Consider the following 72,089-nt stretch of genomic DNA (forward strand, 5'->3'; position numbering starts at 1 on the left):
AACTTCCTGCTAGCTATACTATCTTCATCAAATAGGAGACGTGATAGTAACTCAGGTGGTTGTTTAAGTAATGGGAGTTCAACCTTTCCATTGCCATAATATAATGAAAATTTGGGATTAGCTGCATGCTGATTTTTGTTCACTCTCTCTTGATACCACATAATGGCTCTACAATAACGACACTCGATTAGGGGATCCCCAATGTCGTAATATTCTGTTAGAACATGCATAATGTTATTGAAGGAGAACTATATTAAAATATAAATTTGTTGTTTAATTATGATTACCTTCAGAAGTTGCAGGTCTATTTCAATTAATTGAAAAGGGTGGTTGGTAATCATCAAAATGGGAACTTGAATCATCCTTCAATTTATGAGCTAAAATATAGTAAATTATAAATGTTAAAAGTGGAAATATAAGAAAAAGATGAAGCAATAATGATAATGTATATGTTATTGGAATATTAATTACCATGACTATAATATCGAATCCGTTTTTAAAATAGCATGTATCTGACTTACTTGCAAAAGGGTCATAGTCGGATCCTTCATCGTTGTCGGTATTAAAATCGAAATTCACAGTTGGTGTAAAAATAGGACACATTCGACCATCTCTTGGAATGGAAACATAATTGGGCATTGTAACTTGTTCGGTCGCCACTATAACGATATGCAATAAATTAATGGGTGATTGCCTGTAATGTGAAGAATGACAAAAGATGAATTTGTTATAACTATGCTTGCGCAACACCTGGTGCAATACAACAATATTATAAAACCAGCAAACATTTGAATCAATAAATATATTATGAATCTTACCTCTTGTGTGATGAGCATTCAACTTGAATGCGAGAGGTTGCATTGAGTGTGTCTACGTCGAATTGCGGAACATTGTGTGTAAGATTCATTGCTAGATGTGGAACTCCTAATGTCTTGGTTGACTATATGAGGGTTTTATCATTTGAGGAATGTTATTTCACCAAATAACAAATACATTTAACCCATGTAATTAGTGAGCCATAAAATCCATAGGAATTATGCATACCCTTATGTTGTTATTCTCATGGAAATATGGACAATATCAAAACTCAAGTGCCTTCATAAATTACGATATGAATTCAAATTGATAAACGCACACAATATGTTGATGATATACATTTATGGAAATAATTGAGTAACATGCATACTTGTGTCAAATCGATAGACCTGTTCTGTTGATATTAGATTCAGTATGTTGGCTATGTAGATGTTGAGGAAGAATAACTGGTAGAGGCGATCTTCGAACATGACATATGTTGCTTTTGCGAGGCCTTCCACGAGGTCGTTTAGGAATCGGTAAATGAGCTACGATGAACAAAAATATGGAATCACATGGGTCCCGTGTAATAAACAGAGGTCATTAAAATAAATATTACACAATTTATAGTATTGTATTACTTTTGATACACTGACCTAGTGTCGATCTGGTTATATAGTGACGGAACTTGGGACGGTTCCATGATATGTATGTTCCAACATGCGGATGCATTTTGAGGAAACCTGAACAACAACATAACATAGTACATATAGGCATGACAACATAACTCGTACCCGCGGGTACCCACCCGAACCTTCCCCGAAGTTGACGGGGAAAACCCGCTTTGACTGGGTTTGGATTTGGGTTTGGATTTTCCCCAATTATAAAATATGGGGACGGGTCAGGTAATGGGGACACTAGTACCCACCCTGAACCCGCCCCCGAACCTGGTCCGCTTATTTCATTATGTACATTATTATTTATTTTTGATAATTTAGAATATTAAATATATGATCAATGTTTTGATATTTTAATTTTAATTTATTATTTAAAATATTTGAAATGTATGTATAAAATTTTTTAGATTGTTTTATTTTATTATTTGTAATGTAATTTTATTTTGGAAAAAATAAATATTTTTATTAAAAAAATTGATTTCACTAAATGAATGGTGGCGGGGCGGGGATACCCGAACCCGTTTGGGACGGGTTTGGGTTTTGATTCTCCATCCTCGTTCGGGTTTGGGGTGGGGAATGAGGATTTTTTGGGGATTCAGGTTTGGGTTTGGGGGAGGTAAAAACCGTCCCCGACCCGCCCCGTTGTCGTGTCTAAGTACATGTATGTGAAATCAATGGAAAACCAGGAAAAATTAATTTGAATTTAATGGTTCAAGTAAAATTCACAACAAGATGAACTTAGGATATGTTATGGAAGTCCTTGTTGAAGACTGTAGTACATAGGAAATTTAAAACATCTGTAAGGATTGTCTTATGTGACTTAAGAAATATTACATATATGATGAAATTTTTTAGCAAGTGGATGACAAATAAATAAATCAGAAAGATTACAAAGACATCAAAATTTGAATATAGAAAACAACCGAATGTAACTTACCATGGTGTCGTTGAAAATAAATCACTGTCTACAACAAATGTTTATTGTCACAAGTTGGATAGCTGCATGAAAAAGTTGAGAATATGTTAGAAACTAATATTTCCGACAATAGTAAAAGCACAATAGAAGGAGTACAATGTGATCAAAATTATACGTCGATAAGACTTACTTTGTAGCAACAAAAGATTCGCCAACATCTAAATAGGGGGTGATACGTCAAGTTTGTGATGCGTCAGTTTTTCACATATTAGACTGGGAGTAATTATCATTAATGTATGAAGTTAAGGAATTTGAGAATTTTGGCAAAAGATTGGTTCCTAAAGAGTGAAGCTTGGAGAATTTCTTGGTAGGATGGAACACATGTTTGCTATGGCAAGGTTCGGATGCTAGAATTCTTGCAGTAAGTAAGTTACCTTCTTCAACTATTTGACGAATCGTTTTTTGATTTTGTTGTGATTGAGTGATCTCAGATAGTGGAATTCTTTTTGTGATGAAATTTGGGGTAGGTTGTTGGTGCTGTGAGGTGTTATATTGCAGAGGTGTTTGTCTTAGCTGTTTAGAATGCAAGTCCTTTAAGATTAGTGCCCTTTGTTTCCTTGCTCTTTTTGCTTTAAGTAACTTCGAGGCATTCTCCATTTTTAGGTAATGAGTGATATTGTTGAAATGCCTGTGAAATACCAAAAAATACAGACTATAAACATCGGGGAATGATTGTTCACATACATCACGTATTCATCGAAATGACTGCCTGCAAATACATATCTTACTGCATAATTGCAGTTCTAAGATCATGAATTTGGTAGTAATGTGGAGTATGCTGCAACAAATATCTCCAAAATAGTTAGATGAATGCAATGTTGAATAAACTTTAATGTTATAGTTAGTGGAGAGATTAAGAGCCTATTATGGTTGGAAGGTCAAGAGATAGTGGCCTATTAATAGTATTTACTAATAATTATGTTTCCTAGAATAGCTGAAGTTTCTGAGTCTATATAAAGACCAAGGACGTACTCTAATCAATACACAGAAGTTATGAAAGACTTGCTTCCTTCTGTCAAATTGGCATCAAAGCTAATGGCAAACACGTTGAATCAAATGTCGTTGCCACGGCTAACGAAGTTAAATTACGAAAACTGGAGTATCCAAATGAAAGCTCTTCTCGGATCTCTAGACACGTGGGAGGTGACCAAAGATGGGTTTGAAGAACCAACAGATATTGTGGGATATACGACAGCTCAAAACAAGGCATTGAAAGAGACGCGATCGAAGGATAAAACGGCACTATACATGCTGTTTAGGGCTGTTGATGAATCAGGCTTCGAAAAGATTGTCGGTTCGACTACGTCGAAAGAAGCGTGGGACACGCTAGAGAAAGTGTTCAAATGAGAAGATCGAGTAAAGCAAGTTCGACTCCAAACTCTTCGTGGCGAATTGGAGAGGATCCAGATGAAGGAGTCAGAAAATGTATCTGACTACATCACGCGTGTACAAAAGGTGGTGAACCAACTCACCAGAAATGGCGAAACAGTAACTGATGCACGAGTTATTGAAAAGATTTTGAGATCTTTAACAGATAAATTTGAGAATATTGTGTGCGCAATAGAAGAGTCGAAGGACCTTTCGACGCTCTCAGTTGAAGAGGTCGCTGGTTCCCTCGAAGCACACGAACATTGTAAGATGAAAAAGAAGGAAGAAGGAGTAGAGGACGCAAATCAAACCAATGAGCAAATCAAAGACGAAAAGGTACTCTTTTCTCAAAATTTTCGAGGAAGAGGACGTGGTCGTGAAGGACGTGACAGTGGTCGAAGTGGTAGAGGCAGCAACTTCGAGAGAGGACAGTCGAGCCAGCAAAATTGGCGTGGCAGAGGACGTGGTCAAAGAGGTGGTAGGTCGAACCATTCCAACTTTGAATGCTACAAGTGTGGCAAGTATGGTAATTATACGAAGGATTGCAACTCATTCAAATGCTATAACTGTGATAAAGTGGGACATCTTGAAAAAGATTGTCGAATCGAAAAGAAGGTAGAAGAAACAACCAATCTAACTTTGGAAGCTGAAGCAAATGAAGGTTTTCTCTTGATGGCTCAAAAGGAGATCAAAACAAATGACAATGTTTGGTATCTTGACTCAGGAGCAAGTAACCATATGTGTGGTCACAAACACTTGTTTAAAGAAATGAGAAAGATTGAAGATGGCAATGTGTCTTTCGGAGATGCATCCAAAGTGAAGGTCGAAGGCAAGGGAACGATCCGTTACTTGCAGAAGGATGGGTTGATTGGATCAATTCAAGATGTTTATTATGTACCAAATCTTAAGACCAACATCTTGAGTTTGGGACAACTTACAGAAAAAGGTTATTCAATACTTATGAAAGAATGGATACTGCATTTGAAGGACAAGCTGGGACATCTGATTGCTCGTGTCGAAATGGAGAGAAATCGAATGTACAAACTGAATCTGATAAACGTTCGAGAAAAATGTTTACAAGTAAATGTCGAAGACAAAATGTCACTATGGCATCTACGTTTTGGTCATCTACATCATCCTGGTTTAAAAAGGTTGGCGAAAAAGAACATGGTGCATGGACTACCAGATATGGATTATGAAGGAAAGTTCTGTGAAGAATGTGTGCTTAGCAAACAAACAAGAACTTCATTTCAAAAGAAGGCAGAATATCAAGCTAAGCATATCCTTGAATTGATTCACACCGACATATGTGGGCCAATCACGCCAGAATCTTTCAGTAGCAAAAGATACTTTATTTCCTTTATCGACGATTACTCACGGAAGACATGGGTTTATTTCTTGAAAGAAAAGTCTGAAGCATTCGAGGTGTTCAAAAGGTTCAAAGTAATGGTGGAGAAGGCAACCGACAGACACATTAAATCAGTTCGATCTGATAGAGGTGGTGAGTATACTTCGACAGCCTTTATGAAGTATTGTGAAGAGCAGGGCATAAGGAGATTTCTAACTGCAGCATACTCACCTCAACAAAATGGGGTGGCTGAAAGGAAGAATCAAATAGTCCTTGACATGGTTCGTTTAATGCTTAAAAGCAAGAACATGCCAAAGGAATTTTGGGCAGAAGCCGTACAATGTGCCATTTATGTTCAGAATCGATGTCCACATTTGAAGTTAGAAGATCAAACACCATAAGAAGTGTGGAGCGGACAGAAGCCAATAGTTTCTCATCTCAAAGTATTTGGTAGTGTGGCTTATGCACACGTACCAGATCAATGAAGAACGAAGCTTGAAGACAAAAGTCAGAAATACATACTCATTGGGTATGATGAGAAAACAAAAGGGTACAAGCTATTCAATCCCATAAGAAAGAAGGTGATAGTGAGTAGAGACGTTTGAATAGACGAAGCAAGTAAGTGGGACTGGAACAGTTCGACAGAAGTTATCGTCGAAGTTGAAGAATCATCTGTCGTTGTACCACCAAACATTTCAACAAAACTTGAAGACTCTGACAATGAAGATGAACCTCCACAACCTAGAATGCGAAGTTTGCAAGATTTGTATGATTCGACAAGTGAAGTGCACCTTGTATGTCTCTTGGCAGATGCTGAAAACATCAGTTTTGAAGAAGCAGTACGAGACAAAAAGTGGAAAAGTGCCATGGACGAAGAGATCAGGGCGATTAACCACAACAACACTTGGGAGCTAGTTGAGTTGCCAAAAGATAGTCAACCCATTGGTGTAAAGTGGGTATTCAAGAAAAAGATGAACGCTCAAGGAGAAATAGAACGATACAAAGCGAGACTTGTTGCGAAGGGATACAAACAGAAAGCAGTAGTTGATTATGACGAAGTATTTGCACCTGTTGCAAGAATGGAGACAATTTGATTACTCATATCTCAAGCTGCTCAATTCAAATGGCCAATATTTCAAATGGATGTTAAAACAGCTTTTCTGAATGGTGTACTCGAAGAAGAAGTCTATGCTGAACAACTACTCGGGTACATGAAAGCTGGAGAAGAGAAGAAGGTACTGAAATTGAAGAAAGCACTATATGGGCTGAAGCAAGCACCGCAGGCATGGAACACACGTATCAACACATATTTCAAGGAGAACGGGTTCGAGCAATGTCTGTACGAACATGCCCTTTATGTGAAGAAAAATGGAAGGAATGTATTACTTGTTACTCTCTATGTCGATGATCTTATTTTTCTGGGCAGTAATGATCAGATGATAGAAGAATTCAAAAGCACAATGACACGTGAATTCGAGATGACAGACTTAGGCCTGATGAGATTCTTTCTTGGTCTGGAGGTTCGACAAGAAGAAACAGGAATCTTCATCTCACAAGAAAAATATGCAAAAGAAATCTTGAAAAGATATAATATGGAAAGTTGTAATCCGGCTTCGACGCCAATGGAACCAAGAACAAAGTTGTTGAAATTTGATGGAGGAGAACATGTCGAAGCAGGCAAATATCGAAGCTTGGTAGGAAGTCTTCGCTATCTCACATGTACAAGACCAAATATCTCATTAAGTGTAGGCATTGTAAGTCGATTCATGAAGGAGCCAGTTTACACACATTGGAAAGCATTGAAGCGAATTCTGAGGTACATCCAAGGAACAATGTCACTTAGGATGTTCTACTCGAATTCAGACAAATACAAGTTGGTTGGTTACTCTGACAGTGATTGGTGCGGAGACATAGACGATCGAAAAAGCACTTCTGGATATGTGTTCTTCATGGGAAATACTGCATTCACTTGGCTTTCTAAAAAGCAGCCAATAGTAACCCTTTCGACATGTGAAGCAGAATATGTAGCAGCATCCTGGTGCGTTTGTCATGCATATGGCTCAGAAGATTGATGAGTAAAATGGAGATAAAACAGAAAGGTGCAACAATAATACAAGTTGACAACAGGTCAGCAATTGAGTTAACAAAGAATCCAGTAAACCATGAAAGGAGCAAACACATTGACGTACGCTTCCACTTCATTCGAGAACACGTGAAGGAAGGAAATGTCGAACTGAAGCATGTAGCAAGTAAGGATCAAGCAGCAGACATTTTCACAAAACCCCTATCAAAAGAAATCTTTGACAGAGGCAAGAAATTGATAGGCATGATAAATAGAAGAAACATTTAAGTTTACAGAGGAGTTTTGTTGAATAAACTTTAATGTTATAGTTAGTGGAGAGATTAAGAGTCTGTTGTAGTTGGAAGGTCAAGAGATAGTGGCCTATTAATAGTATTTACTAATAATTATGTTTTCTAGAATAGCTGAAGTTTCCGAGTCTACATAAAGACCAAAAATATACTCTAATCAATACACAGAAGTTACGAAAGACTTGCTTCCTTCTGTCATGCAATAGAAATAGCCATGCACTGGGACATTACGTAAACAAACACGTTCATAGAATTTAAATGTGTACTGTTGTTGTAGTTTGTTGAATCTCCTCATTAATGAGATACCTAACAAATGGTAACCAATCCATTGAAAAAGTAAGTTTTGGATTTATAACCACTGATGTAATGCAGGGTGGCATTAATGATACATTATATTTAGTGGAAGTATAAATACCACTCCTTAGCCATTTTTCACAACAACAAATTGCCATGATTAGCATGGAATAACCTTATACAACATGGGCATCTTCCTATTTATATGCCATATGAGGGAAACGATATGCATACACAGTTACACCATATGTTATCATGAAATAGATAGCAGGGTTGTTTTATCAGTTATAACCAAACAACTACACTTTGGATAAAAGTAATGCATTGGCTGAACCAAAAATACTGAACCAACATGGTAAACAATCGTACTTTCTCAATATGTATCAAAACAACTACACTATGGATCTAAGTAATGTATGCAAAGAATCGATTTTGATAACATGAAATAATACAATTATATGAATGTGAATATAATGTATGTAAAACATCCAAGTTTTTGTATTAAATTCAGAAGTTGCTCACCTTAGAAAATGACTGAGTCTGTTGCAGGAACTCCAATTTGTTTTTGTTCTTGCTGTGTTTTAGCATATAGGAACAAATAATGCATAAGTTTTAGACCAGGTTAATGGTTCCACAATCCATTATTGATTTGTAAAATTATATATGCTATGATATTTTTACTATCCATGAGAACTAATTTGTGATGTCATAGTAATTTTAATTAACAAATTAGTCTCTACATTAAATAAAATGAACTAATTTGTTTTATATTAGTGTGAAAGTAAGCATTAAAGTTATTAACCTTAATATAATGCAGTTTAGTTAGTTGGCTAATTTCAACTGGGTTTGTAAAAATGTGTTACAACCATGCACAATAACCGAAGAATCAAAAAAGCAGACTGTGTTATGACATAAAGCATCATGACTTAGTATGTAATAATATAATCTTAAACATGACATTGTGTGAAAAAGAAACTAAATTCATGTAGCAAAACCTCTCTTCCTGAGGTTGAACTTGATTGTAGTTTTATTGATGAGATATAATCATATTGGTGGTGGTTTATCATTTATCTTTTCCCCTCATCTTGATACTACAAGCTCGGGCGGTTCGTTGATGAGATATAATCATCATTTCATAGTTCTAGTCCTCAACAATGCTGACTGGATGTCTTTTAGTTTCATGTTAACTTGATAATAACAACTTCAAATAATGTTGGATGAAAAACAAAAGTTATCAATGAAACCAAAAGTATGAGGGCTTATTAATAACTTGATTTTTTTTTTGTAATATCAATTAGCAAAGCCATATTACAACCAAATTTATTTGTTTAAGATTGCAATCAGGTTAATTTTTACCTTAAATAAAACCTCTTTAATGGAAGGAAGAAGTATTAGGGTTGATAGCACCCCTGCTATGACAGGTCAAACATTTCTAATGATTTGAGATTTGAAACTTTTCAAAGCAACTATTATGTAATGATACATTATGGTAGATATAAAGATATTAGAAATTAACACAGATTTATTATAGTTGTAATGTAGAAGCAACCAATTATCCTATAAGAATAGTGACAATGCATTAAAAATCATATGAACCTAGTCTGATTCGTAAATGCAAACATCCACAGTTAAATTATACAATGTATAATGAACATTTGAAATATACTCACTCCATCGTAGAGTCAAAGATGGACGTTTTACATGCATTTCTCTTGTTAAAATTTCAAATCCTTCTCTAACTGTTGATTTCTAAAATGCAGATTCAACATATGTTAATATTCAAAAACATAAAAGTTGTTTGTTTGTCAGTTATAACAGTTAGATGATCAAAAGAAATACCTAAAATTTGATAGAAACATGAAGTGGTTTGTTTGTCAACTAAAAAATGACACATAGCTCTTAGAGGATGACATTCAGCATTACAACAATGATGTCAACAAAACATATAAAATTTGTAATAAGTGACCCCAACCTTATATTATCACTCCTTCTTGATGTGCTTAACCTTAGTTGAAGATTGCTTTGGAGTAACGACTTCATCTTTGAAAATATCATCCAGAGAAATTGGGACAACAACCCTCTTAGCAGGAGTGTTGCTAGAGCAATTCGGAGGACTACAATTAATTTTGGCAGATGCTTGTGGGAGTACAGATCAAGATAGCTCAAGTGTTTCGCTTGCTTACAAATCACAACTTTAAATTGTTATTATGAATGAATATCTCCCCATATGCAATAGGTTCAAAAAGTTGTCTCACAATAGGTTCATGATCAATGTCCAGTCCAACATCTTTGTCCACAACCAAAAAGGCAGCCTTTGAAGTATGTTGTTCACATTAGAGTAAACAAATTGAGCAAAATTAAAGTTGGCAGAATCTTCAAAAGACAATATAGAAATATGAGTAAAATAAAAAGAAAATCATCCTCAGTTTAATGCTTTGTACCTCATTTGGATGAAGTAAATCATATAAGGTTCGGTAAACACCATGCTCATTAAGGATTGTGACAATAGAGAATTGGCCATACAAAGATTGATATTTGATTCTAAATGCCAAGTTTTTGTTCAGAAGCTTGTCTAGGTGTATTGGATATATTTTGGGGTTGTCCTCTCCAGCCTAGATAAAAAATCAACATAGTTAGTCAACCATAATTGAATTTAGATAATAACTTAAAAAATAATGAGTAGTTATTGCACATTTAATTACCTCCTCCATGGGTTGTCTCAATTCCCTAGCAGTCATATTAATGTATGGGATATAATCTTTATCCCAAAACACAAAACATCCAACGTGATTATCGAACTCGACTTCGATTTCTATTTTGTATCTAACACATGAATATATAGTGGTACATGTAAGCAAAGCAGTAGGAATAGAAAATATTATAACTTAGTAATAGTACATTGAAATCTTACTTTGTAATAGGTTCAACATCTTTAACTCCGCAGACACATTCGAACTTGTTTCCATAAGACTTGTTTGATGTCTTGCAATCCGGGCAAGACTTAAAATACCATCAAACTTGGAGGCCTTAAATCGTTTAGTTGTGCCGATGGTTGTGGCAAAATAATCCTAATTTCATATCTTAGTTTGTCATTAATTATATGAATACTTCCATAAACTTTGTAATTACAAAAACAACGACAAACCTTTCCGGTGTCATTAATTTGATAGATACTCTTGACCTCGTTCGGGTTAGTCCATCTCTTGTTGCTAGATTGTACAAATGATTGCGATGCTTGAGTGAGAGAAGAAAATAATGTAATTGATGATTGGGTTGATGCTACCATGTACCTATATGCAAATGTAAATTACATGAAGGACATGGAAGTATACTACATAGTAGTTCAATATGCCTATAGTGCAAAGTGTTTGCCAAAATATCTTACTCAGATTTTAAAAGCGTGCATATGTGGACGGTCTAAGTTAATATGAAGTCTCGAGCCTTTTCATGCGTTTGATAGGCTAGGCAATCCAGAAGCTGCACCTCATATACAGAATATAAGTTACATATTATAACCAAAAGTAATGCCAAAGTCAGAGTTGTTTTTAGAAAAAGATGGCTAACCTTGATTTTGCTTACACCATGCATGTGTTAAAATAAGTAGTGTTAGATCAGGAGAGTTGTTGGAGTTGTTATAGCTCATGAATTGTTTAGCGTAATCTTCCCATAATACGACCTCAATAACATTTTCAGCTTCATCACGTAGAGTAATATTGACATAAGATTTCTTACCACCACCACCCATTTGTGTTTTGACAACATCTTGTAGAACACCTGCAACGTCTAAAGAATACGAAAATGAAAAACAGTTACAAAGTAATATTAACGTTGAAGTGAAGTTAAAAACATACGATACTATAAACAAAAAACAAAGGTCACCATATAAGAGATCAGTGGTGAATTTTCCACTAAGAAAATCATTAATAGCCTTAAACTTGAATTAGTGTGGCGGTATTGTGGGTATTGGCATTTTAGAAACAATGGTTCCTCCGTTGAATACAACTTTCAGCTTGTTTGGGCAGACTTTGAAAGTGAAAGAATGCCGTATATGTGAGTGACAATGAATTTATGAATAGAATAGTGAAAGAATGCCGTAATTGTATTATTGCGGATGAACAATTAGATAGAAATAGCAATGAAGAAAATAACAAACTGATAGAGAATATCTATCAGCCCCTAAGCACACAGTGTTTCCCTCACCAAGATGGTGATCCTTAACCCTAATAGAATAATTAGATACCTATTTCCCTCTCTTCCTTTCCTATTTTATAGACACAAACTTAGTTGATTATTCTCTTCCCTATTTTATCGTAACAAACTCCTATAATTATTATAATCAACTCCCATAATTATAGTAACAAACTCCTATAATTATTGTCTCTATTCTTTTACTCCTTGACCCCTTCTTCTAGTATAGCCCCTAGGTCCATAGTTAAGGCCCGCCTCGTCATCCATATCTCTATCAACACCTCCCTCCTTAAAACCAGCCTTGTCCTCAAGGCTAAGTTCAGGAAATTGTCCCCTCAGATAAGCATCATCTTCCCAAGTCACATCATCCAAAGACTTATTCTTCCATTGAATGAGACTCTGCGGAACAGTCACACCTGCCTGTACTGTCAGCCTGGTACCCAACACCTTGTCAGGATAGATGTCATCAGTACCAACAACCTCCAGTTCTTTAGGAAGTTCTTCTTGCTTCTTCCTGTAACTTCTTTCTCCGTCTTCGTCTTCCTCATTCAATTCATTCTCTACATCTTTAGCACTTCGCATTATCTGCATCCGTGTCACAGGATTCAGAGTGCGAACACGCCTTCTAATTGGAGGTTTCAATCCACTCATGAAATAACCTAAATATTGCTCCTCCGGCAATCTCTCCACTTGTGATGACAGTAACTCAAACGCCTCAACATATTCTTCCATGTTGCCAGTTTGACGCAAGGTGGATAACTCCTCAAATGGATTTTCTAATCGACGACCGCCGTAACGCGCGATCAACGATTTCTTCAATTTCTCCCAGGACAGATCATCCTCTGTTTCCATGAGTAAGTTGAACCAATGGATTGTTGCACCCTCCATGCTCAGTCGAGCCAATTTCACCCGCATCGCATCCGATGTATTCTGAACATCGAAATAAATTTCAGCTCGTGTGATCCACGCCACCGGATCACCCCCTTCGAACAAAGGAAGTTTCACCTTCTTCCCAGCAAGACGTGATTCGCTCTGTGACAAATCACCCACAGATGGCTCTGCTTCCAGTGTTCTCTTACCAGTCTGTTTGCTTAATTCAGTTAATAGCACACTCTGTTGTTGCATCTGCAGAGCCAACTCCTGCAGAGTCGTTGTTACATTCTTCATCTGTTTCTCCAAAGCTTCAACCCGGTCTCCCATCTTAGGTTGCCTTGGCATCTACAACCTATGTTGGTAGGTTTTTTTTTTTTTTGGATCCGGTAGGTCGGACCAATTGATGGATTCTTATATGAATATGTGAGTGACAATGAATTTATGAATAGAATAGTGAAAGAATGCCGTAATTGTATTATTGCGGATGAACAATTAGATAGAAATATCAATGAAGAAAATAACAAACTGATAGAGAATATCTATCAGCCCCTAAGCACACAGTGCTTCCCTCACCAAGATGGTGATCCTTAACCCTAATAGAATAATTAGATACCTACTTCCCTCCCTTCCTTTCCTATTTTATAGACACAAACTTAGTTGATTATTCTCTTCCCTATTTTATCGTAACAAACTCCTATAATTATTATAATCAACTCCCATAATTATAGTAACAAACTCCTATAATTATTGCCTCTATTCTTTTACTCCTTGACCCCTTCTTCTAGTATAGCCCCTAGGTCCATAGTTAAGGCCCACCTCGTCATCCATATCTCTATCAGAGAATATGTGGTCTTGACATGGTTGGTTGTAAGTCTGGAAAAAATAATTAAAATCAGCATATGAAGATAGCTTACACAGAAACATGGATACAACTAAGACCAATGATAAAGCAAAGTAAAATGCAACATAAAATCCATAACAGTATATGGTAAAGCCAACGACAAAACAAAGAAAAACTTGCATCAGGAAAATGATGGCATCAACTTTGAAGAGAAGCATAAATTTGTAACTCTGCATATAAGTTGCTTCAAATAAGACAAACAACATTACATGAATCAACTTTGTTATGCTAAAATAATTTGTGATATTCAGTAAAGTCAATGATAGAGCAAAGTTAAATGCTACATGAAATCCATTACAATAAATGGTAAAGTCAATGACAAAACAAAGAAAAACTTGCAGTAGGAAAATGATGGAATAAACTTTGAAGAGAAAAATAAATCTGTAACTCTACATATAATCTTCCCATAACTCAGCAGGAAAATGGTAAAACCAGTGACAATCAACAATACATGAGTCAACTTTGTAATCCGAAAATAATTTTTCACATTCAGTAAAGGCAATGGCAATGCAAAGAAAAACTTGTAATCCGAAAAATGATGGCATCAACTTTGAAGAAATAAACAAATCCATAGCTCTGAATATAACTTGCTTCAGATAACATAAAAGTTGTTGACATTCAGTAAAGCCAATGACAATGCAAAATACAAACTACAACATGAAAGTGTTAAGATAACAAATGCATATCTTATTGATATCCAGTCAATACAAAAAACAAAATGTTCATAAATAATGGCAATGAAGACAAACAACAAAGTGTTCGACAACATAAAAAACACTGAAATTTTAGAAATAACATAAAAACGTGTTAATAGAAATGAAAAATATTTTATCGACACGAGCAGCTCGTCGGAAACATAGATGCACAAGTTTAAAGATGAGAAATAACCAAGAGTGTCGACACGAAACCAGCGAATCGTCAAGACAAATAGAAACATGAAAAATAGATACAGAAGATGATAGATGAGAAATAACCAAGACAGTTGGACGGGGCAACTCAAAGAAAGAAGTAAAGAGACTTGAAAATGAATCTGAGACAAATGAAGTTGCTAGAGATGGGAAAGGAGAAAATGGAAAAGCGTGTGATATGATTTTGGAGGAAGGCACAAAATTTCATTGATCTTTAATAACCAATTTTATATCGATACTTTGTATCAAGTTAGAGGTCTCTTTGAATAAATTGTTAGCCATTAGCTAATTATCGTAATATCCAATAGTTAGTGTAACTTTGAAAAAGGGATTGGACAGTAATTGCATGCATTAAATTTTTTTTGAAGGGTCGATAGCTGATTAACTTTTGGATGAATAAGATGTGATGGTTCATTATAAATAAGATAGACTCTCCCACACTCAAATGGCTACCCTAGCGACTTCCATTGTCGTTTCTTTCTCAAAACCTTCTTCTTCTCTGTTTCTCTCTAAATTCACTTCGCACATTCACTCTGTTTCGTTTCCCAAGCGTTATCATTCAACGAGGAAGCTCATGTCGCACACTCTCGCACGCGCCACCACCCTTGGCCTCACTCACCCCGCCAACATCGAAACCCCTAAGGTCAATTTTCTTCGCCCTCGTTAACCATGCCATTATTCGTTAATCTGTTGATTTTATGTTTTCAATTTTCATTTCTCTTGCTGTTTTGAAGTTGATTATTGTGCCTGATTGGATTTGGAACGATTTTAATTGAGTATGTGTTTTATTTATGTGATGCTGAGAATGCCTTTTTTATGTTTGTGAAAATTCCTGAAAGATCTCTTTTTCTGCCACGGACATTGATGTGACGGAATGGAAAGGAGATATACTGGCAGTGGGTGTTACGGAGAAAGACCTAACGAGAGATTCAAAATCAAGATTTGAGAATCTGATCTTGAGCAAGATTGACTCTAAGTTGAATGGTCTATTAGCTGAGGCCTCTTCTGAAGAGGATTTCTCTGGTAAAGTTGGTCAATCGACTGTTCTTAGAATTAAAGGACTTGGATCAAAGAGGGTTGGTTTGATTGGTCTTGGACAGTCACCTTCCACTACTGCACTGTTCAAGGGTTTCGGTGAGGCTGTTGTCGCCGCTGCTAAGTCTGCCCAGGCTAGCAATGTTGCCATTGTTCTTGCTTCTTCTGAAGGACTTTCTTCACAATCGAAGCTTAGTACTGCCTTTGCAATTGCATCTGGTAATGATTTTTATGATTATGATTGTATAGTAGTATGTGTGTTTGTGAATGTTGGCTTGGTTTTTTTATTGTTGCATTTGATGCGTGGGCTTGAATTGTGCTAGGAGCTGTATTGGGATTATTTGAAGATCATAGATACAGGTCAGAATCAAAGAAATCAGCACTTAGATCCATCGACATTATTGGTCTTGGAACTGGACCTGAATTGGAAAAAAAGCTCAAGTATGCTGAAGATGTTTCTTCTGGAATAATTTTTGGAAGGGAGCTTGTAAACTCTCCTGCTAATGTTCTCACTCCAGGTTCATATGCCACTTTAAATTGTATTTTACATGTATAAATATATGTATGTGTATATGTGCTTCTCTAAAACTTGATCTGTACTTGGTACTGTTTTTTTTTTCCAGCGGTGTTGGCAGAAGAAGCATCTAAGGTTGCTTCCACCTACAGTGACGTTTTCACCGCTAAAATATTAGACGCTGAACAATGTAAGGAATTAAAAATGGGGTCCTATCTGGGTGTTGCTGCAGCCTCGGCAAATCCTCCTCATTTTATCCATCTTTGTTACAAACCTCCAAGTGGTCCTGTCAATGTCAAGCTGGCTTTGGTTGGAAAAGGTTTGACTTTTGACAGGTAACTCACTAAGCCATGTTTTTTTTAACCTACAACTCGATAGGATAGTGATCAATCTAAATTGGGATTTCCCTTTTGCATTATCCATGGTTTTGATTATGGTACTTAAACATTGAGTTATGAAGTTTTATGATTTTTACGGTTGATAAATATTTACATGCATTGCTCCTAAGTAGATTGTTTCAATGTATCCTTTCTACATGGATTGCTAATTTGCCACAAAGGCATACTAATTATTTGTGTAAAATACATGTGTTTTAACTCTTTTGAAAAGTGAGGAGTCCATGAATTTTTTACCCTTCTCATTCGCTTTTATTGTTTGATAGCAACTTAATAGATTTTTTTTCTTACTGTTTTTTTAAATGTTATCTGCATGTCATTAGTGGGGGCTACAACATCAAGACCGGACCTGGATGTTCAGTTGAACTCATGAAATTTGATATGGGTGGTTCAGCTGCAGTTTTTGGCGCAGCAAAAGCACTTGGTCAAATCAAACCTCTGGGAGTGGAGGTTAGTCACTGAAGTCACTGGTCACTGGTCACGACTTCCCTTTTTTGTGTATAATATCTGTGGTCCTTTGATTTTTTTTTTCAATTTTATGTTAAGACTTTGCTTAGGTATTATTAGGTGATGTAGTATGGAATATCCTTAATCTTGGGTTTGCATAGATAAAACTGATTGAGGTTTCTTATTTCATTTGGCCTTTTTTCATAATAGAGCAGCTGAGCTGAGTATGAAGTTTCATTTTACTTTGTGGTGGCTACTTTCCTTTGAAATGATTTGTTTGAAATACATAGTAGATATATTGTGTTATGTTTTATGGTGTAATATAAGTCTTGCATGTGCAGGTTCATTTTATAGTTGCAGCTTGTGAGAATATGATCAGCGGAACAGGTATGAGGCCCGGTGACATTCTCACGGCTTCAAATGGAAAGACTATTGAGGTGAGGGTTTACTACGTATTTGTGTTTTAATAAAGTAAAATAAGCTCAACTTATATTATTAAGTAGTATGTGGCTATGTGGTATTGACACATAGTATTTGATGAGTTTTTGTTTTTGTTTCAACCATTACATTGCAATCTTTCCAACCTTTTAATATGTATATAGGATAGAAACTTGGTCTTTTATATAACATTATGGCATAATTTGATCCATGTAGCTGACCACTTAGTGGGATAAAACTTGGTTGTTGTCGTTGTTGTATTGTAAGGTCCAACTGGCTTGTCATTGTTGCTTCTTTGAATATTTTATTTAAACAATCGAATGACTAATTGACTCTGAAATGCATCAGTTATTTCCAGTTGAAGAAAGTTTCTCTATAGTCATTTATGATGTTTTGGGATGTAACTCTTGATTATCATTTTCAGTGTATCAGTACTAAAACTACAAATTTATTGTAGTTAAACCTGGTACTGATAAATATATGCATACAAATACGTTGCAATTGAAGATTATTGAAGTTTCAGCTTATGTGAACTATCAGCAATGTAATATAACCTGTGTCGTAGTTGACCTTGATTTTTAAGCACTAACATTTTATATGATGTACTAGAAATTTTACATTGGTTTAATTTTGTATGTAGGTTAACAACACTGATGCTGAGGGAAGACTTACCCTAGCAGATGCTCTGGTTTATGCTTGTAACCAAGGTGTTGAAAAGGTATGAAGCATGGCATTTGCATTTTTCTTTCTGCGTCATGCAAGCATTCCTATAAATTATAACATATATTGGTTGCCTTCCCAATACAGTTGCTTCACATATAATGTTTCACATAATAGATTTGGTGAATTTTTTCAATTATGCAACGAAAGAGAAATTCTAGTAGAACACTCATATTTACATACTCTGGAGTTGAGTACACTCTTTGTGATTGGTTCATTCTCCGAAATGTTGAATCTTTTTGAGAAAGTGGTCAATTTACAAGGCAACTAAATTATTAACTTTTCAAAAAAATGAATTAATCATAAAGAGGGTGTTGCCAGCATATCTCCATAATATCTACCATTCTCATTGTTTAAAAGAATCTAATTCTGTTTCTTTCTACCAAGATTTGCTGAAATATATAGTGCTGAGTTTGGCCTTTTTTGTTTTTACAAACTTCTCATCTGCTTTCTGTTTTCTAGTAATCCATCTAGACAAGCTTAACTTAATTTTTAGGTGTATGGTTTGGTTTTAGAATAGTGCTAACTGGCAGACCAACTCTTCTTCAGATTGTTGATTTGGCAACCTTAACAGGGGCGTGCGTAGTTGCTCTTGGGCCCTCAATCGCAGGTAAAGATATAAAACTATTATGTTGTTTACGGATTCAATCTTCTCTTATTACCATATACCAAAATTTACTTGTAAAAATCAGAAAAAAGTCTATTTTAGTTGGTACGATAAGCTCCTTAAGTTTTAGGATTTTGGAGGAAATAGTAGAGCTAAACTTGGGGGAGGATAAAACCGTCAAATAATGTCTAATTATTACTGCAAATTATTATTTTGAAGGTGTGTTTTCGCCTAGTGATGAGTTGGTAAAAGAAGTTTTGGAAGCTTCTGAAGTGAGTGGAGAGAAATTTTGGAGGCTGCCATTAGAAGAAAGCTACTGGGAAACAATGAAATCAGGAGTGGCTGATATGTTAAACACTGGTGGAAGACCAGGTGGTTCTATTGCTGCTGCTCTTTTCCTGAAACAGGTATGTGCTTAATAATGATATAGATTTGTTTGAATCTCTCTTGTCAAGATGATTGGGCAGTTGTGTATCCTGGAGCGGTGATAGCATTTCTAGCTCCTGATTTTTTGAAGTGATTGTATGAAACTGTAAGTTGAAGAGTTGTAATCTGAAACAATTTTGGTGTTGCAGTTTGTTGATGAAAAGGTTGAATGGTTGCATATTGACATGGCTGGTCCTGTGTGGAATGACAAGAAGCGCACAGCAACAGGATTTGGCGTTGCTACTCTAGTGGAATGGGTTTTAAAAAATGCTTCTTAACTGAAAACTGAAATGTTTCAAATATGGTTGGCATGATGACGTATAAGATAAGATAAAAATGGTGTTATGTTTTTCCTGGGGTTGTTTGCTTGTATGAATAAGTTGTTTGATGGGGGATGGAAAAGGTGGCAAGCTGAGGTATATTCCAGTGTATTAAAAAAAAAACTGAATTTTAATGTTTTGCTAGTAATTCAATGAAGCATCTAATTGTTTTGTTTATATTTTTGTGTCATCTTACGTAGGACTAGTAGTTTTATGGTGTGTCAAGTGTCTATTTAGAAGAAAAAAAGAAAAGAAAAAGAAGTTTCGACCAATGTGCTTGTTAACGAGTGCTGCGTTCCAACTGTTTGAACTAGTGATGGCCAAAGGAGATGTGACACTTTTAATGTGTTTTCCACACACACCAGCATTTCAATTAACATTATTAATAATTGACGTTAGGTGTTACTGAAGATGTGAGGTGACTGGCTAGACGAAATTTGAGTTATCCTAACTGCAATTTATTGGAGTGTGGATTCTAAATATATAAAAGTGGTGATCAAAGCTACTATACTATCGGGCATTTGTCAGATAGACATCACCAAGAGCGAGTTAAAGAGTGTAAGAGCATCCACATTTATTATCCTCACTTGAATTCAATTGAAATCACATGCAGAAACGTTCTCCAATTAGAGAACGTGTGTAAAGAAATGAGCTTTATCACGAAATATCCAAAGTTTTTTGACGTAACCGCAGAGTCTGCAACCGTGAGAACTGTGTGGCGGGACAAACACTGTCTAACAGGACAGACAAAGATGAATTGTGACGACTATGAGATGAAAAGATAAGGAGAAGGAACGAGAGGAGCAGAAAAGTATGCGAGGAAAGAAAAGATAGATTGTTTTAATTTTTTTTAGTTGTTTATAATGCTTTCTTGAGGCATTGAATATTGGTTTTGAATACATTCAAATAGATTCGATTACAAAACAACCAACAAAAAGACAATAAAGTCTTAGTACACCATGATAATACGAGTACACATTTGAAATATCTAAATCTTAATGAACATCACATTTCGTCTTTAAATAATCTTTCGCTTTCCCTTTCCAATTAATGAACATCACACTTGGATAAGCATGATTTTCGTGCTTATTCAAGTGAACACCTAATTATACCATCCAAATTAGTCACTTCCATATATGCTCTCCATGAAGTCATCACTTCATAAATTCACACACCACAAGGATGTATCACACAATGATGTTCAAACTCAAACAAACTCAATCTTAGTGTGATTATTATTGTAATTACATATTTCCTAATACAAAGATACTTAAGAGAATTTTCTAATTACACATATGTCTATCTTACCACACAAGTTACTCATAATCAATGGGTCATACCCTTCACTCATGAAATTTCTCATGAATTAATTCATCGTGAATCATGCATTACCTACTTATAATCATATTCTAATAAATTTTATGATGAATTATATTCTAATAACTTAAGGGATCATTAAAGTTGCATGTCTCTGCTATCTTAATGGTTATAATTTTGTTGTCTGTCAGTTTTTGGTTTTTAATGTTATGTCATTTAGTGTCCTTTTCAATTACACATTTATGGATCGGGTTTTAGATCTATATTTTTAGCATGCATAAATCAAAGTGTTTGATTATAGTGTAAGAAATATGCTTTAATTCAAAATGTCGAGTTTTTTTTTTGATCAAGAATTATATTTGAGATTGGTTCAAGTTATAACATTGGTATAATCTCAAAACATCTTTGAAATTGCCAAAAAAAATGAGATTCTAGGTGTGTGATTTAAATCACACACCACGTAAATCGAATCAAATGAAACAAAGACTGCAAAAAATGTTGGAAGATGTCATGATTCGAATCGTAACTTGTACTTGATTCAAATCATAACACCTTTTGATTCAAATCATGGCTTACACTTGACTCGAATCATGAAGAACTACATTTCCATGTTTTGCCAGTGTCACATTTGATTCAAATCATACATTTTCATTACTTGAATCATGACTCAAATCATGACTAAAGTTATACATGTGGGTTTCTCATATGTTCATGATCTTGATTCAAATCACTTTGATCTTTGACTCAAATCATACTTTTTACTTGTGATTCGAATCAAATATCATTTTCACTCATTTTTGTGGTAGATCATCATCCCTTATAGAAATCGTTTTCTCTCAAAGCTTTCACAATGTTAGAAAATATACACCTCCAATATTGATTTGAGAACTCACAAACCACTCGTTCTTTCATATTTTCAAAAGAGTTTTGAAGCTTTTGTGAACACTTGCAAATGATTTCTTTCGTCTTCTTTCTCTATTGTTGTATGAATATGAATCTCATTTTCGGAGATTAGTGATTGTTGAGAAGATTCTTTTTTGAATTTAACATTTCGTTGAATATTTGGTTAAGATTTCAGAGGTTCGTAAGGTGTTGTGTCTTTTGACAATTCTAGTGAAAAAAATAGGTTTTTCTCTCCAAGATCATCTTGGTAGTTCTCAGTGAAAGCCTACAGACAAGGTGGGGGCTCTTCTCAATCTTCGAACAGATCAATACTCAATATACCGATGAGATCAAGTAAAGATTTCCGCAAAACAGAGACTTAAGAGCAGGTTGTTGGGGCGAGAAGATTAGAGGCGATTTCTTGTGAAGATTTCACAAAGAGTTCAGTTCGTAGAATGTATACAAGTCAAAGATCCAGAAATAACTTTTTTATATTTCCAGCGTTAATTTGGATATTACTCTTGTAATTTTGCCACAAATATTATTCAAAGACCATTTTTTTCAATGGGTAACCATTAGAGACTAGAGTAAGGGCAAAGCAAGGACGAACACGCCGAACTAGTATACATCCCAGTGTACTCTCTTCTCTTTGTCTCCTTTTTAATTTCGTAGTCATTGCATGATTATGTTGTTTTTTATTACTTTTTAGAATTGCATGCCATTAGCATTTCTTTTGTTCGCGACTTTATTGTAAAGGTGTAGGTTTTGTTAGAATTGAAACTTCGATTTTGTCTTGTTGTACATTAAACCGAAAATTGTGATTGTAGAATCTAAATGCAAACTCATATGCCACCGCTCCTACTCAATTTATGACTTGGAAGGGTCATGTGTATCAAAGGCTTAACTTATTCGTTTTAAATAATCCTCTTACTCTTAACTTAAGAGTAACCTTCAAAAGGCGTTTTGAACTTCCTACCGTATAAGGCTTCATATAGTACTATCCAAATACTAGAATGTTGTTTGTTGTTGTATGAAATTTAATTATCGGTAAATGTTAGTTTCAATTTCCTCCATTTTCCAAGATTTAAGCTCGTAGCATATCTTCTCTCGTCTGAATTGTCCTTTTTGTTTGACCATCAATTTGCGGATGGTTTGCCATATTGAAATTGATTCTTGTCTCCAAGGCTTAGCATTTTCTAAAAATATGAAGTGAGCTAGTTAAGATACTACGCAGGTCGTCTTATCTATTAGAAAATGGACGAACTAGTTCAACCTATTTATTATCATATAAATTGAGAACTCTGTAAATGCAAAATAATGCAAACTTATAAATGTTTTAGAATAAAAAAGAATACATGTTTAAATTGGATTTGCTAACTCCCTTTGTTCAATTTTACCAAATGGAATGCCACAGTCCAATTTAACACTGTTTTGGCAAAAAATTTAAAAAATGATCAAATTAACTAACAAAATAGTTTTGAAGGACTAACAAATAATCTTTATTAGATAAAAGATGAAAAGTAAAATCTTAAATTAAATTAAATAATTTCAAAAATAATTAAGCTAACTAAATAAATATTGCGAATATCATTATCATCATGTATTATATTTCTTCCATTTCATATTAAGTGATGTAGTTCATCATTTCCCATATATATATATATATATATATATATATATATATATATATATATAAACGAAAGAAAAATAATAATATTTTTATTAAAATACTTATTATTAAATATTTAAAATGATAAAAGTAATATTTAATTAAAAATACAATTAAAAAATTGAATTAATATTATATTATAAATTAAAGTGAATCATCATTTTGAAACACTTTTTTGCAAATGGATTATTGATTATGGGAATGAGAAAATAATATTAACATGAGTAAATCAAACCCCTTAATTAAAGACAAGGTTGTGTTTAATTAACGCAAAATCCGGTAGTAAAATGAAGATTTGAATCCCTCGAAAAAGTTAAGGAAAACATGACAAGGAAAAATGGTTCTTGTTCCTATGACTTCACTAAAACTTAGATTTATTGCAAAAACACTCAATCAAACTCTCTCTCCTCTTTCACACTCACACACCAATCAAGAGAATAATACTAATAAATAACAAATAAAAAAACCAAAATCCCTTCTTCCATGAATCACAATAATAACAAAACATCATAAACAACCTGTTCCAGTTTTCATTCCATTCGCTATGAACTAGAAAGAGAAAGATTCTTTACTCTATTTTGGAGCAACAAAAATGAGTGTATCTTTGACTGTTATGACCTTCAATCTTCATGATGATGAGCCACAAGATAGTCCTAATTCATGGGACAAAAGAAGAGACATATGCATAAGTGTTATTACCAGTTACTCCCCCATCATCCTCTGTACCCAACAAGGTTCTTGTTCTTTCTCACTACTACCCATCTTTTTTTTCCATCTGGGTTTTATAAAAATCGTTTCTTTTTTCTGTTTTCTTAGTTCTGGATCCTTCTTCATGAACCCTTCAATGTTCCATTACTAAAAATGGTTGCTTTGTTGATCTTTTGATTTGATTTGGTTTTCATGATTATTTTGATTCAGTTTATTTATCCCTTTCTTTTGATTTGATTTTCATCTGGAATCAGGAGTGAAAACTCAATTGGATTTTCTCCAGCAGGGTTTGCCAGGTAAACAAACTTCCGATAGGATTCATTTTATACTTCTCAAATTTGTTCTCTGCATTGTTTGATTGATTACATTTACTAGGATTGTGCAAATGTTTGGCTATCCCATGAAAAAAATTGATTTTGAGGGAATTGATTCTGGTTAAAAGATTCATGTGTTTTCGGAAGTATGTTTTCAGACATTGTTTGTTCTTATCAAACCCTTTTTATGCGAAATATTAATCTGCTTCGAAACAGATTCGTCTAAGTTGATTAAAAAAAACTCAGGTTATGATCAGTTTGGCGTCTCGCGAAAAGGGCCACAAGATACTACTGATGAGCATTGCACTATCTTCTATGACAAGGAAAAGGTATATGCGAAGATTTTTCGTATTATCTCGTATAATTTTCTACTTAACTGATTGGTGAACAGATCGGTTCACAGTTTTTTCTTTTAAATGAAGGTAGAGCTTCTAGAAGGTGGAACCTTTTGGTTGTCGGAATCTCCGTCTGTGCCCGGAAGCATTTCATGGGGTTCCGAAGTTCCTTGCATCGCAACATGGGCTATATCCTTTATGATTTTGAATTGTTTTCAAACTGTGATTTGCTTTTGTAGTACAATCTTTTGGTTATTTTCTTTGACAAGATGTCCACACATTTCAACTGAAAGGAGTTGAACCGCCCGGATTCTCGTTTCAGATAGTAAATACAAACATGGACGAGATCAGTCCTCGCGCCCGTAGACGAAGCGCTTTACTCACATGGCAGCACATTGCATCCTTACCACCTAGTCTACCAGTTGTGTACTGCGGTGGATTCAATACGCAAAAGGAATCAACTACCGGACGTTTCCTTCTTGGAAGATCGAGGTAGTTTCTACATACTTCCAATCGCTAGTTCTTATCAATATTCATTTCTCAAGTTTATATCACGAGTTTACTTTCGGTGAGCGCAGAGAACATGGTGTAGTTGGTGATATGAGGGATGCGTGGCCTAGCGCACGCGTAAGGAAAAACGTTTCCTTAATTCGCACCTATCACGGATTCAAGGGTACTTCTCGCTTCGATGCTTTAATGTTGTTATTTCCATTTCATGAGCACGAGCATGATATGACCTTGTGCTATTATCGGGTTTTTTAGGTGACAAACAAGGAACTGTCGAATACCTCAAGTTAATTTTCCGAGCTCTCTGCCTCTGCTGGGATCGCCAAACACAAGATCTTCACGTCGATTGGATCCTTTTCAGAGGTAGATCTCTTATTCCCGTTTCATGTGAAGTGGTGAATGATAACATTGATGAATGTTATCCGTCATCTCACTTTCCTATATTTGCCGAGTTTATGCTCCCTCGCACGGTAAGAATGTTAGAATCGCCGGTTCAAGAGGATAGCTAAATTTCCATGTTTTGCTATATCCGAGTTCGTCGACTCTTATTTTTTTCTCTATGTTTATCATCCGTATCAATCATGAATGAGTTTCTTCTCTAGTTTTATATGAGTTTGCAGCATGTTAATGGTTCAAGTATTGAAGTATATACTTCTGAAAAATGTAATACATAATAACTATGAACAAAATTTGTAAGATGAAGATTGGTTCCATGCTTTTGAGGATCATGTATTGAAAAATAGACTTCAATTTGCTTCTTCTTTTAAGCTCTTCATGCTGTTTCTTTCTGAAATGCACTTCTAAACTTTATTCTCTGATTAGTTTTATGACTTCTTTATTGACAGAAATGACTTATTTTATAGGTTATCATTATTGAATCATTTCTAAGTTATGTGATTTAACCATACATCAATTAAAATGACATTAACAAACCTTACATGCATTGACCATTTTATTTTAATCATTGTAATAGTATTTTTTTTACTATGGTTTTAAAACTGAAAAATGGATGAAATTTCATTAAATAAAAATATTTTATTTATAAGATTTGTAAAGGAAAAATATTAATGATGTTAGTTTTTGAAAAAAATTGACAGGGACAAGAAAATTTAAAGCAATGATCAGTATACGAGAAAGAAAATAGAAATTTTTTAAGCTCATCTCAAAGATATATATTTTTTCTTGCAATAAGATTAAATTGTGTATTTTTAATAATTTTCATAAAATAAATTGTATATTTATAATTGTTAAAAACTAATTCTTTCCTTTTCTGAGGTGATTTAAGTAGTGAATACTTAAAGTAAAAGTTGTGTAATTTGGTGTTTGATTAGATAGCGTTGTAGTTGTAAATTAAAAGTTTTGTTCCCACGAAACATTGTAATTGATATAAAGGTTGCAAGTTGAACCTTAGTAGAAATTTGGTGTAAGGAGGTTGTAAGCCGAACATATGACAAAAGTTCAAGTTGATAGTGAAACTCTAAAAGAGAAACATATGACAAAAGTTCAAGTTGATAGTGAAACTCTAAAGGAGAATCTTCTGGAGACTGCAGCAGGTTGCGTTATTTCAGACGGAACGAATATAAATCTTAGTCTCTAACATAAATAATACGTTTCGTTTTATATTTTTTTATTGATTATTTTATTATAATCAAGATTATACAGAATGAGCAGGCAACCACTACCCTTTTTTGGATGACAAAATCAATTCTCTTAAAAACTACATTTATTATCCTCGGAGACACAACATTGTTATGCATGAACCTTTGCATTCTCTGTAAAAGATTAATTGCTTATGGTGCTAGAAAACTAAAAGTGTCAAAGAAAAATGGCATGAAAGCAGGTTGATTGTCGGAACATACTTTCTCATGCTTGGCCACTTTACTTAAAGCAGCTTCGAGAGCTGTCTGCCCCACAATAAAATCTCAGATCTTCAATCCCACAGGTGGGAAAATCCCAGTCAAGTCTACACATGCATGTTTCCCTCCTACCCACTCATATACTAGAACATCTGCTAGCTTAATTGTCGACCTACCCTCCTGCGGGCCAGTTAAAAAATTCATAAGTGCTTCTTTATTCACGGATACCTTGACACGTCTAAATATATCAAATAAGACATCCCTAACAAAGTCATGTCGGTGTTTGAATTCCAGAAACTCCTTATAATGAATGACATGTTCTCCAAAAGTATCCAAGCATGCCTTGCGGAAAACAAGGCAAACCTCATCAATAGGAAATAAGGGGATCATAAAGGCTGTATTTAAGGATGGTACGATACTCTATCGGGAACATAAGTTGGCCTAGACCATCAATAGGGATAACAAGGATAAAATCTTAAGCATGTGCTGCTTGCAAACAAACAAAATCTGTTTTCTGTCTTGTGCTCATTTCAAACTTTACATTCATGTCCTAAACACTTTTACTAAAAAGGGCACTCGCCAAAACATGTTGTGCTTTAGGATTGACAATGTCCTTTCTAGTAAAACTGCTAATGTCAAAATCTGGAATCACATCACTAAGATGATCCAAAGCTCTGTCAAAATCAAGGTACATAACACATATCCCACTATCTCTCAAAATATGATCATGTAACGCCCAAGATTGGGCCCTAGAAGCCACAAACGTGTATGAGGCAACCTCTATTGCCGAGTACAAACCCAATCCCCCAAATCTAATAGGTAAAGAAGCCACCCTCCATTGAAGATCCCGAAGTAAGGACCTCCATCAACCACGCTCTCTTTAACCACCATTCACAACTCTTTATCAAACCAAATAGTTTCTTTCTCCATATAATTAGGTTGACAAGTTCGAAGGCCAAATATGAGTTTGACGATACCCATGCAAGAACAAAGTAAAAAAAGCCCACTCTAAGGATCCCTTAGTTGCGATAGAAGATGAATTAACTCAACAACCCTGTCCGCTCTCTTCATGGGTAACCCCTCGATAAAGCCTTCATCTCGACTAATAGTCCCTCCAAGCAACTTCATCCCTGACATTGCCTTCCAATATCCGAAGGAAACAACTCCTCACGGAGTTTACTACCATCACACAAAGGCAAAAAAGTCTCAATTTTAAGAATATTCAATTCAAGACCTAATCTTGGACCGGACTCCTGAATGATGTCAAAGGCTTTAACCACCTCCTATGAATCCCATATGATGGGCCCATCATGAAGATACCAAGCATGAAGAAGAAGCTTACAATTGTGACTAATTTGATGAATAAGGAGCGGCCCTAATGGGTCACCTTGTTGCACTCCAGTGGTCGACATAATATGACCATCCCTAAGGTATAACCTTGTCTCCTGACCATAGATAAACTCAACTCACAAGGAAATAGATGGCCATCTCACTCTCACCTCTCGCAGTATGGCTGAACGATCTACCAGGTTAAAAGCATTTGTGAAATCTACAGTGAGCATAGTCAAAGAGAAATCTTCATGTTACTTGCTTAATAGCTTGTTGGCACTGTGCAAAATAGCCTCAACATCATCTGATACCCCGACCCTAAATTCGAAGTCATTAAGATATCGTTCCATATCCTTACTAACCTCTTTCATTGCAACCTTGGACACCAACCGTCTCCAAATAGAACCCAAAATAATTGGTCGTATCCCACCATCAGGCTTCAATAGCGGTGTCAAGGATGCAACCACAATAAACTCTGCCAAACTCATAGGGCATCTCCCTCCCAGCCATAGGTTAACAACTAGAGTGATTGCACATAAGAGATCTCTAGACACATTAGAGCCTTATCCACAAAGTGTCTCCAATAACTATTGCACTCTCAAACCATCTCTACCACATGAAGTCCCTTTAGGGAATGACTTAATGCACTTGAAGATATTATCAACTTCAACCACTAGAGGAACTTCAGAGAATAAGATGGTTGACATGGAGGGAGGTGATTTGTACGGATGTTTAGCCTCTAGAGACTTCAAAGTATATGCATTATAAGGGGATACACCAGATGACCCAAACACTTTTACAGCTAGTGTGAAGCGACCATCTGCAACCTTACGAAGGAATTTATTGATGTTAGAGCTCACCTTTGATCTTTATCCTTAACAAGACATCCCTCATGGTCTGACTTATCTTGCTCAGAGCTGCCCAACACACTATTAACTAACTTGGCAAGACAATCTGCACCCCTCAAAATAGCCAAGCACTCCAAAATATGATGTTGTTGCAAGGTTTTCTGGTTCCTAGACTTGAAATCCCACCTATTCTGAGGCTTGAACACCTGTAAAGTGAAACGAGGGAGAAGTAACAACTAAACCCAAGCACCTACAGATCCCGGTTCAGTAACCACCTTGAGGAGCACATCTTTCAATGATTGAGAGAAAGCAAGACAAAACTTAAGAGGTGTGCCATTTACAGTGAAGATAGGTAATGTGAAAACTCTCTCTAACAACCTTGTATCCAATAATATCCTCTCATTTGAAACAAGGTTATTAAAGCTTGTTGTATATGGTTTTACAATACTCATAATGTGACTTCCGACCTCCCATGTCCCATGAATAGTCCGAACCAGACCATCAAGATGATGACATGCCCGACTCATGTTCGTCACTGCATAAGTGTAACGTCTTAAGATGAGACATCATACGAGAAATACCCTTGCTCTCATCCTTGCCATCAGGGAAACAATGGAACTCACGGAAAGGACAATGCAAATCTCCTATATGAGTAGAAACCATATGACAATGAAAAATTGTGCTTCTCCCCTACTTAATGAAAAAAAAATCTGGTTGAGGAATTTTAACAAACACCTTGCAGGCAACAACGAAAGAGCATTTCACCATGGTTGTGATGCTCTCTATTTCAGGCCATCAACAATCCACAATCCAAGATGCTAAATGTAGTAAAATGTTGAATAGTGGTGGCATGAAAGGTGATGTTCACGAAGCTTGGCAAATGATGAATAAAGCAAAGACTATGAAACATGCTCCTGACATATGATATCTTAGTGTGCTCTTTCTAGCTCTTCTCTTTTAATTTATTGTATTTAGTCTTCCACACTTGATTCTCTACTTCATCTTCTTTCTTAAAATTGACCAAGCTAAATCAACCTTTTTATAAAAAGTTTTCAAAAAACATATAACACAACTCACCCTCTCTTATTTTTTAAGTCATTTGGTCAACATTTCAGTTGTTTAATTTTGTCAACAATTTTGGTACCAAAGAGAAAGAGAAACAAATATTACCATTAGAAGATTCATCTATAATCATCAATAAGTTTTGTAAGTTTTGTAACTTTCTTTTAATTGTTTTAGCCATGAATCCTTTCAGTTTTACAATTTTACTTTACTAGATACTGTTGAAAATATTTGTTGTTTAAGTTCTGTGCAGTGCATGTAACAAAAATTTCAAACCAATTTTGGAGGCAACCCTTATATCATCTGGAATGTGAATACATTATGTGTGACTCTGTGGCGGTGGTCACATGAAAGACCAATGCTACTCCAAAGGATTTCTTGCGAAAGAAGCAAATTATATGGGAAACTATCGGAACAATAACCACTTCAAAACATATTGTCATACCCCAAAATTTGCCCATTAATCTTGCAAAACATTTCTCGAAGCACTCCAACTTATTCTGCAAGGCACTGACCTTAAAGGAACAAAAGCCCAGCTCACAACAGGCCCAATCCAGAAAAAGGCCCAAACTAGCTCGCTCGCTAGGCGAGCAACTCCTTCGCCTAGCGAATCTTGCGAATACCAGAATTATTGGGCTTCATTCTGAGCCCATTAGGTCACAAATGGCCTGCTCGCTAGGCGAGCAAATCCTTCGCCTAGCGAACCCTTCGCTACAACGCTCGTCTAGCGAATCTTGCGATATATCAGAATTTTTGGGCTTCATTCTGAGCCCATTAGGTCACCACAATCACTATAAATACCGACACTTCAGTCACGAAAAAAGGGAAAAACGGAGGAAGACGGACAGAAACCCCGGAGACCAACTCAGAGAATTCCGAGTAAAGAAACCCTGAAGGCCGCTCATCCGCACCAAGGTTGCCTCCGCCCAATTCGACCCGATTTGCCAATCCAAAGCTGCAATTCCATTGCAAACAGGTTTGCGCATCTCTACTGTTTTATGCTTTTAATCGGTAATCGCTACATACATAAGGCATCATGATTTTCGGATATGTAATTTGATTTCACATGTGAATTTAAGTATGCCTGAATATCCTGAATGTTTGTCCATGCTATTCCTGTAATTAAATGCCATAAAGTTCAGGGTGCCGGAATCATGCTGCTATCAAACTCAAAACCCGTAGCAGCTCGCTAGCACATCGCTAAGCGAGCCTGTAGCGAGCACTCGCTAAGCCTTCGCTAGGCGAAGCAGGAGCGAACGGGACAGTGGCTGTTTTGTTTCTTTTCTGTTCTGCCTTATGTTTATCTAATTAAGATTTATTATAATTCTGCATCATTTGGTCTGACTTTATGACTGTTGTTTTTATGTTGTGGTGCAATTTTCAATTGTACTTTATCTCGATGTTCTAACCCGTGTGCTGAATTGTGTAAAGGCTTATATATTCCCGAGGAAACGGCCGGCTAGGTATTCCACTTTATGTGTGGGATACCCTTATGGAGATGGATTCTGAACTACTTAATTTTTATGTGGAGATTCATCCTAAATTCCCTAGCTGATTTTAATGTATTGATTTCGTCGATTTTAATGTGGACCTAATTACTTAATCGATTACGGCTATCTAATTAATTGTAAAACTTTGCCTTTAAATATGCGATCTTGGACCTCTCTTTGTTGCCTTACGGTATTATGGTCATGTCCCGCGAATGTGGGGATATACTTAGCAAAGACCCTTCGATTACATCATCATAAAATAAATCATAGTCCCTCGGATGTTGCCTTCGAATATATGATTTTGTCCCTCGATGACCCTTCGGTGTAGCCTACGGTTAAATGATGATCGTCCCTTCGAATGCTAAGGTATCCTTACAACTGTTGCCTTCAATGACCAATCGATGACCCTACGATGACCCTTTTACATCCAAAGGATAAAACTACCTACTTCTCAATAGTAAGGACAGTTTTACCCTCATAAGGATTGGAAATGCCCATAAAGACCTTGGGTAGGTATAACTCTTAATTGCTTACTCACAATTTAAAATACTTTTCACACTTCACAAATACTAGAAAATCACCACTTGGTATACATTCATACTAGAATCATTACTGAGTTATATTTTTCTAAACAACTTTCAAAACTAAACGAGATAACCACTTTGTATACATTCATACGAGAATCATTACAAAGTTAAATTCTCTTTTCAAAACATTTTCTAAACAATTCACAACCACTTTTTCCAGACAAACATAAGTGATCAAGCAATTAAGAGCCCATGGATAACCATGGATATAAAGGGTGCTAACACCTTCCCTTTGTATAATGTACCTCCCGAACCCAAAATCTAATTAAGGTCTTTCCTGTTCTTTTCCACCTTTCCTTATTGGATAAAAGAAAAGTCGGTGGCGACTCTTGCTATCCGTGACATTGCGATTAAAAGCAAAACACCCAAAGTCAGTTCACCGTATGACACATATAATCGAGGTTGAGAAGACGAGTCAAATTTCAAATGGAGAAATAATTTAAGGCAATTATGGAATCGAAGAGGGCAATCTCATTAACAACAACAAAAAACAAGAGATATTTTTGTTTTGGAGGAAACCTTGATTCAATTCATGCAGAAAATGTAGGATTTCTCGGAAGCCATGAAAATTTCTTAGGATACTTCCAACCATTTTTTGAAGCCTCTGTCAGAAACTTGGACGCACAAATCTGATAACTATAAAAACAATTAAGTATCCGATCAAATAGAAAATATGCAAGAACTACTTTAGATAATTCAAGTTGCAATATAAATAAATTGAGGGTCAGACGACTCCTTAAGAATATTAATGTCAAGAAAGTGAGAAAGAGGGTTTAAAAAAATAATAAGTGAAGAGAAAGATGATAAAGTAGCTAAAAAATTGACATTGAGAGTGAGAATGAAGTTGAAGAGAAAAATAGTTGTTACCCAACATCTGAAAAAGTGAAAACCTGATATAGAAGAAGGGCAACAAAATATCGAGATGTAGTTAGAAAATATTTTGAGTGAACTTTCGAGGTCTATTCAAGTTTCATTTGATAAACTTGAAACTTAGTGTGAGAATGTTATTGAAAAAGCTATTGAGTTTGATAAGAAGTTGGTTGAGATAAAGATGGAGTACCGTGTCATAATGAAATATTAGGTTTATAAGAAGAAAGTCGGTGATATTTTCGGCAATTTTAGATTAAAAAAAACACATAAAAAATTATTGTTTTGTACCGAACAAAAACCCAGATGATTAAGGCCTAATTCATCTCAAATCTGCTCTACTTAACCTAAAATATAAAATCAGTTGACACACATTGAACAAGGTACATTTTTTGAACTCTACATTTCCCTAGACTCATCTTGAATCTTGAACTGACTTGAGCGTTAGAGTCCTAACCATGCAAGTCCACCTCGCACCAACATAAAAAGAGCTCAGATTCACAGTTTAAGATCATCAGTTATCCAACTACATCCATTTTTGGTTCCTGAACAAAATAATGGTGCCGTATGTGGGAAACTACTTCTGATTCCTACAATTTTTACGAATTCACGTTCGTTTTCCAACTCCATTGTGTGAACGTGTAAGTTATATATCTGGACTCTCACGATTTCAGATCCAAATCTTTGATTTACCAGTTTGTAACCTCTTCAGGTCACCGAATCAAAAGAATTTAGAAGAGGACATGAAGATATGTCTCAATTGGTTCAATCAATCACCATTTTGATTATGATATCTCGAAACTCCAGTCGTCTTATTGTCTCAAGAACTCCGAAAAAGAAACATAAGGAAGAATCCTAAATCTAGATTTACACTGGGTGCTGACAATAATTTCCATGAAGATAGTGTCGAAGATTCCCGATTTACCTTCCGACCTAACATCGTCGCCACCAAGGTACTTATCGGGGAGACATCAAAGATATAATGAGTTCATAGTTAACGCTAGGCGCAAATCAAGTTCCGGGGCACCTACTATAGGTACCAAAGAATCTTCGACCACCAGACGAGCCTTAGTCAGGTCAGATTCAACATCCTCTTTATCTCCTATAGGATCGGGGAGAAGGCACCTCAGATCCTAGCAACTACCTCCGATCACCACTCATCTCTAGCGTTCTAAAGGAAAGGTTGGACACGAAGAACAAGTTGTTCCCCATTCAGGGGTCATAGATATGGATCTCTCAAGAAACGTCATCCATATTTGGCTATCATTTCGGGTCTAGGAGAAGTCGATCACCTATGGACTACTTGAAGTACATATCCATTATAGAGTAAGAAAGAAGTCAGGAGGTTTCATCCCCGGTAATCACGAGATACCTAACATAAGGATTAGAGAAAGGCAAATCCGGGATCCCTAAAGTTTCATTGTTCATGCTCAAGCTACAACCCTGGTCATCCAATGAAACACCGACGATTAATTATAAAATAGGGTACTCCGACATCTCGTCCAACCGAAGGAGACATCTTAAAGAAGTGAAGTGCACCCCAGAACCCCGAAAGATGGCAAATACCAAAAACTCAGGCGACGTCCGTCCACAACAGAGACATCATTAAAGGTATATACATATATTTGCTAAAATAGACCCGCTTATTTGTATGAAGGTCTATTTTAGCAAGATGCACCTTAAGGTGTATTTAACCATTTTTTTAGTTAAAACTTGCTAAAATACACCTTCATAAAAAGAAGTGGGTCTATTTTAGAAAACTCCACTAGGTTTGCTAAAATAGACCAACTTGTTTTTATGAAATCATATTTTATCAAAATGCACCTTAGGGTGCATTTAACCATTTTTTAGTTAAATCTTGCTAAAAGAGACATTCATAAAAATAAGCGGATCTACGTTAACAAATCCCAATATATATATATATATATATATATATATATATATATATATATATATATATATATATATATATATATATTATATATATATATATAGAGAGAGAGAGAGAGAGAGAGAGAGAGAGAGAGAGAGAGAGAGAGAGAGAGAGAGAGACGCACACGCGTGCACACACACATACACACACACACATCTTCTCTTACTTCTCTATTGTATGCTTCTTTGTCTATCTTTCTTTTAGAATACTCAAGATAGGGGTAACGAGGTGAAATGCATGGGTGCGTATCTGATACAGACTTGACACATTTATGAGATTATGACACGACTTAAATGCATTCCATGATTGATTGCGTGCCTGATACAGTGTTAAGCATTTCTTTGATTATGGTATAGATTCAATGTATCCTTTACATGACTCATCATCTGAGGCATACAACATAGATTTTTGTGTAGCAGGCGCAACCCCCTTCGGATCTAGCCAATCCAAGGGCGTAGGCGGTGGAGCCATGAGGCGTCCACCTCCATTCGAGCTAAACCTCTTGAGAAGTAACATGGATCCAACCCTTGGTTAGGGAATGGTCTTCTATGATGCGGATCGCAATACAAATATACAATCACATCATTCCAGTCTCGTCGACCTAAAGCTCCATATCGAGAAGTACAAGCAACACACTAAATACAACAAACAAACATGGCAACCAAAAGTGATAGTTAATATCATCCATTTTGATAAGCCGCAAGCCATAAAGAAGAAATCTTGAAGAACTGGTCGCGACTTTATGAGTCTAATGGGGTAATGACTGCAAGTGCACAGTCTAATCGCGTAATTTTAAAAGATATCGATCCCACAGGGACTTAATGAATTGATATACCGTTTTTCTAAGGTTACTTCGTAAAGCTAAGGCGGATTATACTTTGATGATTAGGGGGAAAAGTAAAACTAAAATTGGATCTAAATTAAATATCAAATAACGCGGATATCGGTATGCAGTTCGTCGTAATTAGGGAATCAAATCTTCGTTGGTTTCTTAGTTTTAAAATAAATCTTTTCAGTAGATACTATTGATTAAAAGTCTTTTCTCAAACTCTCGCTCTGTTGAATCAAACTATGACTTTATATTAACGTACGCTCTCACTATTTAGTTAAGTCCAAAATCACTTTTTGAAAACAATAGAATCTGTAGAAACTCTTTTTATTAAAATACTAACCGTTTAAACACCCTCGTCTCAAACTCTCGCTCTGTTGACTTAGATTATACGATTAAACTTAAATGCTTAACTCTCGTCCTCACATTTAACCTTTAAAAATACTTTTTGAAAATGATTAGAATTTAATTAACTCTAAAAATTGCTTTCGCCCTGATTTAAAGTTAATGTCCAATTTACACTGTCCAGTTAAAAGCTCAAACCGTCGTTCTATTGATTTTAACTTCTTTATGCTTTTTACTCTCGTACAAAAACTTTGGTATTAACTCTGTAAATTGAGACCATAAAAAGAGTGATTATATTTTTAAATAAATTTAAACCAACTTAGTTTTGGTTCCTTCATTCCGCTTACTTTACATACCGATATCTAAGTTTATTTAGCCGGACATGCTAAACAAGCCTAAACAATAATTATGCTTAAATACAGCCATATCAGGCAAACAGTATAGATAAACAGTAGTGCAGAGCATATATAAATTAAAACAATAAAATTAAAGAACCTGTAAAATTAACAGAAATCTTGATTATTCCTAGCTTCGATGCTTGAACACTCCACCACAAGCCGGTTGGATTTGTTCTTACAATCTTCGATCAGACAGAAAAATAAAAGCGAAGGAATAAAATACTATGACCTAACGTAAGGTTAGATCCAGTAAAAGTTACACAATAGTTTCCGGTGTAGAAACTATTGTGAGAAAATTAATGGAATGCTTTGAAAATTGACTGGAAAAGAAAAGGAAATAAAAATTGCTAAGAAAGTAGAGTGCTGGAAAATTAAAAAGCAGTAAAAATAATGCACGGTGCCGAAAACTGGAAAATTGAGAGAGAGTCCTGTAGGGTTCCACCATTTGATCTATTTATACCAATCCATCAAGTGATCGTTTCTTCCAAAGTCCTTCAGTAGGTTTTGTCACGCGTCAACTGGTCAAGCGAAGAAAAAGGTGAACATGCTTCTGTTACGCGTCAAAGCCAAAAATATAGGAATGGGGTGTGACGCTCGTCACACCATGTGTTACGCTCGTAACACTTAGCAGGGGGGCGTGACGCTCGTCACACCTTGTGTGGCGATCGTCACAGCATCAACGCTTCTAGTTGGTAGTTGTGGGCTGGGCTTTAGTGGATTGCTTTTCATTCTCTTTTTGCACCTCATTTTCTTTCTTTTTCACGTATGCTTCAAATAGTGTTACCTGAAATAAATAGAAGGAAAATACCAAGTAATATCGAATAATATGAAATAAATCGAATCAAATAATAATATAATTTAATTAAATCGAGTCCAAAAATGTGATATTATTTCATGTTATCAAACTCCCCCATACTTAGACTTTTGTTTGTCCTCAAGCAAGATACAATATAGAAGTCGTTTTAAAATATTAGCCAAATGAAATTTCTAAACACACATCAATTCGTAATAGGTTGAAAGTAAATCTCGTTTAGAAATAACCTGAGCTTAATCTTAACATCAACAACTACCGTTACAACCTCAGATAACCCCACCTTATGCAAACCAGTTCGAGTCACGCTATTATAGCTATCCTAGTTCTTTTACTCTTATTTCACCCGTTTTCATTCTAGCGAAATCACATTAAGCCCTTTATCTTTTCGCGCACATAGTGGAGTAACCAGTTAGCGATTCTGATCCCCTTTTAGCTAGAAGTTCTGGTACATAAGTTGGATAACTTCGTTATTTAGTCCATTGCAAATTGCGGGGGATCGGATCGTAGTCCGCCCTACCAAGTTCAGCACCAGAAACCGCTGAACCAACTCACAATGGATCTTTCATACAATGTTTTTTTTTGTAGGGTCCGCAACCTTTGGATTAAATGATCGGGTAAGGATCACCTAACTTAATTAGTGCATTACCTGATTTTTTTTTCTAATATATTGTCTTGGGAATCATTCACTTATATTCATCGGCTCTCCACGTAGTTTGCTATTAGGATGGTGCCGACTTCTCGTATAAACTACTCGGGGTTACTATAAAACTAAAAGTTCAAGGGATTGGTATAATAGGTACTTTTCTGATCTAATATGTTGAGGTTTTTAGAGCGTTGGGGCGGTAATACTTTTGTCTTAATTTTACTCAAGCTTGATAAAATAAGCAACCTTTATACTTATTGAGTGTGTTGAATTTTTGTTATGGCTCAAGAAAATTGAGGGAAATAGATAATAAACATTTTTCACACTAGGGACTCAACTTAAAATAAATATATAATTTTTTTTTTTTTTTTTATAAATTAGAAAGGGAAATAACAATGAGAGGGAAATATCATACTTGAAAAAGGAATGTTGAAAGAGAAGTAATCATAACTGAAACAAAGTTCCCCCCCCCCCCCACACACACACACACACTTAAATGAAACATTGTCCCCAATGTTTCAAAGAAAACAAAAGGAAAGGAAAAGAAAAAGGGAACCCAAACTCAATTCTGCCGTCCGCCTCTGGTTCTCGGACCCGGTGATCGTTGACGTACTCCCAAGTCGTCAAACCTGCTGAGTAAGTCCGTGAATCGCTGGTCGGTTATTGCATTCCTCGCTTCCTGTTGTTGTTGCATCTGGCGCATCAGTTGCATCACTTCGTTGTTCTGCACCTGCATGGCATCAAGCCGTTGGGCTTGATGTTCAATAGCGTCCATGATATCATCATTAGTTGCTGACCTTCTTCTTCGACGGCGTCGGGAGGATTGGCTGGTTGCATTATCGGAAGGGTTAAGCGGGGCTGATTGTTGTTCAGGACCTTGATCACCTTGCTCCATTTCCTCAAACTCGTCTGGGGGCGGGTTTGCTTGTGTAGGCTCGGTAGCTTCGGGAGCATCCAGATCGTAGATGAAGCGGTTGGGGTTGGTGACATCTGTGAGGGCAATGTTGGGCAAAACAACGCTTGGGACTTCTTGGTTATTCACCATAAGATAATACCTTCCGCCTACCCTATTTTTGATTAAGCGGCTGGAGCGACAATAGCTTATATCCATAAATAGGGGTGGCAGCGATTGTAAATTTTGAAGTCGGTCCCCTAGATTCAAACCAAGTGCTATGGTGGTTATTAATCCTCCAATCACAAAAGGTTGGCGGCCTCTAGCACATAGGGTGCGGATATGGTGAAATAAGAAGGAGGCGGCGTTTACCTTTGTATCCATTTCTAAGACGCAGTGGAGGAAGAATAATTCCTTTGCGTTGACTTTGCTGTTGTTGGGTCGACCAAAAATGGTATTTTGCAGGATGCGGACAAAATACCGGATGTTTAGGTTATGTATATGCGAAGCAAGTAGTACATCCCAGTTGTTTGTTTCCACACCAGATATTTTTCTAAAGAGGTCAAAGGCGTTTTGCAGGATGCAGACAAAATACCGGATGGTTGGGTGCATCTCTCTCTCTGCTAGCTCTTCGAATTTTTGTCTCTGAGTTTTTCCTCTGAATTTGATACCCATACGATCAATTTGTCCCATCAGGTTAGTGTTAACAAAAGAAAAGAAAAACAAGAATTTAGTCAGGATTTGGCCAAATGCCGAAAGAAAAAAAAAGAAGAAAAGTTTTATAAAATAAAATAAATGAAGAATGAATACTAAATAAAATCAAAAAGAATAATCAAAGAAAAAATAAAATAAAAATAGAAAATAAAATAGAAAGTTGTGGGTTGTCTCCCACGAAGCGCTTTGTTTAATGTCGCAAGCTCGACATAAAACTAGTAAATGTTAATCTATAGATTTAGGAGACAATACGTCTAAGTGCAGGACTTGCGAGTCTTCATTGTTTTCATCATAGTGATAATGTTTCAGACGCTGCCCGTTTACGATAAATGCTTCCATAGATTTTCCTTTAATTTCCACAGCTCCACTAGGGAAAACATTAGTAACTTGGAAAGGGCCCGACCATCTAGAGCGTAGTTTTCCTGGGAATAACTTAAGCCTAGAGTTGAACAAAAGGACTACATCTCCTTGTTTGAAAGTTTTCCTTGATATGCGCTTATCATGCCATTTTTTCGTTCTTTCCTTGTAGATTCTGGCATTTTCGTATGCGTCTTGTCTAAGTTCCTCTAATTCGTTTATATCAAGAATTCACTTTTCACCGGCGGCCTTATAGTTTAAATTTAAACTTTTAATAGCCCAATAGGCCTTATGTTCTAACTCTACCGAGAGGTGGCAAGATTTACCATAAATAAGCTTAAATGGGGTTGTTCCTATGGGAGTTTTGTAAGCGGTTCGATATGCCCATAAAGCTTCGGGTAATTTTGATGACCAGTCTTTCCTTGAGGTGGCGACTGTTTTTTCCAATATCTATTTAATTTCTCTGTTAGACACTTCCACTTGTCCACTGGTTTGAGGATGGTAAGGTGTCGCTACTCGATGTCTTACACCATACTTAAACAATAGTTTTTTGAGTATTTTAGATATGAAATGCGATCCACCATCACTGACTACTATTCTTGGGACACCAAATCTTGGAAAGATTATATTCTTAAAGAGTCTAGTTACTACTCGTGTGTCGTTTGTTGGAGAAGCTATAACTTCAATCCATTTTGATACGTAGTCAACCGCTACGAGTATGTACTTGTTACCGAAAGAAGGTGGAAAAGGTCCCATGAAATCTATTCCCCACACGTCGAAAATCTCTACTTCCAAAATGCCCTTTTGTGGCATCTCGTCACGTCTAGATATGTTTCCTGTGCGTTGACATCTATCACATTTCTTGACAGCAGCATGCACATCCTTCCATATGTTTGGCCAATAAAGGTCGACTTGTAGGATTTTAGAGCAGGTCTTGGATGTACTTGCGTGTCCACCATAAGGAGCGGAATGACAATGTTGGATTATACTTTCTATCTCTTCTTCAGGTATACACCGACGGAAAATACCATCGGGGCCTCTTTTGAAAAGTAAAGGGTCGTCCCAATAATAATGTTTCATGTCATGGAAGAATCGTTTCTTTTGCTGGTAGGATAAATTAAGTGGAACTATTCCGGCGGCTAAATAATTGACAAAGTCGGCGTACCATGGTGTAACGCATACAGCCAAGGTGGTCTCTATTTGTTCATCAGCTCTATTTTCTTCCAAATTAGCTATAAGTTTATCGTACGAGAAGTCATCATTGATCGATGTTCTTTCCGGTTCCAGGTTTTCAAGTCTAGAAAGGTGATCTGCTACTACGTTTTCAGTTCCTTTTTTATCTTTGATTTCCAAATCAAATTCTTGCAACAACAAGATCCACCTTAGGAGTCTAGGTTTAGCATCTTTTTTTGTTAAGAGGTACTTAATGGCAGCGTGGTCAGTGTAAACGATTATTTTAGCTCCGACCAAGTAAGAACGAAATTTATCTAGTGCAAACACTACTGCTAAAAGTTCTTTCTCGGTCGTGGCGTAATTCATCTGTGCTTCATCTAGAGTTCTACTTGCATAATATATGACGTGAAGTTTTTTATCCTTTCGTTGTCCTAAAACAGCGCCTACGGCATAGTCACTTGCGTCACACATTATTTCGAATGGTTCATTCCAATCCGGAGTCTGCATTATGGGCGCGGAGATCAATGCTTGTTTAAGCGTTTGAAATGCTTCTAAACATTTATTGTCGAAGATGAATTCAGCATCTTTCATTAATAATCCGGTTAAAGGTTTAGTTATTTTAGAGAAATCTTTAATGAATCGTCGATAAAAACCAGCATGTCCTAGGAAGCTTCATACTTCTCTCACAGTTTTCGGAGGTTGAAGGTTTTCGATTATTTCTATTTTGGCTTTGTCTACTTCAATTCCTCTATTTGATATGATGTGTCCTAAAACAATTCCTTCTTGTACCATAAAGTGACATTTTTCCCAATTAAGTACTAGGTTTACTTTTACACATCGTTCTAGAACTCTTTCTAGGTTTTCAAGACATTCTTCGAAACTTTGCCCGCATACGGAAAAGTCATCCATAAAGACTTCCATGATGTTTTCGAGAAAATCGGCGAATATTGCCATCATGCACCTTTGGAAGGTTGCAGGAGCATTGCACAAGCCAAACGACATTCGTCGATAAGCGAAGGTACCAAAAGGACATGTGAACGTTGTCTTTTCTTGGTCATCAGGATGAATTGGTATTTGAAAGAAGCCTGAGTAACCGTCCAGATAGCAGAAATGAGAATGCTTTGCTAATCGTTCTAACATCTGGTCTATGGATGGTAAAGGAAAATGATCTTTTTGGGTTGCTTTGTTTAGTTTCCTATAGTCAATGCACATTCTCCATCCCGATTCGATTCGTTTGGTTATAGTTTCTCCTTTTTCATTTTCGATAACTGTTATACCTCCTTTCTTTGGTACTACGTGTACAGGACTAACCCATTTGCTATCGGATATAGGATATATGATACCTGCCTCTAATAACTTCGTTACTTCCTTTTTCACTACCTCACTCAGGATCAGGTTTAGTCTCCTCTGATGTTCCCTAGAAGTTTTACAGTCTTCTTCTAGCATGATGTGATGCATACAAATAGAAGGACTTATCCCTTTAAGATCGGTGATGTTGTATCCTAGTGCGGTTGGATATTTTCTCAAGATATGTAGGAGTTTTTCGGTTTCGAGTTTTCCTAGGTCTGCATTAACTATCACTGGTCGTTCAAGTTCTGAGTCTAGGAATTCATATCTCAGATTTTTGGGAAGTGTTTTCAGGTCGAGGGTTGGTTTCTTAAGGCATTGCGTAGGATCCGGTGTTATTGCTAAACATTGGTTCAGTCTGTCTTCTACATGATAGTCAGACAAATCATCATTTTCTAATTTTGTTTCTTTTATGCATTCATCGATGATATCCATGAAGTAACATGTGTCATCTATTGCAGGTGCCTTCAAAAATTTGGAAAGAATAAACTCAATTTTCTCTTCTCCTACTTCGAAAGTAGTCGTCCTCGTTTTACGTCTATGATGGCACCGGCGGTTGCTAAGAAAGGTCTTCCCAATATAATGGGGGTAACTTCATCTTCTCTTATGTCCATAATTATAAAATCGGTTGGGATGTAGAATTGACCTATGCGCACGGGAACGTTTTCAAGAATTCCTACGGGATATCTAACGGAACGATCTGCTAATTGCACAGACATTTTAGTTGGTCTTAATTCTCCCATTTCCAGTTTCTTGCATATGGGCAAGGGCATAACACTGATACCGACTCCTAAATCGCATAGAGCTTTGTCTATGACAAATTTTCCTATGTGACAGGGTATAGAGAAACTACCAGGATCTTTAAGTTTAGGAGGCATATTCTGGATTATAGCGCTACATTCAGCAATGAGTGTAACGGTTTCGCTATCTTCAAGTTTCCTTTTATTAGAAAGAATTTCTTTTAAGAACTTAGCATATGAAGGCATCTGTGTAATAGCTTCTGTAAAAGGAATTGTGACGTTTAATTGTTTCAGTAGGTCAACAAATTTTTTAAATTGGCCCGTGTCTTTGGTTTTAATAAGCCTTTGAGGATAAGGGATAGGTGGTTTATAAGGCGGTGGAGGTACATAAGGTTCTTTCTTTTCTACGGTTTCCTTATTACTCTCTTCCTTTTCCTTAGGTTTATTTTCTTCCTCAGTTGACTTTTTAGAGTTTTGGTTTTCAATTCTTGGATCAGATGGTCCTTCTACCTTTGTTCCACTTCTCAATATAATTGCATGAGCGTGGCTTTTCGGGTTAGGTTGGGGCTGTCCAGGAAATGTACCAGTTGGGGCAGCAGTAGGCGCTTGTTGTTGAGCTACTTGTGAGATTTGTGTTTCCAGCATTTTGTTATGGGTAGCCAGGGCATCTACTTTACTTGCTAGTTGTTTAATCTGTTCGTTAGTGTGTACATTCTGGTTTAAGAACTCTTTATTGGTTTGCTATTGAGAAGCTATGAAGTTCTCCATCATGATTTCCAAGTTGGATTTCCTAGGAACGTTATTGTTAGGTGTAGATGGGGTCGGATTTTGATATCCAGGAGGTATAGCTGGGGCTTGACTGGGAGTTTAACCTGGTGCGTATAAAGCATTATTACTCTTATATGAAAAATTAGGATGGTTCTTCCAGTTTGAGTTATAGGTATGCGAGTAAGGATTTCCTTGAGCATAGTTCACTTGCTCTGCTTGGATTCCTGTTAGGAGTTGACAATCTGTAGGAGTGTGACCTTGGATTCCACAGACTTCGCAATTTTGAGTCACGACAACCACGGTGGCTGGAGGTGATACATTTAAACTTTCAATTTTCTGGGCAAGAGCATCCACTTTTGCATTAACATGATCAAGGCTACTTATCTCGTACATGCCAGTTTTCGTTTGAGGTTTTTCTACCATTGTTCTGTCTCTTCCCCACTGATAGTGGTTTTGGGCCATGCTTTCGATAAGTTGATAAGCGTCAGCGTAAGGTTTATCCATAAGCGCACCACCTGCGGCGACGTCTATTGTTAATCTTGTGTTGTATAAGAGACCATTATAGAAGGTATGGATTACTAACCAGTCCTTTAAACCATGGTGTGGACAAAGTCTCATCATGTCTTTGTATCTTTCCCAAGCTTCGAAAAGAGACTCGTTATCTTTCTGTTTAAATCCATTTATCTGGGCTCTCAACATAGCTGTTTTGCTTGGAGGAAAATATCGGGCAAGAAAGACTTTCTTCAACTCATTCCATGTGGTGACTGAGTTGGAAGGAAGAGACTGAAGCCATCTTCTAGCTTTATCCCTTAACGAGAAAGGAAAGAGACGAAGTCGAATTGCCTCTGAAGTGACACCATTAGCTTTAACAGTATCAGCGTATTGGACAAATACGGATAAATGAAGGTTTGGATCCTCGGTAGGATTTCCAGAGAATTGATTCTGTTGTACTGCTTGTAACAGCGAAGGTTTAAGTTTGAAGTTGTTTGCTTCGATTGCGGGTGGAGCAATACTCGAATGCGGCTCATCTTGCGATGGAGCGGCGTAATCTCGAAGAGCACGAGCTGGTTCTGCCATCTCGGGTATCGGCGAAGGAAGGAGATTTTTAAGATCAGGAATTTCGATTGGAGGAAGATTGTTTGCAGCACGATACTCTCGAATTCGTCGTAAGACTCGGAGATATCGTTCAACGTCGTTGATTCGTAAGTAGTACGGTTCGCCTTGTGAGCGAGTATGTGGCATACAAATCAACGAAAGACAAGGAAAAATAAAAATTGCCTTAGTCTCTACAACGTAACAGAAGAGTTACGATATCGACTAAATAAAAGTCCCCGGCAACGGCGCCAAAAACTTGGTCGCGACTTTATGAGTCTAATGGGGTAATGACTGCAAGTGCACAGTCTAATCGCGTAATTTTAAAAGATATCGATCCCACAGGGACTTAATGAATCGATATACCGTTTTTCTAAGGTTACTTCGTAAAGCTAAGGCGGATTATACTTTGATGATTAGGGGGAAAAGTAAAACTAAAATTGGATCAAAATTAAATATCAAATAACGCGGATATCGGTATACAGTTCGTCGTAATTAGGGAATCAAATCTTCATTGGTTTCTTAGTTTTAAAATAAATCTTTTCAATAGACACTATTAATTAAAAGTCTTTTCTCAAACTCTCGCTCTGTTGAATCAAACTATGACTTTATATTAACGTACACTCTCACTATTTAGTTAAGTCCAAAATCACTTTTTGAAAACAATAGAATCTGTAGAAACTCTTTTTATTAAAATACTAACTGTTTAAACACCCTCGTCTCAAACTCTCGCTCTGTTGACTTAGATTATACGATTAAACTTAAATGCTTAACTCTCGTCCTCACATTTAACCTTTAAAAATACTTTTTGAAAATGATTAGAATTTAATTAACTCTAAAAATTGCTTTCGCCCTGATTTAAAGTTAATGTCCAATTTACACTGTCCAGTTAAAAGCTCAAACTTTCGTTCTATTGATTTTAACTTCTTTATGCTTTTTACTCTCGTACAAAAACTTTGGTATTAACTCTGTAAATTGAGACCATAAAAAGAGTGATTATATTTTTAAATAAATTTAAACCAACTTAGTTTTGGTTCCTTCATTCCGCTTACTTTACATACCGATATCTAAGTTTATTTAGCCGGACATGCTAAACAAGCCTAAACAATAATTATGCTTAAATACAGCCATATCAGACAAATAGTATAGATAAACAGCAGTGCAGAGCATATATAAATTAAAACAATAAAATTAAAGAACCTGTAAAATTAATAGAAATCTTGATTATTCCTAGCTTCGATGCTTGAACACTCCACCACAAGCCGGTTGGATTTGTTCTTACAATCTTCGATCAGACAGAAAAATAAAAGCGAAGGAATAAAATACTATGACCTAACGTAAGGTTAGATCCAGTAAAAGTTACACAATAGTTTCCGGTGTAGAAACTATTGTGAGAAAATTAATGGAATGCTTTGAAAATTGACTGGAAAAGAAAAGGAAATAAAAATTGCTAAGAAAGTAGAGTGCTGGAAAATTAAAAAGCAGTAAAAATAATGCACGGTGCCGAAAACTGAAAAATTAAGAGAGAGTCCTGCAGGGTTCCACCATTGGATCTATTTATACCAATCCATCAAGTGACCGTTTCTTCCAAAGTCCTTCAGTAGGTTTTGTCACGCGTCAACCGAAGAAAAAGGTGAACGTGCTTTTGTTACGCGTCAAAGCCAAAAATATAGGAATGTGGTGTGATGCTCGTCACACCATGTGTTACGCTCGTAACACTTAGCAGGGGGCGTGACGCTCGTCACACCTTGTGTGGCGATCGTCACAGCATCAGCACTTCTAGTTGGTAGTTGTGGGTTGGGCTTTAGTGGATTGCTTTTCATTCTCTTTTTGCACCTCATTTTCTTTCTTTTTCACGTATGCTTCAAATAGTGTTACCTGAAATAAATAGAAGGAAAATACCAAGTAATATCGAATAATATGAAATAAATCGAATCAAATAATAATATAATTTAATTAAATTGAGTCCAAAAATGTGATATTATTTCATGTTATCAAGAACATATATTCTACTTTGTGGCAATGAAGTGCTATTTTCCTTCTTTCTCTTCATAAAGCATGCAATACTCAAGGTAAAAACATTTTCATAAATATCAAATAATGTTACATCCATACACAAAATCCTGGGAAGCATTACATGAAACAAAATAATGCAAAGGAAAGAAAGATCATGTCGTTGCATCTAGAGCCGAGTTACCAGGATCACTCTCATGAGTCATCCCAAGAGTAGAATCAAACGTATCCAGCACCTCAGCCGAAATTATGGTGTCGGGGAAAAGCTTACTTGCATGTTCCACAACTCTATCATGGACCCCGAGCATAATTTGCATATTCCGCTGAAGGGAATCACAGAGCGCCAACCTCAGATTGGCCACCTCATCTTGAAGAGTTGCCAAGGTCTCATCAAAAGCCTCAGATTCTTGAAGAAGAGTTTTCCGATGCTCATCCACCTTGAGAGTATTTTCCTCAACAACATCAGAAGCTTTCCAATACCACTTCTCCACCTCTTTGAGAGCATCCTCAAACTTAGTCACCCAAGCAACAAAAATTGAAGGAGAGCCATAGATTTTTTTCCTCCGCTTGTAAAGAGTTGGAAGTTTTAACCTTCTCCTACAATGCAACAAGCTCCTCCTGGAGAGTAGAGCACCTCAGTTCCATGGTTTCACATTTCCCTTTCATAGTGTCCATTTCCTTTGTGGAATTACCAGGAGCTAAGACATCTCCCAGACCAGCAGAGACAAAGGAGAACATAGAAGCTACCTTGAACAAACTGTGAGTAAGCTCGAAGACGAGTTCCATCTTTTACCCCTCAGGGAGATTCAGAACAAAGGATGAATCTGACGTCAAAATAGTAGTAGCATCCTGTTAGGAGTGTGAGTTGTAACACCCTAATTTTAATTTTAATGTTATTAGTATTATTTTAATATTTTAATATTAATATTTATATAATAATTTGAGTGTTGATGTGTTTTTATTTAATTATTGGATGGTTGAGTTTTTATTAAAAATTTGTTTAATATTTAAATTAATTAAGAATAATAGAAATTGTGAACAATAATTAGTTTGAGGAGAAAAATAGATTTTTATTAAAACTATGGAAGAAAAGGTGAGAGTAGTAAGAGGTGAGGGTGTTGTGAGATTTATTAAAATGAGGATTATGGTTATTTTATTTTAAATAGAGAAGTTAGAAAGAAATTGGCAGTATGTATTTTGTTGGGAAAAAGAGACAGAAAGAAACCTAGGAGAGTGTTGGAAGAACAAAGGGAATCCCAGAAGGCAAAGTTCATCACTATGCAATTTTTGAGGTTATGGGGGAGGGGAGATTATTCAGATATGGGTGGCTAAACAGAGGGATAACGAGGGTTCCTTACCCTTTTGTCTTATCCATTTTCCCTTTAATATATAAATTGATGTTTGTGGCCAAAGAGAGTTTGGGCAAAACCCTTTGAGGAGATCGATTGATAAATGTTACCTTTTATTCTTGAGTAATATAATATGAACTCTTAGTTTATATGTACTCTGATTTTGATAACCTTGTTGATGAATGTATCATATTTGTGTATGGTAGTTACCTATGAATTAGAGATTTGTTCAATGGGGAGTAAATCATAAAAGTCAAAAAGTAGGAAAAAAGTCAAATCGAAAAAACGAAAAAAATTGAGAATTGGCGGTGCGGGATGCCACGTCACGACGGTGCACGTGGAAGAGCCGCAATAGCGCAGTGCACGATCGTGGATGGCTTCATCCACGATGCGAAGATAGGGCCGTAGTCAGCAGCGCGATGCCTGCATGATAGATTCTTTGTGGCGCGAGCGCAAAGGTGCACATGTGGCGGCGGAAGCCGCGGTGCTAGGTAGCACAATGGACGATGCGACGGACGTCGGTCTATCAACGCGGGTCGGAGATTTTGATCTTTGTTGTCCAGTTCGGTGAGTTTTGAGTAGTTTAGTGATTTCGATGACTGTTGGTTGCCTTTTGATGAGTTTGGAGTCCTTTTGTGACTGTTTGTTGCTTCTTGATGAATTTAGAGTCATTTTTTACAACTTTAGAGTTGAAGGTAAATAATAATGTGTTGTATTGAGTTGTCTGATGAGTTGTGAGTTGACCCTTTTGACTGTGAGAGTTGTCGGATATTATTGTTACCCAATTGGTGAGCATATTTGTTGAGTAATAATATGTTCACTCTGATGATGAGTAATGTTAAGCATGTATAATAATTTTCTTACCATGTTGGTGGACTTACATGAGTAATAATATGTTTACTCTATTGATGAGTATTGTTGAACACATATGTTAATATTTTCCTTGTTGGTGTGTGTCATACCCCGATTTTGGCCCTGGAATTTTCTTCCCATCAATCACTCGTTTGCATTCTTTCTTCACTCACCTTCATATCCTTCATTCATGGTCATATTTACTATTTCAATATCTTTTTCTTTATTTTTTTATTTTTTATTTATTTTATTATTTCTCACATTTTTCACGTCCCAAATTTACATTCATATTTGCTTCATTCACCTTAAAAAAAAAAAGGAAATCCATTAATATTGAAGGAATTCTACATAATCATTCATATTTCAATTACGTCATTTTCCCTTTCAATCTTAATTCAAGGAGATTCCATCTATATTCCATCTCATATTTCTATATATCATGTTCAAATTTGCATTCACATTTTTTCATTCACATTGAAAAGCTTCCATTCATCCATACACATACTCATTCATATTTTTATTACTTCATTCATTTTTGCCACATCCACTCACTCAGCTTATTACCAAGAATTATCATCAAAGGATTCTTCCTACTTTTGTCATCAATGAGGTTAAGGACAAGCTTTCTGCCGTGTTTGGTTATGAAATGAGATTGCTTTCAAGGTTTATCCCATCATCTAAAGCCCAGACACGTGCTTCACAAAGTGGTGCGGATGCAAAATCATATATCCTCATTAGCCAACTGATTTATATGAAAAATATGTTGTGGATGCGAATACAGCGTACATGTCTGGTTTCACGTTTGTCATAATTAGTATTGTACATCTTGCTGGCAGCAAAACTCCAGAAGAAAGTCTATGGAGCCAGTTAAATAGGATGAGTTTGAATGACAATGAAGCAAATCATCATGTTCTTGGAAACATTAAGCAAGCCTTGGAACTTCTTGTTCAGCAAAGGTATTTACAGAAGGACAAAGTTCATGGTCCTGAAGGCAATACCATATATTATGAGCTTGCCGAGAGAGCTTTAGATGGACCCATCAACAACAAGGTCAAGGAATATATATATCTCAGATTATGAGGGAAACTTCCTAATAAGTTACCAGCTTTTCAGCATATCAATTGTGATATAATTATGCCTACAGAGGGAAATGGTGAGATACTAACTCGGTTCGAATTTACTCCTGATCAATTTAAGGCTAAGCTCTGCAAGAATATCAATTTACATTGTGTGTTCTTCGCCAGAACATAAGTTTGTCCAAGGCATACTTAATTTACAAGAAAAACAGTTGGCATTCGAATCTTTATTACAAGAGGAAAACGCTGTAAGGAAAAAGTATGGAGAGAGATTGCCAAGGAAGCCTCCACTAATATCCAAGGATCATGAACGTGCTTATTTTGATTCTGCTGATTGGGCTTTGGGGAAGCAAGGAGCACAAAAGCCTAAAGGACCACTTGAAGCACTCCGTCCAAAACTGCAGCCAACTCCAACGGCAACGGAAACACATCAAAGGCAGAACCTGCGAAACCAAACTGAAGAGAACTTGTCGCACCTCGAAAAAATGGGGGATACGACTTCAAAGCGAAGCGCAATCGCACGCTCGCAATGATGGACTGAACATAGTCGCCACCGAACTTTATTTATTCCTAAAAAGGAAAGGGGAAATATCGATAAAACCCAAGACAAAAGAAAGGATAAGATATGGTCATCGCAACCAATATCAGGGTTCGGGAGTCGATTACGCAAGGGGAAGGTATTAGCACCCCTCACGTCCGTTGTACTCAACGGGAACTATTAGGTTAGTTGTGTGCGTTAGTGTTAGTTGAAATATTAGGCTTTTCGAATTATTAGGTGGGAAAGAAAGAAAGGATGAGAAGAGAATATTTTTGGATTTTTGACGAAGGACTAAACCTAAGTTTTTTATTAGTGGGCCTGACAAGATTTACAAATCCTGCTCCTATGTATCTCAAAAGAGAAATCAAGGCTTACGTAGTTCTGGGTAGAAAAATGTTTGTTTGTTGGTCGATTTTAGCGAAAGTTATATTGTATTAATCGACGAAAACATTGTTTTACCCAAAACAGATGAGGAGTGGACGCATACCACACATCGAACGGATTTATAAATCTACATTCGGAAAAGCGTCACTTATCTCGACTCAACAATCGTGGCCGAAACATTGTTTTATATCACTTAAGACAAGATACCTTTTGTTTATGAAAAAGGTTTTTGATTAATCGCACGGCGGCGAGAAAAGTGTTTGATTATTTGGATGTATTTTGAGTGATGGCGAGAACTTGGATGAGCGAGATATACATCTCGAATCCTAGCCTCAGGAGTGCACGGTATACACCATGTTCCATTTCCATCTTTATTGAAAAAGTATTAAGGTATGAATTAGGTATTTTGAAGTTTGAAAGACGAGTACTTGTGACCTACAAGCTCTTACAGCTTGGGTCTAATACTCGGGACTACGTCTGGACATTCCACCCAGGCAGTCTGTTTCTTTCCAATATTGCTAAGAAAATGATTCGAATATTTATGAATGTTTTGGAGGGAAGACGAATATTTATGGCTTGCAAGCTCTTACAGCTTGAGCCTAATATTCGGGATTACAACTGGATATTCCCTCCAGGTAATCTTTTTCTTCCAACTTTATTAAGAAGATGGTTTGAGATATTTACAGGTGTTTTGGAGAGAAGACGAATATTTATGGCTTGCAAGCTCTTACAGCTTGAGCCTAATATTCGGGATTACAACTGGATATTCCCTCCAGGTAATCTTTTTCTTCCAACTTTATTAAGAAGATGGTTTGAGATATTTACAGGTGTTTTGGAGAGAAGACGAATATTTATGGCTTGCAAGCTCTTACAGCTTGAGCCTAATATTCAGGATTACGACTGGACATTCCATCCAGGTAACCTTTTTCTTCACGTTTTATTTAGAAAATGATTTTGAATATTGGAGTGTTAAAGAGAAGACGAATATTTATGGCTTGCAAGCTCTTACAGCTTGAGCCTAATATTCGGGATTACGACTGGACATTCCATCCAGGTAACCTTTTTCTTCACGTTTTATTTAGAAAATGATTTGAATATTAAATTAAAACAATTAAAGTACCGAGGTTTGAAATTATTGAAAGTTAAGTTGATGTTGCTTAAGAGCTCATTGTAAGAAGGCCCAAGAGTAAGCCATGTGAGGTTGATGGTGATGCTTAAAAGCAATCGACTTACAAGGGTATGGAAATGGGCTCGACATTGAATCGAGGAATATGATTTTAATAGTTTAAAATGGTTTTGAATGAATGATGAAATTAATAAAAAAACAGATTTTGTGTTATTAAACAATAATACAACTACGAGTATGGGTGAAATTATAATAAAACACAAACATAGAAAAAAAATGAATGCTAAAAGAAATAAAGAAAATGCAATATGTGGGTATTGAACCCACTCCACTAAAGACTTAGAATCTACACTCTCTCCACTAGACTGCTTATAATTAGTTATCATTTAAATAACAACATAAATATACAAACCATACTAGATTGGAAAAAATGAAAAAAGAAACTAAAATAATAAATAGTAAAGGTCTGTTGGATTACCAAAGAAAACCCAGCCGCCTGGCTGTTGGGTTTCCAAAGAGAAATTAAAAGGTGCACTAAACAACATTACCAATAATTAACATTAAAACCAAAGAATACCAAAGGAATGGTCTTTAATCATATTTGAGTGCTATTTTCTTAAAAGTAAATGAAAAAAATAAAAATTGGGAACAGAAACACTCTTTGGAACAATCAAAGTCCATTCCTTTTTTCACGCTAAACCTCATCGTTCTCCCTCTCGTTCGCACGGTATACACCTCAATCGCTCTCTCTCATTCTCACGGTATACACCTCAATCGCTCTCTCTCATTCTCACCAAAACCCTCTCAATCGCGCTTTCTCTATCTCAGTACCGCTTTCAATCGTGCTCTCTCACTCAAACACAACAGGACATGCAAGAATTCGTGGATAAATTAAAAAAAGTGCTCACCTTCGGCGGTGATGACGTTGATGATGAAGCTTCAAACTCTTCCAACTCTTCAACCAGGTTTTCTTTGATTCTCCGGTTTAGGGTTTTTTCTGTTTGGTATCTTTTAATGCCGCCTCCGATTAGGGTTTTTCCTCTCTCTTTCTCACTGATCCCTCCACTATTTATCTTCTACGAATTAGGGTTTTCAGGATGGCATATGGAGCTCAAAAGAGTATCCTGCAAAACCTCCTTCTGGGTGGTCAGGTTTCGGTCACCCTAATTGATGCTTGGATTGGAACAGGTAAACTGGGTATATGCTTTCTTCTATGTTTTTGTCTCAATTCCAATTTGGGAATTTTTGGATTTTTAACAGCCTGGAATAATTAACCGTGTTTTACTGCAGTGAAAACCGGAATATTCATGTGGTTTAATGCTTGCAGGAGAAAACAATGAGCTTGGGAGCATGGCTTTCACGTGGCTTTGGTGGTGCAACTCTTCCGGAGGCGAAATACTGCGGGATTGGTGTTTAAGCTTTTTGATCCCTTCAGAATTTTATCAGATATAGCAATTGTCTGGACAGGTTCGTCATCCTAAAGTCTTACTGGATTGAACTTCTCTATTATCCTCACTCTTGATAGGAAGATCCTAACCCTTGAGGAATAATGTGACAGGTCCAAGACTTTCGACATTTTCATCATCAGAACTGTTGGAACCTCTTGGTTAGGATCGAGTATGAAACCGATATTTGAGATTTATTACTTCTGCTTCTAAATGCGATCCAAGTTGTGGCAGGGTTCGTGTGGAATTTCAAGACGGCTGCTGGAAACTGATGGATTCTGGAGAGGGTTTGTGCAGGTCTTGTTATGGTGTTGAGAGGTTAGAGTTGTAATTGGAGTTGGTTCTTGAAGGGTTGAAATGAAGAGTGATGGAAAGGTTGTGAAGTGGAGGGTGAAGTAGTGAGGTTGTAGGAGGATCCCCTTTTTTCTGCAGAATGACTTCCAAGTTATATAGAGGTTTCAATTCAGTTGGCGGTTGATGACAATTGGCGAAAATTGGAATTCGGTTAGCTTTCGGTTAGAAGTTGGATAGTTGGGTTATGATTGAAAGTGTGGTTTTGAAGTGTACTGTGAAGGTTTTTTTTTTGGAACGGTATCAGTTCTGTTATCCGGCTGAAGGCTTCCTTTTTCTCCTTCTGCTAGGTTGCGGCAATCATCATGCAGGAAACACCAAGTAGTTGTAACCGCTGTCTGTTCATTGCTTTGCCTGAGAGATAGCGATCAAGGTAGTTAACTGCCAAGAATAGTGTATCAGGTAGAAGTCTGTACTCTTCAGCAACCTTCACAAGCCAATCAATAAACATTGCCCGCATGCCGGCATTGATGTCTGTCTGTATCTTCTCCATGAAGTCTATAGATGGCCTTTTAATTTTCTCAGATACACGCAAATTTTCGTAGATTTCATTGGCAATGGATGCACAAAACCGCGGGTCTTTGAAATTGCAGTCAAGGTCAACAATTTTATTTGCTCTTGACTTCAGTATGGTGTCAACATCTGCCATTTTGGAAGAGTCTGAAATATTGAGAATGTTGCTCGTCCTATTTTCAATTGATTTGATCGACGCAACGTCGCCATTGCCAGTATATTTGAATTCCGGAGTCATCAAAGAATTACTGGTTGACATGCTCTCATCTAGTGAAACAGAGCCACTACAGGTGTTACTAGGAGAAATGAAAGTTAGCTTGAGTTAATTGTTGGAAAGAGAATTGTCACTCTCTTGGCTGTCGAATTGTAGCATCCGCCGCCCCTTTTATTAAATTCTCCTTTTCTTCCACTTTTGATTACAACGTATGTATTACATATATTAGTTTTGTCCTCAGAAGCTTTGTGCTTTAATGCTTCATCCGCACCTACCAAAGCTTCTTTGAATATAACTTGATTAATATCCAAAAGCCCTTGCATCATAACTGACTTGATATTTGCTTCTTCTATTTTCAATCCATTAGAAGCTTGAACACTATCAACAGTATCTTTCAATATTACTTCATATATTTCTTGCATGAAACCATACTTGAGATGCAAGTCTTCAATAATGAATCTATATTTACTTTCCATATCTTCAAAGAGACATTTATATACATCTTGAATAGTCGAAACTTCAACATATCAATTAAAAAAAATCAAAGAAACCAAATAAACCAATAAAAATCAAATTAATCTATAATTTGCTAAAATTACTTTGATGTCAAATTCTAACATTTATTTGGATATTAAAAATCAATTAGAATTTGAATCATTAGTAAAAATACAATTAAGATTAACTTGAAATTTGGAATTAGATTTACTTTGAAATTAAAATCGAATTGAAAATTAAAAAGTCAAATAGTTTGAATCCATTTTATAATCAAAGAAACACCCTGATCAAAAAACCAGATAATGACCAATGTTTATCAAGAGAAATGGATTTGGGAATGGATGGTTGCCTTTGGTCATGAATGTATGCAAATGAATTTTAGGCCAAGCGCCAAATGAAAAAGAAAAATGAAAGAAATTCAGGACCAAAATCGGGGTATGACAGAACTCAATTAATATCCAACAGAAAACTCACTTCCGATAATCCACAAACGCAACCACAACAAGCTTGTAGCAACTTAAAACCTTTCCAACATATCACACCAAAAAGGGAAGAGGTTAGAGTTTGAAAAACAAATATTACATCACAAGAGTTCACCTCACAACAACATCAACCAAATCATGATCAAAAAAGGCTTTGTAATAATTAATGTTTTAATGGAAACTTTTACCAAATTTCACTGCTGGCACTAGATGGGCAGTTGTTATGTCTTGTGGAGTTGGATTCTCAAACCAGTATTCAAAGCAAAAATATCTAGAAATTGCAGAATCCCATGGGAGTGATGCTTTGATGTGGGTACCTGTTAAAAACCACCAAACAAGGGATCGGATACTGTCACAAACTGAAGACAAATTGACTCAACCAAACAATACAACAATTTCATATATGAACTGAATAGGATTGAACGACAGGTTCATATATGACCTGACAATGGATAAAAGTTCAATAACAGGTTCATATATGACCTGAATAGGATTGAACAAACAGAGAAAAATCTTCAGTACAGGTTCAAGTATGACCTGACACCGGAACAAAGCTCAACAATAGGTTCAAACATGACCTGAATAGTATTGAACAAAAGTGAAAAATCTTCAGTACAGGTTCAAGTATGACCTGACACCGGAATAAGGGTTCAACAGCAGGTTCATATATGACCTGAATAGTATTGAACAAACAGAGAAAAAACTCTTCAGAGCAGGTTCAAGTATGACCTGACACCGGAATAAAGCTCAATAACAGGTTCATATATGACCTGAATAGTATTGAACAAATAGAGAAAAAAAATCTTCAGAGCAGGTTCAAGTATGACCTGACACCGGAATAGAGCTCAACAACAGGTTCATACATGACCTGAATGGTATTGAACAAAAATTGGAAAAACTCTTCAGAGCAGGTTCAAGTATGACCTGACCCCGGAATAAAGCTCAACAACAGGTTCATATATGACCTGAATAGTATTGAACAAAAATTGGAAAAACTCTTCAGAGCAGGTTCAAGTATGACCTGACCCCGGAATAAAAGCTCAACAACAGGTTCATACATGACCTGAATAGTGTTGAACAGAAATTGGAAAAACTCTTCAGAGCAGGTTCAAGTATGACCTGACCCCGGAATAAAAGCTCAACAACAGGTTCATATATGATATGAATGGTATTGAACAAAAGGAAAAAAAAACTTCAGAACAGGTTCAAGTATGACCTGACACTGGAATAAAGCTCAACAACAGGTTCATATATGACATGAATAGTATTGAACAAACAGAGAAAAAAAAAATCTTCAGTATAGGTTCATGTATGACCTGATACCGGAATAAGGCTCAACAACAGGTTCATATATGACCTGAATGGTATTGAACAAAAATTGGATTTAAAAATGACTGCAAAAACCGGATGTGGGTTTAAGGGCACCAAATACAAACTGGAATCAAAGGTCAAAGGATCATAGGATCGACAACAAGACCTGGATCAATGCAAAATGAGCACGAAGTACATTTCGGCTATGCATGATTTGAATTTCCTTTTATGCATGATATATGAATGATCATGATTATGAGAATGCTGACACTGGGCAGACTGGGAGTTTGTAGGGACTGTTTACAGAGATTCTGATTCCTCAACACCAATAACTCATACTCGTACAGTTAACAGGCGCATCCAGAGGAGAAACTATCATGATTGACAGTTATAAATAAACAAAGGTCCATCCTTCTAGAGGATTCATAAGTTGTATTCCATGGGGACTTTTGTTGGTGATTCTGGAGTATTTATGCAACCTTGAGGTTTTCGTGGAAACAAATGATTTTCCTTTGATTTTCACATATATCAAAGTAATTTTGTCCTAAATTTCAAATTCTTTTTCAAGTTTCAAAACTTCATTATTAACAAATAAATGACATCTTGTATAACAAAGAAGAGCGAAGATGAACACAACTAACAATGATTGGAAAAAACTTGTATTTTATTCAAGAATGGTAGCACACAAATGGCATAGCTCCATAGAGTGTTACAATTTTTTTGAAAATGGCAATAAGGAAAGGTTTACATTGAATTCAGTGACCACTAACATCCTTAATAGATATGATTTCCCAAAACCTTGCTTCTGAGGGGAGTAACTGGATTAATCTTCCACCTCAAATTCTTCGGTGTTAATCAGTAACAACTGATGCAGTTTATGCCTTTATGCCCCTAACTTTTGCCTGGATCGCCCTTTCGGGTTTTCAGTCCACCGGGATTTGTCAGGCATAGTATCTTTTGACTGCATCAGAGTTCACAGGGTGTGAGAGTTCTTCATCATCCATAGTTGTGAGAACCAAGGCACCTCCGGAGAAAGCTTTCTATACAACATATGGGCCTTCATAATTGGGAGTCCACTTCCCACGTGAGTCCTTGTGTATTGGCAAGATCTTCTTAAGCACTAGGTCTCCTTCTCTGAATTCCCGAACACGTACTTTCTTGTCAAAAGCCCTTTTAAGCCGTTTTTGGTATAATTGTCCATGGCACAAAGAAGTCAGTCGTTTCTCATCTATGAGGTTCAACTAATCAAATCTATTTTGAATCCACTCAGCCTCTTCTAGCTTGGTCTCCATCAAGATTCTCATTGAAGGTATCTCTACTTCAATTGGGAGAACTGCTTCCATCCCATATACCAAAGAGAACGGGGTTGCCCCTGTTGAAGTGCGGACGGAAGTCCGGTATCCATGCAGTGCAAAGGGTAGCATTTCGTGCCAATCCTTATAGGTTTTTACCATTTTCTGCAGGATCTTCTTGATGTTTTTATTAGCGGCTTCAACAGCGCCATTCATCTTTGGACGATATGGTGAAGAGTTATGGTGCTCAATCTTGAAGCTCTCGCATAACTCTTTCATGGTCTTATTGTTCAGATTCGTCCCATTATCTGTGATGATCCGACTTGGAATCCCATAACGGAAAATGATCTCTTTCTTGAGGAACCGTGCAACCACTTGCTTTGTCACATTAGCGTAAGAGGCGGCTTCTACCCATTTGGTAAAGTAATCAATGGCAACCAGGATGAAGCGGTGACCATTGGAAGCTTTAGGCTCGATGGCGCCAATCATGTCGATGCCCCACATTGAGAAAGGCCAAGGTGACGTCAAAACATTTAGTAGGGTCGGAGGCACGTGTACTTTGTCGGCATATATTTGGCATTTATGACATTTTCTAGCATAATTGAAACAGTCAGATTCCATGGTCAACCAGTAATAACCAGCTCTCAAAATCTTCTTGGCCATGGCATGCCCATTGGCATGAGTTCCAAAGGATCCTTCATGAATCTCCTTGATCAACAGGTCCGCTTCACGTCCATCTGTAGCACCTCAAATTTGCACCTATCATTGTGCATACCATCTCATATTAGGTCATAGCATATCATGATCCATTGCATAGCATTTGCATTGTCTTCAGTTGCCTCAAGAGCAAGCAAGCAAGAATTAGGTCAAACTGATCAGGAGGTCAGTCAACCAATCAAGTAAAGGTGTTTCTCAAGGAATCAAAGCCCTAGGGTTTGTCCAACAAGTTCACATGACTTGGAGGTTCACTTGAAGTGTTCAAGTCAAGGGTTGAAGGCTCAGAGGTCAGCAGTCAATGCACAGGCAGGCAGAAAACTCTAGACAGTCAACAATCAATCAAAGCAGTGGATGGTGGCCATTCTTGTGGAATTTGGGCACCATGGTCAATAATCAAGAGTTCATATGTCTTGGGACATCATTTGAAGTCAAAGTCTCAAGGAATTAGGGTTTGGAATTCATCAGAAGTGCACAGTCAGTCCAAAACCCTAGAAAAGTCAAAGTTGGTCAACTGTGGTTGATTCTATGGTTTTGATGGATGGAAATGGTTTGAAGGAGCTTATTCATGTCCTAATAGGCCTCATATGTCATGGCAATCAACATCATGGAAGAATTTGAAGCCAATCAGAAAATTTCCAGAAATAGAAAGTGGACCTGTAATTTCAACTGCCAAAAATAGAAACTTCTTGATCCTCAACTTGCATCATGATACAAGCTCCAAATGGATTTTTGCCCAACATGAAAGTTGAAGATCTTGTCTTCCCATTTTCAAAAAGTCCAAGAACTCTCAAATCCCATGTGTGGTTGTCAAGATATGATCAAATCATTTTCACCAATTTTTGAACTTCAAAGAGCCATATCTCTCAAACCATAAGGCCAAATTTGGTGGGGTTTTTTCCTACAAACCACATTTTTCATCCTCTTTCCAAAATATAAATTTCATTCATTAAAACCTTGCCAATCAAAATAGCATTTTTGGACCTTTTTCATTTAAATTCAAACTTTGACCAAACTTTGACTTTTTGAATTAAGACTTTTTTTCACCAATTGGCCAATTGGGAAATGTTTCATATATCATTTGTGATTTGTTCCAAGCCTTAAACCATGTTCATTTCACCCTTGTGCCATCATTTTGGACCAAAAATACAAACTTGGCAAATTGTGCATTTGGCTTCATAAGAGTAAAGCAAGTACAGCAATCCTTCAGCACACACAAAACAGCAGAATTTTAGTCTGTTTACAGCCTGGCCAAAGCCCACTCGAGCAGCAAATACACCTCCATTATCCACTTTGGTACAAATTAGCAAAGTTGCAAATCATGTCATTAAACAAAAACCAGCTTAACACATCATTAGCAGACCTTAAACAGCTGATATTTAAGTCTCATTTTCTGGACTGCAACCCTAGTTTTTTTACAGCCACCAAACAGAAAAACACATACTCTCCTTCTTGCGTTTTGGCCTGTTAGCAAAATTCTGCAAAACCCTTGAAGAAACTCGAGTAACCTTCATTCCTTCATCATCCAAACCACATTTTGAAGCTTAATCAACCTCCATTCCCTTGCTGTAACAGCTCCTTCTCACTCTGTTTTCACCAAAGCTCAGTAATGGAAAATCGTGAGTTGGACACTTTCAAGCATCTTTGAGCTGGCTTACTTCAAGAATCCTCCATCCTAGAGCACGAGGAGGGACTGTTTGAGCTTAAAATCACCAGAACAACACTGCAGCTCGACTTTCTTCAAAACAAGTAAGTGATTCGATCTTCACCATTTACCAAATCATGAGATGTTTTAGATAGGTATTGGTATGCTTGTTCCACTGCAACTTGTTTCATGTGATATGGTTTTGCATTGAGTGAGAAATCTGCTTTGTAAGTTTTGTGTCCATACTGGTTTTGCTCGGTCTGCTTTATTCATGATGAGTTAGTGAAAATGGATAGCACACTCACGTTATATGTTGCATGATGATTCTATTGGTGTGCTTGTTTGGTCATTCTGAGCATTTCGAAATTCTGACTTGTTGAAGGTGATGGACATATGCACTGTTGTATTGAACCCTCACTCTGTCCAAAATTCCCATGTTTATTTGTGTTTTGCTGTTGATTAAATGATGAGGTTTCATGGCCACGATTATGTGTTAATGTTGTTGTTCATGGGGATGATGATTGATGAACATGAAGATAAAACCCTGCTGCTGTTAAGAACTCGAGACAAGTTTCCAGAAATTTACATGATTTGTGTTTAGGTTTGTTTGTTTGTCCGTTATTGCATGATCATTGTTATGTCCTTGCCCTGCTGTTGGCCATGCTATCGATCGTTGTTGAGTTTTGATGAAGCTACCAATACCATGCTGCTAAACCCTGCCATGATAAACCCTGTTATTTTTCCAGAAAACTAGCTCATGTATGTTGGTTGCTGTTTGTCTGTTGGTGCTTGAATGTTGTTTTAATGTTGATAATAACACAATGAACAAATGCCCTGCTATTAAACTTTAAGCTGCACAGAATTTCCATGAGTAATGTTTGTTTGGTTGTTGGTTGATGATTGCTTGATGTTCATTATGCCATGCCATTGTGTGCTCGAAACTTGTTTGATGTTGATGAACATTGTTGATGATGCATGCTGCTGTTGTGTTTAAACCCTAGAGCTATGCACCAGGAATTTCTCATGATTGTTTGGTTTGTTGTTTTATGATGTGTTCTGCATGAAGAACATTCTCAATTGCCCTGCTCTGTGATTGATGCAATTCGAATTCTGTTTTGATGATGAACTTGGTTGATGAACATGAAGCATGCTGTTGTGTTAAAACATTTGTACCTTCCCAGAAATATGGTTTCATGTACGCATAAGTGTTGGCTGTTGTTGTTGTTTGTGATCACCTGAACCATTTCCACTGCAATTGCTATTTACCATGCTGCTTGGATTTCGCGTGTTGGTGATGAATCATGAAACTGAATATGAATACCATGCTGTTGTTTGTTTTGTTTGGTCGAATGATGATGATGATGAATGCTGTTGCTGTTTAAACATAACCCTGTCCAGAATTTTCTCATGATCGTGTTTGGATTGTTGTTGGTTAATGTTGCATGAGGGTAGTGTCGCATGGTCATTGTTTGCTTGTTGGTGTTGGTTACATTTGTTGGTCATGATTTTGTTTGAAATGTTGAAAGCCATGCTGCATAAACCCTAAGGGTTTTGATCTTGAAATACAATTGGTTGGTTTGATAGAATTTCCTGCGTGTGTACTGTTTTATTGCCAGCCAACCAATCACAACATTTCATTCTGTTTGCCAAAACGCAGCACTTCAATAAGTGACTGCAGATATTACACTTATGCCATCGGTTGACCTTGTTTGACCATATGCCATGCTATGTGTTTCATACTTTGTTCAATTATTCATCCAACTTCAACAATTCATTTTTAATTCATTTTAACTCCAAAAATTGTGGGATTTTTTGCATTAAACTCATGAAAATGTCTAGTATTTGATTGTGATTTTTAATTAATTTTCCATTGGCTGGATTTTAATTGATAATTATTTTCTTGACATGTATGCATAAATGATACATTGTGCCATTCCTTTTGTGAAATACTCATGTCATATCCTTTGAGCCTGAAATTTTTTGTGGTGAAACTAGACTCATTGACCTTCATTTCCATATAAAGTTTGTGCATTTATCATTTGTGGATTGAGAGTTATGATTTCCTGAAGTTATGTGTTACATTTGGTGCTATACCATGATCATGTATTTTCCCAATTTTTGTTCACATGCTTCCTTACATCCAAATGACCCCAAATTTTGCATGAATGATCTCTTACATGACTAGTGTGTGTATGAATTTTCTTGGAATTAATCTTGCTGTTTTCCATTTGATTGTGAATTTTCTTCCATGCTTTGTCATTTGTTGACTTTTTGTGCTACATGTTGCCAAATCTTGTGTGAAATTCTCAAATCTTATTGTATGACCATGAAATTTCATATGTGATAACTAGACACTTTAAGCTTTGCATTGGTATTAATCTCATTCATTTCTCTTCTGTTTTCAAATTGATATGATTTTTTGAAGTTGACCCATGCTTGTTGACTTTCACCATGCTTACTTGAATTTGGTTTGACTTCATGATTTTATTTGACTGCCTTCCTCTCATCCAAATGCAATGAAATTTTACATGTTTACCATGTTAGATGTTAGGATTGAATGTGATTTATTTGTTGATTTTTGAGATTGTTTGGGTTGACTTTTGATGCAAGTCATTCTGTTGACTTTTTTGTGCTTTCATTTGCCTTACTTTGACTTCAAATGTTCATGAAATGATAATAATGCATGATTTGAATGTGGGCCCAATTGTGATTGCTTACTAAATGTTTGACCTTGACTTTGGTTGACTTTTCTTGGCTGTTTTGACTTTTTCTTTCATCCTTGACCCTAGGCTAGTCCTAGTGGTCTTTTGAGCTTACAATTGAGTTCTTGTTTCAGGTTAAGCACCATTGCCATTGAGATCATACAAATGTGATTGGATTTGTTTACATATGAACTAACCTTTGTTTTGTAGATGGTTTGACTCATGTGTTTGAGTCTTGCTTTGCACAGTTGACCTTCTGTGGTTGACTGTTTATCCATTCCTTTTGGTTTTAACTGTTGAACTGTTTACTGATTGGGTTGACTTTTTCAGGTACTTTAGTTGCTTAAGTTCTCTGAACTTGCTTTGCTTTGCTTTTAGCAACTTGCTTGAGGTATAATCTCTTTTACTTCATGTAGTCTGGAGACCCGGCCTGTTATTTGGCCGGGCAAACTGTCTGAAGTCCTCCTTAAGAGGCCATGCTTGTGTGTGTTTAAAATTGTCCCAAGCAGGAAAAGTCCTTCAAGTAAGGAAATTGGTGGAAGGTAGGGATATGCAATCTATCCCCCACTACTCTTGTTGTGTCATCCCTCTGCTCACACTGCTGTGTGTGGATGCATTGGGATACAAACCCAAGATCTTGTACAAAGTGTACAGTGTCAGAGTCTTCGAGTATAGAAGGGTTCCCACTTTCTGGACCCATGCTCATTTGTCTATTAGCTCTCCCTGGCCAGGGATAAGAGCTGTGAGGTCTCATCCTCACTTCATCCTTTCATCTGCTTCACCTTAGCCCATCAATGGCAAGGTTAAGAGCACACTTCACCACATTCCAGAGGTTTGTTTGTTGAGGTTGATATGACCCCTCAACTAAAACCTAACCCTTGTGTGAGCCTCTTGTGTGTATATAGTGTGTGCTATCTGTGATTGTGATTGCTTTGCTTCTTAGGCTAGCTTAGACTTGCTTCCTGTGCAAGTTAGGTTTAGTTTAGGCTACTCCTTGTTTGCTTTCGCCCTCGTTGCGATCCTTTCTCTCGCCCTCGTTGCGATCGAGCCTTTTCCTTTCTCTCGCCCTCGTTGCGATCGAGCCTTTTCCTTTCTCTCGCCCTCGTTGCGATCGAGCCTTTTTCTTTCTCTCGCTCTCGTTGCGATCGAGCCTTTCCCTTTCTTTCGCCCTCGTTGCGATAGAGTCCTTTTCCCTGCCGGCCGAACTACGGCAACTCTGATTCTCATGTTCAGATGAGATACGTAGGCACGAGACGCGATGTCTTGCCGAGTTTGACTAACAACTAACACTAATCCTTGTTTGCTTTCGCCCTCGTTGCGATCCTTTCTCTCGCCCTCGTTGCGATCCTTTCTCTCGCCCTCGTTGCGATTGAGACCTCCCTTTTCTCTTGCCCTAGTTGCAATCGAGACCCCCCTTGCTTCCTGTGCAAGCCGTGTCTAGGATAGGTTGGCCCGTGTGCCATTTAGCTAGAAACCTTAACTTAGGGTTGACTTTGCATGACAACATCTAGGCTCGAGTCGTAGTCTCCCTAGAGTTGTGTCTCCCTCTGTTATCTGGTTAGGCTAGATCCTTCGTCCCTGCGTAGGGGAACTACATCGCCCTGATCTTCATACCAGATGAAGTATGTAGGCAGGAGATTGAGCTGATCTCTCCGGGCGCCCTTTTTCTTTGTGTGTGCGTTGTTTGACCTTTGCTAGGCTCGAGTCCCCGTACTCCTTAGCATTTGCTGTCTGTTTGTGTGTGTTTGACAGTTATGGGCTGAGTCCCCGACTCCCTATCTATCTGTTGTGTGCGTCTAGGTTCGGATGTCAATGTAAGTCCAGTGATTGGCATTTGGGCTCCACGTTTGCCTCTTTGCGTGTGTTTAGGTTCGGATGCTGATGTAAGTCCATCGATTGGCATTCAGGCTCCACGTTTGCCTGTGTCTTGTTTGTTTGTGTGCGTGTCAGCCGAGCTACGAATGCTCTGATTCTTCTCTCGTCCGAGAAGATACGTATGCATAGGATACGATATCCTAGCGAGCATGTGTCGTTTCCCCAGTCCGAATTACTTCGACTCTGATGTCTATGCCTGATAGACTAAGTAGGCCCAGGATGCGACATCCTGCCGAGTCAGTTTCAGTCAGTCTCTTTCGTTTCTTTCAGCCAGTGTGTGTGAGTTTGAGCAGCGTTTTAGCAACCATTTTTCCTTCCTTTTGTGCGTGGATCCCGTAGAGTACTACGGATGCGTAGGGTGCCTAATACCTTCCCTTCGCATAACCGACTCCCGAACCCTTTCTCTTTGGTCGCGAGACCATGTTCTTTCCTAGGTTTACTCTGAGCGTTTCCTTTCCCTCTTTTGGGATAAATAACGCACGGTGGCGGCTCTGTTGTTTCTTTCTTTTCCCGCCGGTTTTTCGCGCGATGCGACAGCTGGCGACTCTGCTGGGGATGTAGAGAAGTTGACCTATGCTGGTCCATCTTCCCTGAGCGAGTCTCTCCTAGCGCTCTCTAGGATTAGGGTTTTGGTTGCTTTCTGCTTGTTGTATTTTATTGCATTCATTGTATATATGTACATTTATTGTTTGCATTGATTGTGTGCATTGATGTTTGCATTTCATATTCATTATTTATTGCTGGCTGGCTGTCTGTTTTCTCTGTGTGGGGGGGGAGTCAGTCGAGGTAAAAGGTCCAATACCCAGACCATGAGTGAAAATCTAGGATGATTAGGAATAGAGTGATTCATGGGAAGCGGGTGGTATGGCGCCACTTAGCGGAACATTGATATCACGAGCAGTTCAGACCCTGGTGGGATACTGTCGTTACATACTTCGGGTGTGTATATGATAGTATTTCTGCGAAAGGTTATTTATGCTGCGTTTCTCTCAGCTTTACCCTGGCCTAGACTACACCCGTGAGTGGGGAAGGGTTATTCATTACAGGTACCGTTGGTGACTATTGGTTCTGATGGTGACTTTCTGTTCAGACAGTGTGATCAGTTAACCCTAAGTTGGATTTATGTTCTGATTTTGACTGAAGCTTCGACCTAGTCAGAGTTTGCACAACCAGCCAGCCGTGTCTGCATCATGTGCATCATAGCATATTTATTTTTCAAAAGAAACGCATTGAAATCAAAAAAAAAAAAAGGAAAAAAAAAAAAAAAAAAAAAAAAAACTAATCTCTGCATGCATATCAGTTCTCAGGTACATTCCCGAGTTTGTCTACTGATAGAGATGGCAACAGTCCCAGAGCTGAAGCGGAAGACTTGTTCGTACAGTTTCCACCGTGAGCCGTTGACTCCTCTAGTTGAGTTGGGTAGTCTCGTGACAGACGATCGACTGAAGAGTTTTGTTGGGCGGTATGGAGACATCTTGACAGTGTTGAAGACGGTAGTAGATCCAGTGCCTCTGCAGACCCTACTACAGTTTTATGATCCCGAGCTCAGATGCTTCACTTTCCAGGATTACCAGTTAGCACCTACTCTCGAGGAGTACTCTATCCTGTTAAGTCTCCCGGTTCAGCACCAGACTCCCTTCTTGGACGTCCCCAAGGAGGTAGACTTCAGATTGATTGCCAGAGCTCTCCAGTTGAGTGTTGAAGAGGTTGGTAAGAATTGGAAGCCCTGTGGGGAGGTTGTCGGTTTGCCATTGAAGTTTCTGTTGAGAGTAGCCAGAGCTGAAGCAGATAAGGGTAATTGGGAAGTTTTTCATGCACAGCTAGCTGCTATGATCTATGGGATCATCTTGTTTCCCAGTATGCCGAATTTCATTGATCATACTGCCATCAGTATCTTCATCAGAGGGAATCCAGTCCCCACTCTCTTAGCAGACACTTACTATGCCATCCACAGTAGGCATGGTAAGGGTGGAGCCATCAGGTGTTGCCTACCTCTTCTGTTCAAATGGTTCATGTCCCTTCTGCCAGCCAGTGGACCATTTGTAGATACCCAGAGCACTCTGAAGTGGACTCAGAGGGTCATGTCGCTCACTTCTTACGATATCAGATGGCAGTCGTATCGGATGGACGTGAAGGATGTTATCATGAGTTGTGGTGAATTCCGGGGCGTGCCACTCGTAGGGACCAAGGGTTGCATCAACTACAACCCAGTTCTCTCCCTTCGCCAGCTAGGGTTTGTCATGGGTAGAAGACCGCTCGAAGCAGAGATAGCTGAGAGTTTTTGTTTTGAGAAGAAGGATGACCCTGCTAAGTTGGAGCAAATAGGGAAAGCCTGGAGAGATGTTGGAGTGAAGGATGGATCCGTCTTAGGGAAGAAGTTTGCCATTGCCATGCCCGATTACACCGATTGGGTAAAGAAGAGAGTGGAAACTTTGCTGCTACCCTACGATAGGATGGAGCCGTTGCAAGAGCAACCACCCTTGGTACTTGCTGATAGTGTGCCTGCTGAGCACTATAAGCAAGCCCTGATGGAGAGTCGTCGTCTGAGGGAGAAGGAGCAGGACACTCAGATGGAACTATACAAAGCTAAGGCTGACAAGCTGCACTTGGCCCATCAACTCAGGGAAGTGCAAGGAGAGGATGCTGGTAGAACAAGGGGTAAAAAGAGATCATATGAGGAGATGGAATCCCTGATGGATGCCGAGCATAGGGAATGTCTGAGACTGCAGAGAGCAGAAGTCAACTACCAAAAGAAAATCAGAGACTTGGAGAAGCAACTCAAAGACAAAGACGCTCAGTTGAAGAAAGAGATGGAGTTGAGACAGAAGTCAGAGGAGTATCTTGGAGGAGAAGTCTTAGAACTTAGAAGACAATTGAAGGAGAAGATCACTCCCCTACCAGATTGTTCAGAATGCTCACTGTTGATAGACCAGTGTCATTACCTGAAGACCCTCATTCCAGAAGACCGTCTGCCGTAGACTGTATCTTTGTTTGTTTTTTTTTTTGTTGAGAATCACCTCCAGGCTTGTTGGATGGGATTCTTTTTCTTTGTACTCCGATTATCCGAATATTCTGCTGATCTTGGTTGTATGACTCTTTTACCCTTATGTATGTATAAGGATGTCAGATTTTCTCTGTTGCTTTTTTTTCCCTGTATCTATCTACTTATCTTGTTGCTGCAGGTTGCCATCTTTTGAGGATGGGTCAGGCTCTTTGAATGCCTGAGAAATGAGCATATCATGTGCATCATACACATCATTAACATCATACTCATAACATTTGCATAACAGGTGTTCTAGTTCGGACTTCTCACTCTGGTTCCTGTGTCAGACAGGACAGCTGATCAGAGACAACACCACTACTCAACGAGGCTCAACCATCAACGAAGTATGGATCAAGTACAAGCCGAGTTGGCTGAGATGAGGACGAACATGGCCCAGTTCATGAACATGATGCAAGGGGTTGTTCAGGGGCAAGAGGAGCTGCGTGCCTTAGCCCAGAGACAGGAAGTTGTGATTCCAGCATCCAACCGTGCTTCGCCTGTTGCTGCACCCGCTCATGAGACTATCAATGTTGCTGCTCCCACTAACGACTATGCCGTCGGGGATGAACTTGAGGGTATAAGAATCAATGGACAGCCTCTTGCTGCAGAGGTCAATGTCAGAGCTACCCGGGCTCCGATTCGTCATCCAGCTCCGTTTGTCAACCAACAAGAGGACACGTTTACTCTCCTCAGTGAGGACTATGATGTTGTGAAAACCGAAGAGAGGGACAGAAAAGTGGATGCTCTCGCTGAGAAAATCCGAGCCATGGAATGCCAGAACTCCCTTGGGTTTGATGTGACAGACATGGGTCTGGTGGAAGGGTTGAAGATCCCCTACAAATTCAAGGCACCCTCATTCGACAAGTACAACGGTACCTCCTGTCCTCGCACCCATGTGCAGGCGTACTTCAGGAAGATCTCTGCTTACACTGACGATGAAAAGATGTGGATGTACTTTTTCCAAGATAGCCTATCTGGGGCATCTTTGGATTGGTACATGGATCTGAAGCGAGAATCAGTCAGAAGCTGGAAAGATTTGGGCGAGGCCTTCCTAAGGCAATACAAGCACAACATGGACATGGCGCCAAGCCGAACTCAGTTACAGAGCTTGTATCAGAAAGATAAGGAGAGTTTCAAAGAGTATGCTCAGAGATGGCGTGAGCTAGCCGCCAGAGTGCAACCTCCTATGTTGAGAGAGAGCTGACTGACATGTTCATTGGAACCCTGCAAGGTGTGTTCATGGACCGCTGGGGAAGTTGCCCGTTCAGTAGCTTTTCAGATGTTGTTGTCTGTGGAGAAAGAACTGAGAGCCTTATCAAAGCAGGGAGGATACAAGATCCTGGCTCTTCAAACTCTTCTAATTCTAAGAAGCTATACTCTGGGGCACCCAAAAGGGGAGAGAATGAAACAAATGCTGTGCACCGTCGAAGGAGTGCAAATAGAGGACCATATCGGCAAGTTGCTGCTGTGACTATTCCAGCAACTCAAACTCAACAACAGCCGAGAAGACCAACTCAGCAGTATCAGACTCCACAACGTCATCCTCAGCAGCAGGCTTACCAGCCTCCCATTGATAATCAAGCTGGTACAAGTAATGAGAGGAAGAAGATCATTTTCGATCCAATCCCCATGTCCTACGCCGAACTGTATCCCACTCTGATAGAGCGGAACTTGATCACTCCTAGAGACCCGCCGCCCATACCCGTCAACCCTCGGTGGTGGTATAGGCCTGAACAGCATTGTGTGTATCACTCGGGTGCTCCTGGTCATGATGTGGACAGTTGTTTCCAGCTGAAGATGAAGGTTCAAGACCTTGTGAGGTCGGGTATTCTGATCTTGGAGGACTTAGGTCCCAATGCTAATCAAGTTTGAAGATAACAAGTCCTGGGCTGGCGCCGACTTTTTTCTTCAGAAGGGTTGTTCAAAAGCAGAAGCTGCTGATGCAAGAGATACTGACAGTTGTCATCCCCGATGGGATCTATCACAATTGGGTCACTGTGGGCTTTCCTACAGATGTTCATAAGTCTCTGTAATAATCACTTTGTTTAAAAACCCTTCTCCCATGCCAAAAGGAGAAGTGATGGCATTGTTGGCAACATTTTGTGCAATGACATTTTCATTCAAATGAATTCATGTTAAAACATTTGTTTTTCCATTTGTTTTCCCTTTTCGTTTTTTGCATGAAATTGGTGATCACAAAAAACCTTTAAAAAACAAGAATAAAAGCAATCTTTTCATCTGCATAACGATTGTCTTGTTTGATTTTCAAAAAGCTTTTCATATCAAAATCATTATGCAGGTTGTTTCTCAAACCCATTGAACATAGTGATCGGACGTCATCTCCCAATTTTGAATTCCCTGTATTCGAAGCGGACGAAGATGATGTTGAAGGGATTCCTGACGGTATTTCCCGACTTCTTGAGCAAGAAAAGAAGATCACACTCAGCTGCATCTCGAGAATCAGCAGAACAGCCAACTGGGGCATCAAAAAAAAAGAGAAAGAAAAAATCAATAAAAAAAACAAAGGAAGAGAGGGTGCAGAAATCAAAAGAAATCAAAAGAAAGAAAAAGAAAGAAAGAAACAAAAAAAAAAGCACCCTCAAAGTCCCAAGTTGGCTGATGCTGAATTCGATCGAAAGGAAGAGATCAACTGCCATGTGTCATGGTCAGTCATATCAGCAGAGAGTGAAAAAGCATTCAACAAGAAGGTCAAGCCTCGTGTGTTCCGAGGGACCTCATGCTCAAGAAAGTCCTGTCTTTCGTGCTCAATTCCAGGGGCAAGTGAACCCCTAAGCTATGAAAAGTCCATGTGTTGTCAAGAGAGCCTCTTCAGGCAATGCTTTGACACTTACAGCAATGGATGAAGAAGTTCACTCGTCCTGTGAATTCCGATGCAGTCAAGAAATACTTCGCCTAAAACAAAGAAAAAAAGCAAAAGCTCGCTAAGTCGAACACCCCAAAGGGCGACTTAGGCAAAAAGGAGCGTCTCGGTGGATTGAAAACCCGAAAGGGCGATCCAGGCAAAAGTTAGAGACATTGAAAAAAAAAAAGAATTTGCATCCCGCTAGATTGAGCACCTCACACTGGGGCAATCTAGGCAAAAATTAGGGATTTGGCAAGTAACTGCATCTTGACAAGACTGTGCTGTACATCTGTCATCCGTCAGGGATTCTCGATTCGTCATCGACTGAAGCTTTGAATACATCGAAAATTCAGAATGGTAGAGGAAAGGTCATTATGTTCAATGTAGCCC

The 72,089-nt window shown here is 37.5% G+C and overlaps 3 protein-coding genes, 1 non-coding gene and 1 pseudogene across 5 annotated transcripts; 4 read left to right on the plus strand and 1 right to left on the minus strand.

The window, feature by feature from the left end:
- Positions 1-9,700: 9,700 nt before the first annotated feature.
- Positions 9,701-14,964, minus strand: LOC127138433 (uncharacterized). Of its 2 annotated transcripts, none has more exons than XM_051064885.1 (7): positions 14,765-14,964; positions 11,393-13,762; positions 11,214-11,305; positions 10,974-11,118; positions 10,740-10,896; positions 10,531-10,651; positions 9,701-10,440 (listed from the first exon to the last, which is right to left on the minus strand). In XM_051064885.1, exon 2 carries the CDS (start codon positions 13,232-13,234, stop codon positions 12,209-12,211), a length of 1,026 nt encoding a protein of 341 aa, XP_050920842.1. In that variant the 5' UTR covers positions 13,235-13,762; positions 14,765-14,964; the 3' UTR covers positions 9,701-10,440; positions 10,531-10,651; positions 10,740-10,896; positions 10,974-11,118; positions 11,214-11,305; positions 11,393-12,208. The 2 variants fall into 2 exon arrangements, with proteins under 2 accessions (XP_050920842.1, XP_050920843.1); XM_051064886.1 differs by having other exon boundaries at positions 14,679-14,964.
- An 89-nt stretch (positions 14,965-15,053) lies between these two features.
- Positions 15,054-19,777, plus strand: LOC127138432 (leucine aminopeptidase 1). The gene is made up of 10 exons (XM_051064884.1): positions 15,054-15,341; positions 15,538-15,952; positions 16,057-16,251; positions 16,357-16,582; positions 16,966-17,092; positions 17,431-17,526; positions 18,168-18,245; positions 18,797-18,857; positions 19,074-19,261; positions 19,430-19,777. The coding sequence occupies exons 1-10, from the start codon at positions 15,144-15,146 to the stop codon at positions 19,556-19,558; spliced, it is 1,713 nt and encodes a 570-aa protein (XP_050920841.1). The 5' UTR covers positions 15,054-15,143; the 3' UTR covers positions 19,559-19,777.
- Positions 19,778-23,769: 3,992 nt separating this feature from the next.
- On the plus strand, positions 23,770-26,092 carry LOC127138435 (uncharacterized). Its single transcript, XM_051064887.1, has 7 exons — positions 23,770-24,202; positions 24,431-24,472; positions 24,737-24,819; positions 24,913-25,014; positions 25,103-25,317; positions 25,404-25,498; positions 25,588-26,092. Exons 1-7 carry the CDS (start codon positions 24,061-24,063, stop codon positions 25,839-25,841), a joined length of 933 nt encoding a protein of 310 aa, XP_050920844.1. The 5' UTR covers positions 23,770-24,060; the 3' UTR covers positions 25,842-26,092.
- Positions 26,093-44,916: 18,824 nt separating this feature from the next.
- Positions 44,917-45,023, plus strand: LOC127076971 (small nucleolar RNA R71). Its single transcript, XR_007786975.1, has one exon. It is a non-coding gene; the product is annotated as a small nucleolar RNA R71 (small nucleolar RNA).
- Positions 45,024-49,205: 4,182 nt separating this feature from the next.
- Positions 49,206-56,464, plus strand: LOC127135770 (uncharacterized; annotated as a pseudogene).
- The last annotated feature ends 15,625 nt before the right edge of the window (positions 56,465-72,089 follow it).

Source organism: Lathyrus oleraceus, chromosome 4 (genome assembly GCF_024323335.1).
Source record: "Lathyrus oleraceus cultivar Zhongwan6 chromosome 4, CAAS_Psat_ZW6_1.0, whole genome shotgun sequence".
NCBI lineage: Eukaryota > Viridiplantae > Streptophyta > Magnoliopsida > Fabales > Fabaceae > Lathyrus > Lathyrus oleraceus.

Excerpts from the sequence above, each read along its gene's own strand:
- LOC127138433 (XM_051064885.1), bottom strand. The coding sequence starts at position 13,234 with ATGCCAAGGCAACCTAAGATGGGAGACCGGGTTGAAGCTTTGGAGAAA.
- LOC127138435 (XM_051064887.1), top strand. The coding sequence starts at position 24,061 with ATGAGTGTATCTTTGACTGTTATGACCTTCAATCTTCATGATGATGAG. Across the intron at positions 24,473-24,736 it reads TCTCCAGCAGGGTTTGCCAG|GTTATGATCAGTTTGGCGTC; the intron begins GTAAACAAACTT and ends AAAAAAACTCAG. Across the intron at positions 25,499-25,587 it reads CACCTATCACGGATTCAAGG|GTGACAAACAAGGAACTGTC; the intron begins GTACTTCTCGCT and ends CGGGTTTTTTAG.
- LOC127138432 (XM_051064884.1), top strand. The coding sequence starts at position 15,144 with ATGGCTACCCTAGCGACTTCCATTGTCGTTTCTTTCTCAAAACCTTCT. Across the intron at positions 17,093-17,430 it reads TCAAACCTCTGGGAGTGGAG|GTTCATTTTATAGTTGCAGC; the intron begins GTTAGTCACTGA and ends TTGCATGTGCAG. Across the intron at positions 18,246-18,796 it reads GTAACCAAGGTGTTGAAAAG|ATTGTTGATTTGGCAACCTT; the intron begins GTATGAAGCATG and ends ACTCTTCTTCAG.